The sequence below is a fragment of the Talpa occidentalis genome, unplaced genomic scaffold (assembly GCF_014898055.3).
Source record: "Talpa occidentalis isolate TD23 unplaced genomic scaffold, MPIMG_talOcc4v2.1 talOcc4.9, whole genome shotgun sequence".
In the NCBI taxonomy this organism is placed as follows: Eukaryota; Metazoa; Chordata; class Mammalia; order Eulipotyphla; family Talpidae; genus Talpa; species Talpa occidentalis.
In genome coordinates, this window is record NW_023605305.1 from 74850759 (window position 1) to 74922847 (window position 72089).

Here is a 72089-nt window from a genome sequence, read left to right on the forward strand (position 1 = left end):
AAACAAATGAGTTAACAGGGCCTAGGAGAACTTTGGGGAGCAAAGACTCCAGGGTTCTGGCTTCAGAAGTCTCCCTGGCCCACAGTCACCCCTTTCTGCCTGTCAGTCTTCCTCAACACTGGCCCTCGTCCTGCCCTTCTCAGGAATCAGCAGTTCAGCCTGTCTCGTAGACTCACTTCTCTTTCTGTCTCCCACCCAGGAGCTGGGTGGAGAAAAGTCAAACACTGGTTTAGGTCCTCTTAGGAAATAACGAAAACCTGTCTACTAAAATACAGAAAGTTCCAAAAGCTGCTTAAACTGTTATGGAAAACTATTTTGCCAGGCTAGAAAGGACCAAATGGCACTCTAAGGTCAAGTGGGTACAGGTTTTATTATCATCACACTAGTGGGCACCAGACAGGAGGGCGCTCTCCCTTGAAGGATCTGGGCCCTGAACATACACACGTTTCCTTTTACACTAGTTTAACATGGGTACATGGTGTAGAAGGGACACAGCAGGATCTCTATGATCCAAGCAGTCAGGTAAAGGAGAGTCCTGGAGCCCTTGGTGGCTTTTTCAGGCTTTTACTGAGCTTTTGCCAGGGGCACGGCAGGCAGGGGTGCCGGCAAAACTTCACTCTTTCTGGGCTCTCTGGCATTCTCTCATTCTGTTGCTTTTTCTCATTCACTGCTCTGCTCTCTCGTTCTGTTGCTCTTTCTTATTCTCTCTCTTGTTTCCTTTCCTTGGTTCCCCGTGATGCCGCCCTTACAAGCCCAGTCATGCCCACCTATGCATGCTCACACCCTGCTCCAGGTGCCCACATTCAGGCATGCATGTAGGATCACAGGGATCCATCATTAATATGTGAAGCCTGATTGTTTTTCACTTCCCCTACACATGTGTAGATTACAATTTGAAGGTCAGAAGGAAGATGATCAAAAAGGGACTTTCACTAAAGGGGAAGGGGAAAGGGCCAGCAGCAGAAGATAAGAGTCCTGCTCTGCTCTCCCTCTCCTCTTGGGATGCAGCCTTGTCAGCAAGAGCAGAACTTGCAAATGATAAGATAAACCTGCTAATTGCACCAAGTGGGAGTGTTTGTCTGGTGGGGCCTTTTTACTGCAAGGAGTTGTTGCATTGCTTTCCCCTTCACTATCAATTTCAACACAACTTTGGATATTTCCCACTTCAAAACCAGCCTATCCAATATGAACTATTTTGAGTTTGATGCGTAGGTAAAAGAAAGGCATTTCTGGTAAATGGACACAAGTGATCATTTTGATGACTTGATCATCCATTGAATTGGTTTTGGCTCACTGCCCACCTCTGCCCACGGTGCCTCTCACACAGGCTGGGCAGCTCAGCAGTTCCTCTCTGATGTGCATGCAGAGGCCTGGGATTCTATCTTTGTGACACCAACTTACAAAAGCTCATTAGCAGTAATGTAACAGGGACCTACTATGGGTACAAATGCCCAAGGAAGAACTAATTTATTCTGTGATTCCAGTAGTGTAGTAGGTGTGTATGCATGGCGATTTCAATGAAGCTGTGGCATTAATTTTTTTTTCAGATGAATTAAGCAATTTTACAGACGTAGCAATGTCACCTGGTAGAGTTTCCATTAAGATGTGTGCAGGGTAAGATAAAAAAGCATCAGGCTTTTCTGCCTTCCAGCCATTAGGATTGATGGAACTGTGTGGTCCTGAATGCATGCCTATTGGTGGGCACCTGGAGTAGGATGTGGGCATGCCTAAGTGGATACACCTGGGCCGAGAGACTGGGTTTATAAGGGCGGCGTCACAAGGACACCAGAGGAAGAGCAGAGCAGCAGAGGGAATGAGAGTGAAAGAGAAGCAGAGACCACCAGAGACCACCAGAGAATGCCGGAGAGCCCAGAAAGAGTGAAGACTTGCTGAGGGCTGGGAGGCCTGCCAGCCTCCTGGCTTCCCAGCACCCCTGCCTGCCGTGTACCTGGCAGATCCCAGTAAAAGACTGCAAAAGCCAGTGAGGGCTCCAGGACTCTCCTTACCCAATCTGCTCAGATCATAGAGATCCTGCTCCATGGCCTTCCTGCTGTTACAATGTGGTCGACTGTTTTGAACTAACAAAGCCTTGAATAGTGTCAATAAACATGTAAAGTAACACTGTATATTCAATTATAAAAATAAGTAAATACAGGGCCTCTCCTGGTGGCGCAGGCATTTGAGCACCTTGCTGTGAAGCTGTCGCAGCCTCTGCAGCACCGGTTTGATCCTGGCTGGCCAGCGAGGGTCCCACATGGCGCGGCAGACCTCTCCTGTCGCATCCACTACTCCCTTCAGCAGTGTATTTCATCAGTCTGCCTGTTCTCTTCCCTGCTGTCTCTGGTGAATCCTCTCACCCTCCCACACATCTGGCCTGTACCCCGGTTCTTGTATAAAAATAAATTAAAAAAAAAATACAACCTGATCTGAACATACATTTTTTCCCAATAATCCCAACATTATGATTTAGTGTCAGCAAAAGAAACACACCCATCAAGTTACATTGTTTGTAAGATTGAATATCAGTTTGAATAACCATTGCTTCTTTGTTTTACTATTATCTTTATATGTATTTATTTTTGGTTTACTTATAAAAGCCATATATAGGTTCATGTTCATACATAGTTTCATGTTCATATAACTTTAAGTAACATAATAAAAACACTGGTAAATGGGAATTCTTTTCTTTAAAAGGAAACTTTTAGTCTATCAAAAAATTCTTGAATTATTAGTGAGGATAAAAGGAATCTTTCATATGTACAACACAAATACCAAACTTTCAAAGAAAAACAAAAAATACAGGAGAATTGCATTTTTGACTAGCGATGCAATAATCCCAAATAAAAATATTTTCAAAGAGTAGCACATTAAAAGGATAATGCATTGACTGGGATTTATTCCAATAATGTAAGGATAACTCAGTTTCAAATGACTGTATTGTTAATAAATAAAAAAAGAGAAAACCTTGTGACATCACAGATGATAAAGGAGAAACAATAAAATTAACATTTCATTCTTGGATGAAGGGTTCCCCTGTCATACTCAGATGTTCAAGAAGCAGAGTATAGTGGCAGGATGGCCACATGGCAGGATCTCTATGACCCAAGCAGAAGGGTGAAGGAGCAGAGTCCTGGAGCCCTCAGTGGCTTTTTCAGGCTTTCATTGAGTTTACCAGGCACATGGCAGGCAGGGGTGCCTGCAGACTGAGAGGCTGGCTGCCCTCACAGCCCCTGGTGAGTCTTCACTCTTTCTGGGCTCTCCGGCACTGTAATGGCAGGAGGACAGGGAGCAGGATCTCTATGATCCTAGCAGACAGGTAAAGGAGAAGTCCTGGAGCCCTATATGGCTTTTTCAGGCTTTTTTTGGGATTCATCAGGTACACAGCAGGTAGAGGTGTTGGGAAGCCGGGAGGCTGGCAGGCCTCCCAGCCCCCAGCAAGTCTTTACTCTGTCTGGGCTCTCCGGATTTTCTTGTGGCCTCTGCTTCTCTCTTTTCTCTGTTCTTTCATTCTCTCTGGTTTCTGCTCTTCCTCTGGCATCCCTGTGATGCCACCCTTATAAGCCCAGTCTTAGCCCAGGTGAATCCCGTCTACATCTGCTCACACCCTACTCCAGGTGCCCGCCATCAGGCATGCATTCAGGACCACAGGGTTCCGTCATCTATCCTGATGGCGGGAGAGCAGAAAAGCCTGATACTTTTTCACTTACCCTACAGGCATTCTCTCGTGACCTCTGCTGCTCTGCTGGTCTTCTCTTTTGCTCTCGTGATGTTCTCATGATGCTGCCCTTATAAGCCCAGTCTTAGCCCAGGTGTATCCACCTATGTATGCCCACACCCTACTCCATCATCAGGCATGCATTTAGTCTAATGGCAGGAGGGTGGAAAAGCCTGATGCTTTTTATTTACCCTACACAGAGTCACTGCTCATAGCCTTTACAGTGGGAAAATGGTGGTGGGGGCCCAAGGGAACTGCTAGCTCAAAAGCATGAGTCAGAAAGACTTGGGGTCCAGCCCCTGTTGTATCTTAAGGAGAGTTCTCTGGGGACCTTGGGCTACAGAATGCTGTGGGACTTAATTTGCCAAGACCCTTCACTGACCCCCATATCTTCATGGTCTAGGGACTCCCCTGGGGTTCTGGGCTTGCCCGGATCTTCTCATAGACAGTGCAGACTGCTGTAGAATCTCTGGGGCTCCGTGCACGGCAGGTGTCCTTCTGTAGGTCTTTCTACAATTGAAGCAGAGTCAGGAGTGGGTTCACCAGCTCCTAAGCATTAGGTGCCTGCTCAGTCAAGCTACCCTTTTCCTGTGCTCCTCCTGCAGGCAGTCCTGGCCGCAACTCTGATAAGTACCCAGAATACAGCTTCAGTACAGGCCTCTGTCCTCTCCCCAAGCTGCTTCCCCCACCCTCCCCACGTCCACGGGGCTCAGTGCTTCTCCCCTTTTAGGCTCTTTCCTGGTGAGGCTCTCCCTGGCAGCCTCAGTGAGAATCACACATGAGCCCCCATTTGCTGTATTTTTTCCTGCACTTATCATCTAACATTCATTTTTTGTTTGTTTTGTTTTTCTTCCCTCCTCTAATCTAGAATGTATATTCTAAAAGGTCAAGGAGTTTGCTGTTTGTTGACTGCTGTAGCCAGATCAGAACAATCTGGAAACGCAGTAAACAGTAAATATTTTTTACAGAATTCTCTTGTGGAAGAAACTTGTAAACCATCTTGAATGTTCTCTTTACAAAGTGCTTTCAAAAACAGCAAAGCATCAGATAATTGCAAGACAGTTGGGCTGTAATCCTCACTTTATAAAGGAAGAAGGCGATGCTGGGGAGTAAAGTGATATTGTAAGTTGACAAGAAATCAGTGTCAGAGCTGGATTTCATGTCCAGTTCTCCCGACTCTGTCCTTCATGTCCCCCCTCTCTCCCTGAGTTGGTCTCCCCGTGTCCTGGGAGGGCACTCATTCTCCACACCAGGCTGGCCACTCCCCCAAGGCCAGGGACTGAGGTGTCAGGGGCTTCAGGACAGGCTCAGTGTCTGGGCCAGATGTCACCTGACTTTTTTCTCCATCCGAAAGCCACACATTGCTCCCCACTGGGGCTTCTCTGGTACAGGGTGTTGGGGTTTGGGTCCCAAGGAGGTATTTCCCAAGTCCCCTGAGGCCCAGGTCAGATGGAGCATAGCTCAGAGGGGCCAAGGGGAGAAGTCGCAGGATGGAGGTGCTCAGAAAACTGGGGACAGCGCACAGCAGGCTGGGCTGGGAGCAAGGTCACCCCCATTCTGTTGTGTGCTCGCCCCAGTTCTCTGCCAAGTCCGTCTTCCTCATGGATCCCAAATTCCCCCATTGTAAACTGCTGGGACCAGACCAGAAGGTTTCTCATGTCCCGCTGCTCTGTGGGGCCATGATCCAGAGTTGCCCCATCTTTAGAGAGGTCAGGGGAGATGGGACAGGAGGGTGTGGCATGACTGGGCTGCTCCCAGGAGTCCAGACCTGGGTTCTGCCTGCTCTCCTGCTCACTCCCTAGCCCAGGGGTCCTCAAAGTGGGGGGACCAGGAGCATCAGCATCACATGTTAGAAATACACTTTCTCAGGGCTGCCCTAACCATGGAGGCAGAAGCTCTGGGAGTGGCCCGTGCTGGGGCCACCTGTGCTTCACCAAGCCCCTCAGGTGTTTCTCATGTGAGCTCAGCTAAGGACCATTGCTTCTGGGGAGCCCCCAGTGTTCTCTCCTCCTCCAACTTGTCCTGCCTCCAGGTCTCCCCCTCCAAGATCTTGATGGATCTTGCCATCTGGGATCACAGTTTCAATTTCCAAATGAGGGTCAATGAGATGCGTGGGGGGAGGGGGGATTGTATCTTTCAGAGGAGCAACAAAGCCTTCACCCACAGGTGGCATAGATGGTGGGATCGCAGGCAGGTAGAGGAAGGTGACCTGCAGTGTGGGGGAGGATAGGGCTTGCCAGATGCTCCTAGTTCCGCCCATCTGCCCCACCTCCAGAGCCTGCCAGTGGCCCCTGCTTCTGCTTCCTTTAGGTCATTCAGAAAAGGCAGGGCTTCTGAGCTCACATCAGCTGTTGTGTTCTGACTTGACTCCCTTAGACCTACCTGGGGCTGTCTCAGGGGGCTGACCTTCGAATACTTGGCCTCTGCATTGCTGTAGACGTCGTACTCGGGCAGCTCAGCAGGTTCTCCTGGGGGAAGGGCCTGAGGAGCAGCTGCCCAGGATGCCCCTGCACACAGCAGACACTCCATGAGGGGTGCACAACTGGGGTGATCTCTGTCAACCCCAGGGCAAGGCAGCTACCTCTCCACAGGCTGCACATTCAGGCCCCAGCTCCTGCCATCCAGCCCCCCTCCATTCTGGGCGTGCACACAGCTCCCACAGAGCCCTGCTCTACCCTGCCTTCTGCAGGTGATGCACAGGGGAGCCCATGTCCCCTCCAGCCCTCCCCCCTCCATGTGCTCCCCTCCCCCAGGTTTCCCTACCCCAGGGTGTTCCTGAGGTCCCAGAACCTACTTTTCCCAGTCTTCCTCTTCATCCTCACCCAGACCCACACTCCAGCCCCCAGGATCAGCATCAACATCAGAACCATGGGAAGGATGCTGCTCCAGATCCATTTTCTCTGAACAGAGCCTGGGGATCAAGGGCTAGTGTCAGATCTGCCTCTCAGGCTGGGGGCCAGGCAGAGGGAGCAGAGGGGTTCTGCACCCCAAGTGTCCTGCTGAGGGTCGTCTCCTTCCCAGTCTCCCTTCCCACTGGCCATATCACATTAATGTTTCTTCTGTGTGACTCTGTCCCGATTCCCCACAGGAAGCTCGGAGGCCACCCACTAGCTGGATATGCCACTGCTCATCCCCTCAGCCTGCCTCTTAATTCTCCTCTCAGATTCCCTGAAGAGACATATATTCCTGGAAGGAGAAGAGATGGAAGAATCACGAAACCTCAGGGCTTGTTCTATTCTCAGTTTGGGATGCCTGTCTCACGCTGCCACAAGAAAACTCCTGTTCATCCTCAAGGCCCAACTCAGGTATCCCCTTCTCTGAGACCTTCCCCAACTCCTGCAGCAGCTACTCTGTTTCTTGTAGTCCTTTTTGTACTCGAACCATATACTTTGGTGGTTTTCCCCAAATTTTATTGTTTTTCCAATCATTTACATGAATATATAACTTGGGGTCTTCACCCCTTCATATGTGCATAGCTTCACTCACCCTCCAGCAAAGCTCCTATGCTGATGTCCTAGAATCTTCCCTCCCCTCCCGCTCCTGCTACCATCCCACCCCCTCTGGCAGCCACTGTATTTTCCAGGGTCTAAAGGTTAGTTTTGTTGTGCTTTGCCAGTATGCTTTCTTTCGAACCATATACTTTGTATTTGCTTCAGCCACAGCACTTAACCAATTACTTTATATCCAGAAATTACTCATCTTCTTTGACTATTTTCTAAAAATTATGGACACAATCTGTGACATACACTGGATTAACAATTTTATGTAGATTGCTTCTTTTAGTCCTCACCACAGTCCTAGGAAACAGATAAAATTCTTATCCATATCACTTGAAGGCTCCAAAAGTTAAGTGTCCAGGGCCCACAGCCAGGGTGTGGTGACACTACACACACACACACTCACACACACTACACCGTAAGTCCTTGAGGACAGGGATTGTCTGGTTTTTCACAGACCCCTTCCCCCCCACGCTGCACATAGTAGGTGCTCACTCCAAGTGTGAGGGTTGAATCCTGAGTGGCTGAGTGAGGAAATGACGCTGAAGAGACTATTCCGCCCATGTAAGCAGCCACGCTGGGGGCCGGGCAGTGGGAGGGGCAGCAGAACTGACCATCACCTTCCCTTCCGTCACTTGGCCCTGACCTGTCGTCCTAGGAAAGTAGGGGGTTTGGATCTGTATGAAACTAGGACCCAGGGCTCCCCCCTCCTGACTCTGTACAGCCTTTTATGTAGCAGAGGTGACAGCATAGGTGGCTGGGGGGGGGAGGGGCGGCGTGTGGCAATGACCATGGTAACCACAGGGGCTCTCGCTGCTCGGAGGAGAGCTGAGCTGGGTTGTGCTCTCAGCAGTGGTGAGCGTCCTCAGAATGACATGATTGGCCCGCAGCAGAGACGGGCATCCATCACTCTGAACACCCAACCCATGCAGGGAGGGACTCTGGGTCTGGCGGGCAAAGGCATTCCAGCGTGAAGGCTTAGTCCTTACTCCCCAAGCCTTTCTTCTCTCCTGATCATCTTCTGGTGAGTCATTCAGCCTCTCAGGCCCCTAGATGATGGGAAAGGGGTTACCGACATGCCAGCCCCACATTACTGTCCTGGTGATGCCACAATCTCCACATCTCCACATACTGGTCCAATTTCTGGCCTTGCTGGTGTGGAGACACTGAAGAGGCCTGGCTGCCCACTGGGTGGGGGCTTTTGGTTGTACCACAACAACAGCCTTAAAATGTTCCTCAGACCCACCATTTCCTCTGAGCCCTCCAGTTTGTCTCTCCCCCACTGTTACCCAAGAGCCCACTGTCATCACCCTTCCTGACAGCTCACTCACCCCCCGGTAGGCAGATGCTGTCCAGGTGCAAGGTCACATTCTTCCTGTCCACCGGGTTGCTGACCACACAGGTGAGGCTGGTGTTGGTCTGGTTCAGGAGCAGGGTCAGGCTTAGATTCCAGGGCTTGGGTGCCAGTCCCAGTGGCCCACTCTGCTCCAGCTCCCAGGGCAGGTCCTGGCTCTCCCAGGCCACTGTCAGGTGCTCTGTGACCCCAGGGACCCCACACTCCAGGCTGACCTTGCACCAGCCTGATGTGTGGGCTGATGAATGGATCAGAATCTGTGGGTGGGGGACAGGCTCTGGGATAAGGAGGGGCAAAAAGAGAAACTGAGCTTCAGAAGTGGATGCCCAGGCAAGTATCACCTGCTCTCTCTTATGTGACCCAGATGTGTGAGGTTTTCCGGAAGGAACCTACCCCCTCATCTGGGGTTCTGATTCCCAGCCCAGAGGCCCCTCTTGCTCACTAAGTCTAGATAATTAATAACTGATGTATATGATATACTTATACATGATAATCACATAAATTATTATTTGGTGCTAAAGTCAACATGGAAGGAACTTAAAATACAGTGGGAAGGGGCCTCACTGGTGGTGCAAGGGGTTAAGCACCGCACTGTGAAGCAATCCACAGCCTCTGCAGCATGAGTTCGATCCCCGGCTGGCCAGGGAGCAACCCACATGGCGCAGCAGACCTCTCCTGTCTCGCCCACTGCTCCTCTCAGCAGTGTATTTCAGTCAGTCTGCCTGTTCTGCTCCCCACTCTGTCTCTGTTGGATCCTCTCACCCCCTCCACACCTCTGGCCTGTACCCCAGCTCTTCTATGCATAAATAAATAAATCTTAAAAAAAGAAAGTGGCATTAATTAAACAGAAAGCAAAGAAAGATGACAAATAAAAAATATAAAGTAAGATGTCAGAAGCAGGTCCCTGCATATAAAAAAATTGAGTATTTTTAATGCATCATATCACTACATTTAATAAACAAGACACATTAAGTAAATCCAACTGTAAGCCATTTACATTAGCTAATGACACAGAAAGAATAAAAAGAAAGAGGTGGGAAATGATAGATAAGGAAAATGTTAATAAAATTATTGCAGGTAAGGGAATAGTCACTGAAGAACAAATAAAATAAATAAAATTTTAAACCAAAAAGATTAAGAAAGCCAAATAAAGACATTTTAGATGAATATCAGTTAACATGGTTGGGAAATATATAAATATGTAAATCAAATCAAAACCAAAACACTACTGAAAGTTGAAGAATAAACCATCAAGTCCACTATTACTATCCTGAATTATCTTACTCTGAAGGACACACCCACCTAGATTAGAGGGGAGGGCATAATTTAGGAGAAAACAGGTATTAGTAACAATGTGGCTAGTCTGACAGGAAGCTCGCTCCATACTCATTCCCAACCCCTCTAGGTCTTTGCCTTCCTCTGCTATAGCCTGGAGCTAAATTCTTATTTCCAGTCTTGCTAGCAGTTACATTGATTCTGAACAATGAAGTAGGAGGAAATCTGCCATGTGGGAGGAAAGGTCTTTACTGCTGAAAAGACAAATTCTCAAAACAAGAAATACTTTCCCCTTGTCCTTCCCCTTTGTCATCTCTATTGTGCAGTGATATTGGAGCAGCAGATACCTTGGCACTGAGGCAGCAGGCTGAGGACACAGCCTGTGTGCCAGGGATGGCAGAGCAGAAACACAGAGCAAGCCAAACCCCCCCAGGTACAGGGCTGAGGAGAGGGTGGATGTCAACAATGCTCTCTCTCCACTTCTTGTAGCCTGAGAAATAGAATTACCCACTCACTTAATACTTTAAAAATCAAGTTATATGCTAATTGTTCTGAAGCATATACCACATGTGCATAGATGATACTAAGATTTGTTCAGGAAAAATCAACAGGTGATTTTAAAAATCAAAGGAAAGTAGATTAATATCTGACTAAAAAATTAAAGCTCTAAGTACATGCCATTAGAAATGAAAATCAGAGCACAGGTAAGAAAAAGTATTTAAAATTATAAAGAAACTCTTTGTACAACTACATGTCAATAAATCAGTCACACAAATAACTCCCCAGTGCAAGGCAGACAGAAACAGGATCCCTAAAAGAATTAGGAAAAAGAATGTGCAACTTCAACATGGAAATACTCAGTTAATAGGAGTCAGAAAAGACCTTAGGACATGCAGTTGTGAAAGTCAAGAGGCAGGGGAGGGAGACTCCCAGGGGTGGTGGTGAGCAGGCAGTTCCTGAGACATCACTTCCCTCGGGGACAGTGGGGATGAGTGTACAGGGGAGCACGCACATCTGGAATGGAGACTGGGACTGGAGAACTGGTCTCTTAGCAAGGAGAGACAGAAGCCACCAGAAAAGGAAGGAAAGCTGAGAAACTGTAAGTGAGGAACAGTCACAGTTCCTTGAGAGGGACACCATCCCTCCCTCAACAGTCCCAGGCGCTCCCGTGGTGCTGCGTAGAGTGATAACTCAGTGTGAGAGCACAGCCTATTCCACAGCAGAACAAAGGACATCCAGGCAGCTGGTGACTGGGTTTGGCAGTGTGGAGAGAAACCTGGCCATCCCAGGGTGGTCTCTGGGCTCCCAGGACTGCCTGTGCCCATCCTTTGAGGGGGGGTGGGAAACATCTGCCCTTTCCTACTCCCCCCACACACAACGTCCCAATCTGTGCCTACAAAGAAACTACAAGAGGCTACAGTGAACTTGGCCAGGCCAGCAGCATTTTCAGGGTCACTTTGGAGAGGCAACCAAAGGGCTGGCCTGGAAATGGCACCACCCCTGGCATGTCTCTCTCCATACTGGGGAGAATGCAGCACCTCTGAGCATACTGCTCCAATAACCATTTTGGCAGAGTACTTCTACATGAGATGCTGCAGAAAGACTGAGTACCTGCCTTACCCACCCCTATGAGACCTGTGAGGCCGTGGCCACAGAGTCAGAAACTACAAGTAACCACAGGGACAGGTCTGCAAACAAGGGACTTCCTGGTTGCTGGTGACCAGGGTGGGGAATCAGTGCTCCTTTGGGCCCCCCCGATGCTTCTAATTTTCTACTGCTAGAAAATAAAGACCCTTAGGGGAGAAGATCTAATACAGCAAATGAACAGACAAAAAAGCAGAGGGCAACTTGAGACCTCAAGGGTGTACGTCACCACAGAAGGGAACAAGTCTCCAGAATCCAACCACAAAGATATGGAAGATTTTATCTTCTTATTGGGAGAAAGTCCAAAATTTCCATGGTAAAGAGAAAATGCAGAAAAAATGGAGAAAATGCAGAAAAAAAATGAATGACCTGAGAAATGCAATTAATGAACTCAAATTAGAAATTTAAGTTTTAAAAAAGAAAAGAAAGCATCAGTGGGTAGAGGAGTTATAGCGTTAAGATGAGATGGGTCTCTCACCATGAGAGGCTATCATGAGCAAAGTAAGTGTTGAAAGATTTAATTTGGGCACTGGTGGATTATCAGGGGATGGAAAGAAAGATGAAAGGAAAACAGCTGGAAACACTTCTTTTTTTTTCTGGTATCTCCTCTTCTCCAGCATTGAGTTTTTGATTATTGTGATTGTCAATCACAGCACCCTGACCCTGGTTTCAGGGGCGGGCACAAGTGGCTAATCAACCATCCTATTTCCCTGCCTGATCACCCACCTTAGGGTGGACTTATGACCCACGCCCAGTCACTAAGAGTCCTTCCCTGGAACTTTCCATGTGGAATGTTCCAGGAAAGACTCTTTGCTCTATGGTTGGCTTGGGCCCATAGCTGTCATAGTCCCCACTGTGTGGAGAAAGCCAAGAGAATAGAGGGGGAGAATGCGAGAGAAGCAGACATGAAAGGTATGACCCCTGACAGAGGACAGTGCCCATCAGCTTTCCAGCTTTCCAGTTCCCGTGACCACGAGGGCCTGAGGAGCCCCTTCATTGACCTTCCTCCTAGAGGTCTCTATATCTTTACAATAAACCCTCCTTCATTGATCTCATTTGAGCAGATTTCCATTTCTTGCTGTCAAAAGTAATAGGATGAGACTGTGTCCGCATGATATTACTCAGGAGGTATGCAAGTTTATCAGTCAAGGAGGAAAGGAGACCCTTCACCATAGGAAACCAGCTTGGACAGCAACCCAGTCAACCGTTCTCTTCTTAAAGCTTTCCCACCTACTGTGTGGGAGTTCTCACCCTCCCCCATATGCACTGGATGAGGATGTGCTGGTTGTGCAGGGCAGGAATGGTAGATGATGTCTCTGGAGAGCCATCAGTGTATGTCAAGGAGGAGAGAAGGGGTTAGAAAATTTTGAGCATGGCACCGGGTGGAAAATGCCTAGAATTGAGGCTGGACAGCCAAGAGGGCCTGGACTTCTTGTCCTGAGTGCCATCCATCCTGTAGAATAGGATGCGGAGCATTGTTTGCGTTTAAGCAGAAATATAACAGAAAGTGTTCTGCCTTTTAAAAAAGTCCAAATAGCAGTTGCATGGAGCGTGATTTGGAAGGAGAAAGAAATCAGAGTCAGTGAGGCCTCAGTGATAACCCAAGCAGAGGGGATGGAGGGAGGGCGGGTTGGAGGCAGAGAGTACCAAGGAGAAAAGAGAGTCATTTGGGGTTGGGAAGTAGGGTATGTCCTGATTTTAAGCTAACTTACTTAATGAGGTTGTGGAATGTCTGCTTGGGCCTGGCTCCCACCTTACCATATACACAGAGTCTGAAGGCTTTCTTCTGGGATGCTCCTGAGTGGAATTTGGTTTTCGCTGTATATATTCCACTCATTTCCGTTGTGAGATCTGTGATGGTCAAGAAGCCCATCTCTGTCAGGAAGAGCCTGCTCTTGTATTTTTCTTCAATTTTATACCATTCAGGAGCAGAGGTATTAGGCCTCCAGGACACCAGAAACTGTCCTTCTTTGTCCCCATGACCCCAGGTCCACTCAATCTCCCGAATGTCAGGGCATGAGGAGCAGTTCAGTGGCAGCTGGACAGACTCCCCAACAGCTTTTTCCAGTGTGGAGGGAAAGCTGGGGTCTTCGGCTGTCTGGGAACCTGGCAAAGAAATAGCTAAGAATGGAGGTGAAAGGAAAGATTATGTCATATCTGGTACATGTTTTCACATCACATTACTTTATATTTATAAAATGAAGCTGCAGAGGTGACTTGCTAAGGTGTTGGGCTGGCCTAGAACATGATAGTTTTGATTTAAGCTCATGTCTGCTGCCCTCCCAGACTCTTGTTCTTTCCTTTTCTTGCAGCTTGCACTGCACAGCTTGCAGCCCAATTTCCTGGAGCTGGTTTAATTCCGGGAAAAAGAAAGTGATCTTATTAAAGTTGATAAACAATAATTCAATTCCCCCATTTGTTTATCTACACCAGAAGAAAATCATTTCAGCTTTCTCTGTTGCCAGCATGTTTTCTTCAGTCTACTGCAGTGTTGCTTCTGGTCCCCCACTCCACTGAAAATACTCTTGATCGAATCACTAATAAGGCCTTAAAATGATGAAATCTAGTTGTCACTGGTCAGTCCTAGTTTTACAGTACCATCTTGTGGTATTTGACATGCAACTAGCTTCTATTCTTCATATTCCACTTTTTGGTACAAATTTGTGCTCCTTTGGGTCAGTCTGCCTTCATTCAACAAATGCTAATGAGCGGGACACTGTTGGGGTTACTCTAGACACAGGGGAGAACCAGCACCAGGGCCTGCTCTTGGAGCTTCCCTTCTAGTAAAGGGGTTGCTGAAAACTCAGGGGAAACGAAGGACTTCAGATCATTAAAAAACTATAAAGGAAAATAAAAAAGAGCAGATTTCTCATCTGCTGCCTCTAATCTGAACTTTCTTCTCTTATCTGTGCATTTTTCTGTTTATTGAGGCAGAGCCCACCTCCCACTATTGAATTGAAGATGCCAGACACTCATTCTTCAGCCTCCTTTGCTGCAGAGGTGGCACATGACCTGGACATGTCCAAAAATATGCCCCTTCCCTGGACATTCAAATACAGGCTCATGGCATGAAAAGAACTATGGCATCTGTGCTCTTTGCAACAGTAACTGCATCAGCCACACCCAGTTGCCTGAGGCAGTGGCAGCGTGTGGGACAGAGCTAGTGTCCAGAGTCAGTGGTGTTGGGGTGCAGCTGTGATGTCTGTGCCAGAAGTGACAGATCAGCTTTTACTGCACCAGCTCCAGTGCAGGATAGGGTGTGATTTCTGGACAAACAGTATCAACGCCTGATCACCTGGACTCCCCAAAGATGGGAGGGCCGCCTGGCATCCTCTTATATGTACATTCAGTTAGATGATTTCTGATGCTGTTAACCAAGAACACTGACTGACACTTAGGATAATGAGAATAGTGATTTGGTGGAGGTGGAGGGTGTGGGGAGTTAATCAAGGAGAGTCCTATGAAGGGTTAATAATTGAAGTGAACCCTGAGAGATGAGTGTTTCAGGCAAAGGAAGAGTTCCCAGTGCAAAGTTCCCAGTGCAGAAATGATCTTGGCTGGAAGCGGGCAGAGGGAGTAGATTGGAGCAGAATGAGTGAAGAGGAGCGCTGAGGACAGGGACCAGGAGGAAGGAAACCTCTGTAGGTGGGTAGGGAGTTTGGGTGAATCTAGTGCAAGAGGAAGACACTGAGTGATTTTTAGCAGAGTGATATCATGTGATTTACATTTTTAATGATCACTTTAGAATAGATACCATGTGGAGAATAGTTTATAGGGGGCAAGAGTAGAGGAAAGATTCTTGTTAGAAGGATCTTACAAAAGGTAAAGTGACAGAAGGCAGGTGCAGGACATGGGGAGAAGTGTAGCTATTCAGGAAAAAATTGGAGGCAGAATTAGCAGGGGCTGCTGATAGATTTGGATGCTGAAGTGAAGGAAAAGAAGAATGTCCAGGTTTCTGGCTTAAACAACTGAATAGACAGAGTGACATTAATGGAGATCAAATTAATATGAACCTAGGGAGGAGCAGGTTTGGGTGAGGAGAGACATAAAACAAAAACTCAGTTGTATTTATTAATACTTATTTTTAATTGAGGTAATGCTAGGATACCCCCACTATAGTGCACCCACCACCAAATCACCCACAGTCCACAGTGCTTCCTTCCTTCTCAGAAGCACTCAGTTTGGGACATGCTAACATCGGCTTCCAAGAGCAGATGTGGAGCAGGCAACAGCGTGTGGGTCTGAGTCTCAGGGAAAGGCCAGCATGGTCACTCTCCTTAAAGGCAGGATGTTAGCTACCTCAGTGGAGAGGAGTGCAGCCAGAGAGGAAAGGGAGCACCGCACTCACCACACTCACCACCAGAGGGTAGAAGGAGAAGGGAGGAGGGGAGCAGCTAGGGGGGATACCTTGGGAGCTTGAGTCACAAAGGCCCCAGGAGGAATGTGTTCAAGAAGGAAGGGGTGGGTGATGGTGGCAGCATGCTCAGTAGAAGTCAGCGAGCTTCTAGGCTTTTCTCTTCCTCCTTACTACTTTCAACATTACTCTGTGCTTCTCCATTCCTTTACTACCTACATTCCTAGTGCATGTTTCTCTGCTTTTATGTTAAAATATTCAATGTTACAACTCCTGCCCTCTCTTTCCCACTTCTTACCACCCCTCAAGAAGACAAAACACAAAACACTCATTAACCCACCTTCTCTGCTCTCCCCACCCCATGTAATGGTCTTACCCTCTCCAGGCAACATCCATCCAACTTAGAGATTTTCCCGAAATACTCAAGTGGTCTATTTCTAGACTATTTTTAGATTCTTTTTTCCTGAAAATATGACTCATTCACTTTAAGAATCTTTACATATCACTGAAGTAACAAATTTCCAGTCACACTACCATTATCCATTGTGGCTCTTTGCTTTCCATGATTTATTCTTTTTCTTTCCCTACTCTGATGATCTCTGTTGTGGTTAATTGTTGTTTCATTAAGAAGATTCTGAGGACATTATTCAAATGTGCTCTGTGGATAATATATTCCCTGAATCATTACTTAAGTGTCCAGAGTTTCTCATAACCTGACAGTAGGTGACACTGCGGCTGACTTGAAGGGTTTGTGGTTGCTATCACTTCTTTTTCGTGCACAGATGACTTTTCTCTGTCATCAAGCTTCTGGTTTGGAAGAAAAGTTTCCTGATTTTTTTCATTTCAAAGTATTTTACTTTAGGAAATTTCCTATGTTTTTGTTTCTTTTTGTCGTATTTCCAGAAATGTTCCAGCATGTGCTTAGCACGTCTCTTTGTCCTACTAAAGCAAAATTCTTATACATACAACAAACACTAAAAAGCATAACATTCAGTGGTATCTTGTGTCTTCACAGTGTTGTGTAACCATGCCCTCTCTCTAGTTTCAAAATAGGATCATCATCCCAGATTATACTCTGTCCATTAAGTAATCACTCCTTCCCCTCCCCAATCCTTTGGGAGGCACTAATCTGCTTTCTGTCTCTGCATTTCCCTGTCCTGGCAAACCAAATGAAGAGAATCACACAATGTGAAACTGCTTGTGTCTGGTTTCACTTAGCATAGTGTTTTTAAGTTCATCAAATTATAACTTGCATCAGTACATTTTCCCCTTTTATTGCTGGGTATTCTGTTGTATTTATAAACCACAATTTGTACATCTGATGTATTGATGTACATGTGAGTTGTTTATATATTTTAGCTATTATGAATAATGCCTTTATAAACATTTATGAAAAAGGCTCTATGTGGACATACGGTTTATTTTCCCTTGGATATATATCTAGGAGAGGACTTTCTGGGTCACATGGTAATACTAAGCTTGATTATTTTTTTTAAAGAATTGCCTAATAACACCCACTGTTTTCCACAGTAACGGCACCATTTCACATTCCTAACAGCAATGTACATGGCTTTATTTATCGACATCTTTGCCATTACCTGTCATTTTCCCTTTTTTTCCCATCTCAATGGCTGTGAAGTCCATCTTATTTGTGGTTCAATTAGCATTTCCTTAGTAACCAATAATGTTGAACATCATTTCATGCACTTGTTAGCTATTTGTGTATTTTCTTTGGAGGAAAATACACATCCTTTGCCCATTTGAAAAATAATTTTATTTTCCCTTTTTGCTGTTGAGTTGTGAGAGTTCTTTTTTTTTTTAAAGATTGATTTATTTATTTTATACCCGGGTACAGGCCAGATGCGTGGGAGGGTGAGAGGATTCACCAGAAACAGAGCGGGGAACAGAACAGGCAGACTGAGGAAGTAAACTGCTGAGGGGAGCAGTGGGCAAGGCAGGAGAGGTCTGCCGCCCAATGTGGGACACTTGCCAGCTGGCCCGGATCGAACCAGTGCTGCAGAGGCTGCGGACAACTTCACAGCTGGCGCTCAACCACCTGCACCACCACGGGAGGCCCGAGAGTTCTTAATATTTTCTGATTTTCTGGATACTGAAACCTATCCTGTTACTTGTCTTTTTATAGTCTTAATATCTTTTACTCCACCAAAGTTTTCATTTTAATAAAGTCAAATTTGTCTATTTTTTAATATTGTTGTTCATGCTTTTGATGTCAAGTCCAAAAATCCAAATCATAGGTCAAATTGGCAAATCTGAGATCATGAATAATTTATCTCTATTTTCTTCTAATAGTTTTATAGTTGCAGCTGTTATATTTAGGTTTTTGACTTTTCATTTGTTTGATTTCATTTTTGTATATGATATGAGGTAGGGATGGTATTTCATTATTTTGTATGTGACTACTCAGTACCATAGAATGATCTTGAAAATCAATTGGTTATAGATGTTTGAGTCTATTTCTGGGCTCTTAATTCTATTACCTTAGTCTATATATCCATTCCATGTCAATACCACACTGTTTTGATCACCATAGCTTCATAGCATGTTTTGAAATTGGAGATGTGAGTCCTCCATATGAATTTGAAGTTCATCTTTTCCATTTCTGAAAAAGAAATTTTGATAGGGACTGTATTAATTTAGGGGGAGTATTGCCACCTTAACAATATTGTCTTCCAACTCATGAACGTCTTTCATTCATTTAGTTTTTTTAATTTTTATCATCAATATTTTGTAGTTTTCAGTGTAAAAGTCTTTCATCCACTTGTTAAATTTACTCCTTCATTTTTTCCCCAAAGCTATCATAGTAAATTGTTTTTCAAATTTCCTTTTTCAGATTGGCTGTTGGTGGTATAGCAAAACAAAATAGAATTTTTGTCTGTTGGTTTTGTACCCTACAACTTTGTTAAATCTATTAACTCTGGTAATTGTGTGTTTATGTGGTTATATGGGATATTCAATAGATAGATTCATCTGAAAATAGAGACAGTTCTACTTCTTCCTTTCCAGTTTTTGTCTTTCTTTTTCTCACTTAATTACTTCATGGATGACATTGAGTAGTAGTTGTAAAACTGAGGATCCTTGTCTTGTTCATGACCTTCAAGGGAAAACATTATCTTTCATGATTGAGTTTGATATTTGTTGTGAGTTTTTCATAAATGTTCTTTATCATGGTAAAAAAGTTTCCCTAGGTTCCTAGTCTTCTGAGTATTAATCATGAAATGGTATTGAATTTTACCAAAAGCTTTTCTGAATCTATAAAAGTAATCATGTATTTTTTTCCTTTGTTCTATCAACATGATGTGTTATATTGACTGGGTTTCTTTTTTTTTGAATTACTGTTGCATTTTGGGAACTAATCCCACTTGGTAATAGTATATAATCCCTTTAATGGGCTGCTGGATTCAATTTTCTAACATTTTGTTGGAGGTTTTGTATCTATATTCATCGGGAATATCAGTCTATAGTTCATATCTTGACCATGGTATAAGAATAATGGCAACTTCACAGAATAAATTCCATCCTCTTCTATTTTGGGGGGAAAAAATGAGTAGGATTGGTGTGATTCTTTAAATATTGGATAAAATTCATCAATAATTCCATGTGCTCCTAAACTTTTCTTTGGGAGGAAGCTTTTCATTCTCATCTCTTCTGATTACTTATATCTCATTTCTTTGTTATGTGTGTTTATATTTTCTATGTATTTTTGAGCCAATTTGGGTTATTTTTGCATTTCCAGAAATTATTAATTTCCATATATCAATATGTTATTGAGTTTGTTAAATTTCCATTCTTCATGAAATTATCTTTTAATTCTTTTAATTTCTATAAGGTCAGTAACATCCCCACTTTAATATCTGACTTTAGTTAATTGCATCTACTACCTTTTTTTCTTAGATTAAGTACAAGTTTGTCAACTTTGTTGATCTTTTTTTAAAAAAACAAACTTGTGTTATAATTTAACCTGCTATTTTTCAAAGATTTATTTATGCATACAAGAACTGGGGTACAGGCCAGAGGTGCAGGGGATGAAAGGATTCACCTGAAACAGAGTGGGGAACAGAACAGGCAGATTGACTGAAATATACTGCTGAGGGGAACAACAGGCGAGACAGGAGAGGTCTGCTTCACCATGTGGGTCAGCATCCTGGCTGGGGATGGAACTCGTGCTGCAGTGACTATAGACAGCTTCTTAGAGCTGCAACTTAACCCCTTGTGCCACCAGGGAGCCCCTACTTTATTTTCTACTTTCTATCCCACTTATCGCTGCACTAATCTTTGTTATTTCCTTCCTTTTGTGAGTTTTGCATTTATTCTTTTTATGGTTCCTTAAAGTGTAAATTTAGATTGTTGATAAGAAATTTTTCTTATTTTTTAATGTGGATATTTATAGCCATAAAGTAATCTCTGAAAATTGCTTTCAATGCATCCCATAAGTTTTGGTATGTTTTGTTTCATTTTTATTCATCACAGGCTATTTTCTAATTTCTTTAGTGATTTTCTCTTTTGTTCATTAGCCGTGTAAGGGTGTATTGTTTCCATGTAATCAAAAATCTTCCCTTTTTCTTTTGGTTATTGACTTCTACCTTCATTCTGCCAACCACTCAGTCATCAACCAGGCAGGAAATAAAACACAACTCAGGTTTTAGGAGGATAACACTCTTGTTGCTTCTCTGGCACCAGCAATTTCCACCAGAAACATGGCTGCCATCTCTGTGGCTGCTTGCCATGGAGCTGCGGAGGACAGGATGGTAGCCAACTCAAAAACATCAAAATTTAACAACCTCTTTCTTCATCAAGCACTCCTTTAGATGCTTCAAGTGTCAGAGTATAGGCCAAGTTCTGAAATAGTTGTTTCTGATAGGTCTTCCTTGTTAAATAGTTGTTTTGTGAGGAGACTGTTTCCTGGAGTTACTTACTCTTCCATCTTTAGTGATGCCACTCACAGTGCATATTCTTAGCTAAAAAAATCCTATCTGGAACTCAATGGGTCCTTTTAGTCTTATCACTTATTTCTTTCTTCAGGTGAACACAATCTCTCTGCAACTTTTATAATATTTTTACTTCCCTCTGTTCCATGCTATCCTTCTGGAGTTTTCACCACTCACATATTAGAAAAATTCAATCCATCCTCTATATCTGTTATAAATTCTATAAATTTTTCCATCTTTTTTGTTGAGGGCATGTGTTTTGAGATGTTTTATTTTTCTGGGCTTCCATGTCACTGCTTTGATATTTAACAGAGGCCATTATTTCCTTTAATTTACCATATAAATTACCATATAACTTTTTACAATTTGGAAAATTGGTTTTATTTAGTTCCAGAAAGCCTTTTACCATTTTTTAAGTTAACACTGAGTATTTCTCAATGCTGTACACTAGGGAAACTTTTAAAAGGTACAGTGCCTACACCAGAAATTCCAACTTCATTATGTCTGTATTGGGTTTTAAAACATTCTTTAGATGCTTCTAAATTACAGCTAGTGTTGAGAATTATGCTGCAGCTGTATTTCACTAAGTCACTGCTATTCAAGGTGTGTCCCAAGCACCAGCAGCATCAGCATTATTTAGTAACTTGTTAGCAATAGACACTCTTAGGCATTACCTATTGCATCAGAATCTTCATTTTAACAAACTCCTAGATTATGCCTATGGACAGTAAGTCTGAGAAGCATTATTCTAGGGTTGGGTATTCTAGATGTTCTGCTGGGTGGCCTTCTCTTCCAGTTACTGATGCCCTTGATGTTTGTTTTGCTTGGATTTTCCTCATGATTCCTTTTGTTCTCAGTGATCAGGTCAACTTGTCAGGGTCCATAGGGCATCAGAAAGCTACATGTTAGAGGGAATATGGCAGTCTCTGCTCTGCAGCCTGCAGAGAACCAACTGCACTGGAACGACATATTCCCTTGTCTCCCCAATAATGAAACTCCCTCCTCCTAGATTGGACTTAGCCTGGCTCACTTGCATGGCTCACTTAGTCTGGCTCACAGTTCCCCTGAGCCATGACACCCATGGCTCTCCTCAAGCTCCCGGCCATGGCATCCCAGGTCCTCTGAAGGGCAGGTTCTCTTCATGGGAACACAGAGTCCTGTCCCTTAGCTCCCACCTAGCACAAACAACAGTCATTTGTCTGACAGAAATTCTAGAGGAGCTTGCATTGTATCTGCTGTTGTTTTGCTCTGGAGAAGTAGTTTACTGGAGACTTTTGATAAAGCTTTTAAAGGAGATTATAGGAACAAGGGGCAGTTTAATCTTTTTAAATTTTATTCAGTTTTTGAATAGCTGATACAGTCACAAGGCTCAAAACTCAAAAGGTATAGAGTGATAGATAGTGACAATATACTTTCCCTGTTTTCTTTTTCCCTATATGCTTTCAGAGATATTCTATCTTAGGCATAGAAAACATCTGCTTACTTCCCTTTTCCTTTTACACAAATGCTAACAAACTGCTGTGAATCAATTACATTTTTTTTTCAGTTTGATGTAGGTTAGCAGTTATTTCATTAAAATATTTAAAGAGGTGCCTTAGTCTTTTACATGGTGGCATAGAATTCACCTCAATTGCTGTTAATCCTCTTCCCCAACTAATGAATATTCAAATTCTCTCCTTTCTCTTTTTTCTTTTAATATATGAATTACATATATAATTTTTTTCTAAAGTTGTGACTTTTTTCCTGTGTATAGTCACCTTTGTCATGAAGAAATTTTTTATATATTGTTAAATCTGCTTTCAGAGGTTTTCTTTTTATTGTCTATGTATTTTTTTAAATCATATATAGGCCATTCCTACTCTTGATTATAGAAAAATTATCCCACAAGTTTATTTCACTTTTTACTTTAAAATCGTGTGTGTGTGTGTGTGTGTGTGTGTGTGTGTGTTCCATTGTTACTATTGTGGTAAAATGTACATCACATGAAATTTACCACTGTAGTCATTTTTAAGTGTACAGTTTAAGGACTTATGCATATTTATAATGTGCAACTATCATAATTATCCATTTCCAGATGCATTCAGATCTTTGGTCCTTGAGGAAGTTTTGTATGAAACATGTGGTATGAGTTCAACCTTTCGTTTTTTCCTGATGGCTAACCAACTGTATCAAAATCATTCCTCATGTCTTTTTCTTCTGGAATTTTCATGTCTGTTTGTGTGCTGATACTTTGCTCTTTTAGCAACTATATTTCCATGGTATGTTTTAATATCTGGTAGAGTTATTCTTTCTGGTTATGCTTATTTTTCAGAATGTTTTTGGATGCCTTGGCCTTATATTTTTCCATATAAATTATCTGCTTGTCAAGATTTTTTTAAAATCTTATTGGTATATTTTTTTAATCAAGACCACATTTTATTTGTAGATTAATTATAGGAAAACTGAATTTTTATAACTTAATTTTCCTATTAGAGAATATGCTATCCTTTTGTATTTGTTCAGAAATTATTCTGTGTTCTTCAGTACTATTTTATATTTTTTGTCACATATCTTTCACATAATTCCTGTTATAGTTTACACATAAGACATTTTATTTTTGGGATAGCAGAATGTCTTTTAAGTTGTATTATGTAACCTGTCCATTTATTTATATTAATTCTGCATCCAATTCCTTTCCCATAATAATCGTGTAAAAATAATAATTGGGGCCTCCCCTGGTGGCACAGGTGGTTGAGCGCAGTGCTGCCGGCAGCCTCTGCAGCGCCGGTTTGATACCGGCCGGCCAGCGAGGGTCCCATATGGCGCAGCAGACCTTTCCTGTCTTGGCTGCCTCTCCCCTCAGCAGTGTATTTCATCAGTCTGCCTGTTCTGCTCCCCACCCTGTCTCTGGTGAATCCTCTCACCCTCCCGCGCATCTGGCCTATACCCCGGTTCTTATATGCATGAATAAATAAATCTTTAAAAAAATAAAAATAATAATTATAATAATGTTTCTATATATTATTTCAGTCTTTTCAAATCAAAAATTAAGTTGTTTATAAGTAAGGTAACAGAACCCTCCCCTTTGAAATTTTTATGCCCCATTTTCCTTCTCTGGTCTGTTGAAATAAATTTCTAGACCTACGATGGATCCATTATTGTCCTGAGTACCACATCAACAAACCAAAATTTAAAAATTTTCTTGTCCCACTAAGTGGTCCACTTGATCAAAATGCAGTACACAGTCAGCTAATCCCAAACACCAATCAGCTCTAGACACGCTACTTAGTTGCTTGCTCCTTATTCATTTTCTATTTTTCTCTTCCATAGTCATTCTTTTCCCCTATTCCTTAAGAATGGAGAATGCCCACTTCACAAAGTATTAAATAAAGTTGGTTTGCATAGCCTAACTTGTGTACTTTAATCATTTCTAACTGTTTTTGGTGATAAAGATGGGAACCAAAGCTAACTGCTGAGGACTTGGGGGGCAAGGAGACAGACAGTTGAGGTGCCCTCTAAATCCTTTGAATTTACTCTTGATGGCAACGGGTAAATCACTCTCAGATCTGAGCTCTGCTCCCTTAGGTGCAGCTCTCACCCAAATGAGCTTTATATTTAAAAATAATATATATAATATATATGTGTGTGTATTATATATGTATATTTATACCTACACATACATATGTGTGTATATATGTGTGAGTGTGTGTGTGTGTGTGTGTGTATGTATATATTTGCCCTGAATACAAAGGGATACATGAAATCTCAAAGTAGGTTCATAGCATAAACCACTGGAGGATTTAGGGACCTGAGAAATAAATAAAGAGGAGAAGTGTCTTGTTTTGACCAATGTCACATCAAGAACTAGGCAAGTACAAGTCATTAGGGCATCTACCACTAAAGAAATCTTCTTAAGTGGATAACAGACCTATTGCTAATAGGACTCTGAAAAGTCAAAACTGCCAATCTGGCAGGCACAGGCTGAGCCTCTAAAGCTGCCTGGAACACTCGCCGCCTGACTCTAAGACTCCCCTGCAGGGAGAAATTGGCCACGGTATGGTCAGAGCAGCACTGGGCCACCCTTCAACTTCAAGAAAAATTCCATGCAAGGAGGTGCATTGTAAAAATCTACAAAGTCCCAAAACAGCAGCACATCCCTCTCAGGTATTATTTTGGCTCCAAGATACTAAGGTCCAAGCTAAAGAAATAGGATATTCAAATTTCAAAGGATTGAATGTGCCACCTTCTCACACAGCTGTTTGTTCTTATGTCTAGGAAATGCAATCACAGTATCTGTAGATAGCTACAAAATTGGGAAACTCTTACTAAAACAACCTAGAATTACAGTGGCCATTATGAAAAACATTCCAATTAGACAAAAACATTCAAGTATGCTTGAAAGAAGGGTTCCCAAATTTAAAAAATTGAATGGGAGACCTATTTTAATTGACATGCAGACACCTCCAAAAGGTTACAAGATTCCAACCTCATTGAAAAAGACATATGATGTGTAGGGAGGATTGATTTGGGGGACTGATCTGTGAACCTGTGGGATCTGATGCACACTCTGGGAAGACAGTATTAGACCTGAGGATACCTAGAAAGTGTCTAGAAGTAAAAAAAAAAAAAATGCTTGGTGTTGGGGAAAGAAGCCATATATCTAGTGTCAATAGAGGTGTAGCAGGAATAACGGAGAAACACAGGAGAGTGTTTTTCCACAGCAGCTAATTTATCTGTTCAGATTTTCTTTCTCTACTGTAGTCAGTATTGGTAAATTATATTTTCCTACAAAGTTATCTTTCACATCAGTTTTCAATACATGCATATAAAATTAAATAAAATAGTCTCTTAATAGTCTTTCCTTTGTACATGTGGTTCTCTCCTGCTTTTTAATTTCTTCTTTGGCGTATTTACATTTTCTTTTTTTTTTTTTTTTTTTTAAATATTAAATTTTATTTTTATATTCCCCCATACAATTGCAAACGCCCCATTCTGACCCCAATCCTTCCCCTCCCGCCCCCACCCCCAAAAAGTGTCTCTGGTTCATAGTTTTTTGTTGATTTTGATTTTCACTTTCTTATATTCATTTTCCTGGTCCCTTATTTAAGTTTTCTAGATTCCTGCTATGAGTGAGACCATCCGGTATTTTTCTTTTTCCGTATTTACATTTTCAAAGGAGAGTTTTTGAGACATTGGAGACACTAGACCGACAATGCTTGTGTGCTGGTGGAAACGATTCAAGGGGTTTTCCTTTGCAGACAAAACACTTTCGAGGAGACAATTTGTTTCCCCAAAGCAGTGTTTGGTCTTTTGAAAAGGGAACTAAACAATTAGAGAGAAGACAAGTGGCCAGGATCCAGGAAAAAGTAGGAATGAGGGAATTTCCACAGACCAACAATGGTATCAAAACTACTAGAACTTCACACAACGGGGAAGCTACATTTTTGTCTGTGATTTTGCAGCTGCATGCTGCCTCCTCTCCACCCTATCTTCTCTCTCTCCATGTTACATTTAAATATACGTATTAAGCATATATTTCTCACAGACTTCAGAAAAGATTCCTTACTATGAACAGGAAGATGGAGTCACGATTTATAAGAAAACACAGAAAAACATTGGAGAGAAGTCAGTGCCACAATTCTTACAAGATCCAGAGTCCTGGCTCCAGTTCCTACTGTGCTTCTGGAACCCATAACAGGATCAGAACTAAATCCAGTAAGGACTGCAGAAGAGCATGTGGCCACCACCGCTTCTTTATCTGTCCTCTAAACCAGCACATCTTGGCCCCAGCCTTGAGGCTGCATGCAAACACTGTCCATACATTTTTTTCCCTCGCAAACTTTTAAGGATCTAAAATTAAATACAAAGATATGATTTCATATCCTTTAAATGTTTTAAAAATAAAAAATGTTTTAATAAAAGAAGAAGAGCTCACTAGTCCAACTTCAAACCTTAATGAGTGTATCATGAACCTAGCGATGCTGCATCTGCATAAACCCAGGATGTGTTCAGAGGAAAGGTTTTTTTTTTAAGATTTATTTATTTTTATTATTTATACAATAGCTGGGGTACAGGCCAGAGGCACAGGAGGGTGAGAGGAGTCACCAGAGACAGGTGGGGAGCAGAACAGGTAGACAGACAGAAAGTACTGCTGAGGGGAGCAGCAGGCGCGACCGGAGATGTCTGCCGCACGGTGGGAATCTCCCTGGCCGGCCGGGAATCAAACCCGCACTGCAGAGACTGTGAACAGCTTCACAGAGCTGTGCTCAACTGCCTGCACCACCAGGGAGGCCCAAAGGGGGCTTTGTTTGTCAGCGCTTAAAGGATGGAAAGAACAGTGTAGCTCCAGCCACTGGGAGCCAGTCACCTCCCTGCCTGCCCCCCCCCATCCTGTGGGACTTTTACAGCCTGGGCATGGCTGCCCTAAACTGCTATGAATTGGGGTGAAATTAATACCCACTGAGGTAGGAACAGCTGCAGCTCTCTCTGTAGGGTTTCCGGCCTCGGTGGTTGTTGGGCAACCAACAGCACAGACACAGAGGCTGCTGGGCCAGAGGTGGCTTCCTGCGTGCCCCTCAACCTGCCAGCTGCCCTCTGGGTAGATGACAAATGCTGTAATGACAGAGAAGGGAGAGTGCTATGGCACAGAGGATCAGCCTGGATGTAACCACATCTCAAGGAAAATGCAGCAGGTCTCCCTGAACTGCTCAGGGAGCCCAGTCTCCATGACCCTAACCGGGAAATGGCAGCATCTGCTGAGGAGGAAATGACAGAGAAGAGAAGCAGGCAAAGGCACCAAGGGAAACAGCTGTGTCCACATTGAGGGGCTGCAGGAGGAAGGGAGGGGCTGAGCTGTGAAGGAAGAGTGATTCCTTTTACATAGAAATGGCTCCTGGCCCTCATTCACAGGTCAGGGGTCAGTGTCTGTAGAGGGGGAGGGGGCAGAGGGAGGGAGGACAGGCTAGGAGGGCCTTGCAGCTGAGTCTCAGTTCTCTGTGCTCAGGCAGAACAGGGCGATGCTGCCAAAATCCTGGTTGAGACTCAGCAACACTGGGACCTCAGGCCGTTCATAGGCCCCACAGTGCCTTGGTTCCTTCAATGCAACGTGAGGACAGTGTCATCTACTGCCTTGGGGAAAGCCAGATCCTCCAACACTTGCCACAGTGCCTGGTGCTGGCAGGGCTGTTCCCTAGTTTTGACCCTTCCCCCTCACTTCCTCCCCAGCCCATATGTTGGGTGTGGGGCTGAACAGGATGCTTGCTTGACCCTTTAGCAATCGTGGGCTGGTGGCTGCACAGCACAGGCTTCGTGCTACTCTCCTCCTTGCCAGGCCCTCCCACCTCCTCAGTCACCAGCCAACTCTGCTACCTGTGGAGGTGTGGAGTCAGCCCCCCCAAAAGGGTCACATAGATATTCCCAGTAGGCTCAGAGTAGGCCTCTTGTCGCCTCGGGATGGGAACTATAGTTCAATCACGGCCTGTGAGCCTCAGGAGGTTTACTGCCATTCTTTAAAGAAGGCAGGTGCTTCTTCAGGGAAGCAGTGAAGGCCCAGAAGCCTAGGAGAAGCTTCTGTTCTTGCTCAAGTTCACTGTCCCTCTCTAATGAAGAGGAGATCAGCATGTCTTAAGCTTCTGCCCTTTTCCTAGTGAAAGAAGCAATCACTCCCTCCCTTTCATGATCTAGAAAAAGTTTATGGGGCTCATTCCGTTCCAGGTTTATCAGCAACCCTGTCCTCTAAGAATCTCATCCTTTCTCAAAATACGCATGAGGTCACCCCTTCTTGTCAGTCATGTGAAGGCTCCCCTTCTCTGTCCATAATGCCCCAGAACCTAAAATGCAGGATAAACTTTCCTGTCTTCTCAGTTATTCTTTAGGGTTTACGACCTCGTGCATTTTCAATATATATGCCATGAAATTGATTGTTTTCTCTTTGCTGATCCACCCGATGCTGTTTTGACTGCCCCTCCAGCCTGAGAAGGGTTCAGGGCAGTAGGGGTGATTTCTCTTGCACTCCCACAGCAGTCATTGTCGTCATGTTACTTTCACTTATGCTCGTTTTGGATTCCAATTTTTTCGTGATTAAACCAAACAAATGTATGTCTTTGTGCATCAGCTTCTCCTGTGTGGTAGGTTCTTTGCCATAAATCCCAGAAGTGGAATTACCAAGGAAAAGGAGAAGTGTTTAAAGTTCCTGACACATTAAATGAACTACCAAAAAGCTTTTCATTCATTAAAAATATCTGCCTATAATATAGAGTGGGGACACCCTGTCCCACTTCCCTGCCATGTGTAGAAACACCTGTCCTCACCTGCAGGATGTCAGTCTTATTTGCATTAATTTACCTGTGAAAATAACTATTTTCCATGCCAAATTATCTTATTTGCTTTTTTCTTTATGCTTCATCAGTTCATATCCTTTGCTCATATAACAACCTGATGGAATATTACACATTGATTTGCAAGGGGGAGCTACCAGTGCAACACAGACTACTGTGTGGGAGGTGGAGTGTGGGGGCAGAGGGAAGTCTGTTGCAATCACCTCAGTCCCAAAGGAAAGTCTTTTTAGTTTTTAAATTATTGGGCCATGATACAGCTCAATTATGAAACAAAAAAAGAACAGTATATTTTGTTATTTGTCATATCTATTTACAAATGTTTCATGAAGATATAAAATTATAAATCCACGCACACAGCTAGTCCATTTTCCTATGTCAGAATTCCACATCTCCATAGAATGTGCATGACTTCATTTAATCTCCCAAATAATATCTCAAGTTAGGTATTATTCTGCCATTTCACAGGTGAGAAAACTAAAACTCAGAAAGATAAAATCACGTGTCCCAGGGTGCACATGATTTGTCTAAGATTTTACCGCCAACACAAGACTGAGCCAGAATTTGTGCCCCGGTGGGTCTGATTGCAGAGCTCATCCCTCTTCCTTCTATAGCAGGTTTTCAGGGCAAGGCAGGGGGCCTGGGTCACAGGGTGCAGTATCTACAGCACACAACCACCACTACAGCTTGGAAACAGTTGGTAACCGCACCTAAAGGTCACCAGCAGATGACAGGGGGGTCATACTTCCCTTGCCTCCCCCGCCTCACCTCTGCAGATGAGGCCATAATTCAGGGGGCTCAGATAATTTGGCAATGGGGGAAGGGGAGTTTTGTGGTCCCACACTCTCCTCCACATGCCCTCCCTGACCTGGGAGGAGTAGAAGGAAGTAGAGTTTGGGGGTAGGGAAGGGATGGAGAGAAGAGTGGCAGGCTGTGGAGTATGTTCCTCAAAAACAAACCAAAAGAAAAAAAAAAAAAAACCAGGAACCTGGAAAATGCTGTTATCACAGAGCAGGCAAATGACTGCTTTTTGAAGCAGAGGCTGGCTGTTGATTTTCCTGTTCTGAGAAACTTGCAGGCATCCCAAAAAGGCCCTCAGCCACTGTCCCTGGCCCATGGCCCTCACACACCACATGTCAGTACCAACCAAGCCCTGGCCGCCCACCTGTGGCCCTGGCACCTCAGCCTCCCCGAGTCCCACCCTGAGCAGCCCAGCTGTGCGCTACTCACAGAGAAGGAGCACCAGGGTCTGGGTGGGGAACCAGCTGCTGCTGCGTGAGGAGTCCATGACAGCGGCAGGAGCTAGTTTTGATGGTGGCTCCTCCTCTGCCCCGCCCCTCCATCCTGCTGCAAGCTCTGCTCTCCAGCCTCTGTGCACCCTGGAGTCTCTTGCCAGATGAAACTGAGGGTTTGTTTTTTTTTTTTTTTTTTTTTTAAATCAGGATTAGTTTCTTTCTTCTGAAAAGAACAATCCATGTTGATTATATAAGAGTTGGAAAACACAAAAAATTGTATAGGAGAACAAATATCATTTATTATTACACCTCACCAAGCTAACCACCATAAATATTTTTTTCTTTTCAACCAGCTTTATCCAGATATTATTGACATAAACCATGTAAATCTACGGTGTATGATTAATGATTCAACACACACATATTTGCAAAATGATCATCCAGTGAGGATAGCTGCCACCTCCATCCCCTCACAATCACCTTTTATTTCATGTGTTAGGGTAATATTTAAGATCTACTGTCTTATTTAAGATCTGTTCTGTTAGCAATTTTCGAATGTTTAACACATTACTGTCAACAAGTCCCCATGCTGTGCACTAGATGCCCAGCCCTTATCATCTCATAAGCTTGACCTCACTGACTAACACCCACATTCTCCCACCCAGGCCCGGTCAAGCACCATTCTACTCTCCATGTCTGAGCTCAGTTTTTTTAGAGTCAACGTGTAAGACTATTTTTCTGTCATTTTTGTTTTTTTCTGACTTATTTCATCTAGTCATCAGGTTCCTCCATCTTATCAAAAAGGCAAAATTTCCTTCTTTATGGCTAAATAAAATCGAATTCTAATGGATACAATTAAGTATATATCTCTATAAATATATAGAGACGTATATACTAAATAATTACTCATATATGGGCAACTTACAGTCTGCCCTCCATATTCACGGGTTCAGCATTTGTGGACTAAACCACCTTACATCTGTGGCTGCTGAATATATGGCAGGTAGGAAAAATATCAGCATAAAAGTGGACCCACAAAGTTCAAACTTGGGTTGTTCAATAGTCAATTGTATAACTTATATATACATATATATGTATATATACACATATATAATCTATAAATATGTATATATACACATATATAATCTATAAATGATATATAAATGTACAATATATATGAAAATTTCTTTATCTCCTCATCTGGTGATGAATGTGGGGGTACAGGTATCTACTCATGGTTATGATTTCATTTCCCATGGATGTATCTCCCGGAGTAGAATTGCTGATTTTATTTTTCATTTTTTGAGAACCTCGCTTATGCTTCCATAGTGTCTGCCCCATTTACATGCACACACTTACATGTGCACAAAAGCTCTCTCCAGAGCCTCTGGGACACATGTTGGCGCCTGTCATTTTGATAAGAGCCATTCTCACAGATGTGAGGGCATCTCATTGTGGTTTTGCTTTGCATCCTCTGAGGACTAGTGATGCTGAGTGCCTTTTCATGTACCTTTGACCATCTGTACGTCTTCTTTTAAAAATGTCTATTCAATTCCTTTGCCCATTTAATCAGTCATATGTAGAGTTGCTCTGGGTATGTTCTATGCATTTTCAAATGAAATAAAAAATGCATTTCATTTTTAAATGAAATGTTCTATGCATTTTTAAATGAAATAAAAAGATCACTGGTTAGGTAAAACAGTGATCTCCACAATGTGTTGTGTGGGATGATCCTTTGTGGTATAAGAAAATAGAAGAATGTCTACATTTCTGTTTATGATAAAAAGAAAATCCACTACTAGTATGTACGAGAAGTCCCCCAGCCCTTGGCTTGATCTGCTTTTTGGTCTGTTTCTCAGACAGTCATGTATGAGACAACCACCCAGGAGAATGTGTGAGGCCCAAGACCTGGGTCAGAACGTGTTCTCACTCACTTTGTCAGCTACAGATGCCTGTGGTCTTGGTGGGAGGGCAGGGTAGTGACAGTCAAGAAATTTCCCATATTGCCCAGGTTATCAGGCATAGGTCACCTTGTACACAAGCTTCTTAACCATAAATAAAATTGATATTTGACAAAGTTTCATATTTCCCATAGTTTCTTTGAAACACTACTCTTGCTGCTGCTTTTTCTTGTTACAGGAAATAAATGTCCTTTGTTCACTGCACCATGGCAATATCAGTGATTCAGCCCAAACACCCACCTAGAGGACAAACCCATGGAGCTCAGTATACACAGGGCAGGATATCACTGTGCTGACCAGAACAGTGGTATAAATAGATACCCTGACCTTTGTAGAGAAGACAACACCAATAAAACAGAGAAGAAGACAGCAGAGCTGATACTTCTCCCTCCTAGTGTGAACCTTCATAACACATTATGAGGCCAAACAGATGACCCAGTTAAGCTGCACAGAAATTCACCAAAAATTCAAAGTTGTACAGGTCACCGTGAAACGCTCTCTCCTGGCAGTGACTGAGTGTATCTCTAAGAGACACGGACATAGCTGTTAGCATTGCTGTGATACAGAGGAATAATGTGAACAGTCTAAATGTTCTTAGTTTCTAGGTGTCTGTAGCTGGAAATTTTGGATTCAAAAACTCAAACTTGTCAAAAAAGCTCAAGAACCATCTGAAATATGGGCTTTTCTCCACTGTTACTAATAACTCTTACTCTTCATGCATATTGAGCCTTCAGGTATTAGTTAATGTTGTGTGAAGCCATTATAAATTGTAAGATACTAAAATGTTGCTTATTTCATGGATATGGACACTTCACAGTTTTGGTTTGTTTTAAGTATTTATTTATTTATATAAGCGCTGGGTACATTCAGAAGCGCAGGAGGGTGAGAGAATTCACCAGAGCCAGAGCGGGGAACAGAACAGGCAGACTGACGAAGTACACTGCTGAGGGGAGCAGCGGGCACCGCAGGAAAGGTCTGCATGCCATGTGGGACCCTCGCCCAGTGGTGGGAGATCGAACCGGTGCCGCAGAAGCTGCGGGCAGCTTCGCAGCCCAGCGCTCAACCGCTGTGCCACCGGGGAGGCCCAACACTTCACAGTTTTATAGATTTTATTTTTGCATATGCTTTAAAAAGTACAATTCCTAAATTAATAAATATTTATGTGGTGGGAGTGCCTGCTTAAAATCTTTTCATTTGTTTTTCATATAATTTTTATAAACAACTGACATTTGCTATTTGCTTGCATTCTGTTTCTTCTAATGATTTTAAAAGTAAACATGCTATATTCAATTTTACTAGTTGTTTCCTGTAAAATTTAAAATACAGTTTGGACCTATTTTCAACTCTAATTATCAGTATTATGAATGGAAAGATATGTGTATATTTACTTTCCCATCAATGACAACTAAGCATGTTTTTCTCTCTACTACTTCTTAATTTTTGTTGATATAATTTAGGGTTTTATATCGTTTATCATTTTTAAATCGTGTTTACTTCATGTCTTCTTTTCCAGAAGTCTAAAAATATTTGCACTACAAGTTTGGTTCTCCAGCCGCTTGAGAGGAATGTGCTGAACTGGGTAAAGCTCAAGTCTCTGTGAGAATAAACCATTCAATGTCAGTATTTTCCTATACTGAAACTGGAATTGGACCTGGAAAGCATCAGGTAAACAAAGGACGTTGCATTAGTCCTTTGTTTTAGAGCAGTGTTAAAACCAACATCTGTTTCTGTTAGAGATACACTTGGTTGCTAGGAAGAGAGCTCTAACTGGTGACTGTTTTGCCCCTGTGGCCACAAAAAAATCTGTAGGGCAGCAGTGCAAAGCAGAAATAGTAACTCCATGATGCACCATCATCCTCAGCTCCTTGTATTTTTCTGTTCCTTAGTGTGTGTGTTTGTAAGCATGTAACTAAGGGGCACCCAGGGACCCCAAACTGTTAGGGGTGCACTTTCTAAGGGGGCAGTCACCCACATGAACCAAGGGAAAGAAAGCATACTCTTAGTGTGAAATATCTTTTATTGGTATAGAATTGGAGGAAAGACAGAGAGAGAATTTCAAATAACAGATTCGTAATAAAACTCCAAATATCACCTCTCCCCTTTCGTAGGCAAATGCCCAGCCAGACAGGCTCAGCCTGCAGTGAAAGACTGCGGCCCAAAACTTACCACAGGTCTAAGTTACTTTCTGGCAGGGAACCACAAGAAAGAGCCAGGCAGTTCCCTGAAAGCTAGGACAAACGGAAAAGAGGGAAAGTTAAAAATTTCTGCTAATATGTCAATTTTTAGTAAATCACACCACTACCACCAAATACATGTTTTGTGTTGGTCAATAGAAATTCTTGAGGGCAATTAGGGGCCCAAGTGAGTTTCCCACAGACATTTCCCCTTTTCCAGTCAATATTATGATTGGATCTACTCTTACAGGACTTATTACGATTGTGGATGATATTTAGCAATAACAATTATAAAACATTGAAAAATAGAGGTTTATTACTTAGAAGACCTGAAAATTAGGCAGCTCTTGGGCCACAGTGAGGTCCCTGGAAGGTGAGAGGGGATTGGGGGGCGGCTCTCGGGAGAAAGGCCCTGGCCTTGGGTCTTGCTTTTATAAAGGCTTAGGGTGGAAGAGAATTTAGGGTTTCTTGGACTTATTATTTATTGGTAAATTTAAATTATAAGAGCAGGGAGAGAAACAAAAATCAACCAGAATCTGTAAAGCAAAAGGTGGCCCAGTGTTGGGCAGCAGCCTGGCTCTTATCTGTCCTCTGGCAATTTGACTTATTCTTTGAAGTAGATGTCCCTTTCATATGGATGCCTATGCCAGCAAAGCCCAAGTTGGGTATTTGCATTACAAAAAGAAAAGTCAACTCTGGGAGCTAACAATACAATGTACTTGGGAACGGAGAGAGAAAGTAAGTAAGCAGCCGGCACTTTCACCATAACAACCTTGAACAAATTTCTTCGAGTATTGATAGATAGATAGATAGATAGATAGATAGATAGATAGATAGATAGATAGATAGATACATAGATACATAGATACATAGATAGATAGATATATTTCTGTTTAACTTATATTCCTAGAATTTCAAAATCAAGCACATTGTGCATTTATAATATTAAATTCTCTCAAATTGTTCCCCAGGAAAGCTGTGCATATGTACATGTTTATATTCCCACTGACATATTTACATTCCCACTGTATGAGAGTTCCTGTTTTTCCACAGCCTTACCAGTACTGGTCATTATTATCCTGATTGTCAACTAGAAATATGAAAAATAGCATCACTTCCATTTTTTATTTTCTTGGAATTTGAATGTCATTTTTTACAAGTTAGCTCATTGGTTTCAACTAATAATGAATTGTTCAAAGGAAAAGACTTCTCCCTTCTCTGCAATTGATGGCTTTCCTCACCCTGCTCTCAATTCCCAACATAGGGAGTGTTCAGATCCGTAGACTTATAAAATGTCGATTGAGCCAATACAGACAGGATATGTGTCATAGCATCTGAGGGGGAAATTGAGTAAAATTCAAATGAGGAAGAATATATTGCTAATCAGAGTCATGAGGGCTGGGTGAGAGAGAGACAGAGAAATGATTGTGTAGGATGTTCTGGAAAGTTGTTGATTCAAGTCCCATACAAGGCTTATAATGAGGGGCTCTGTGTGGGGTTGCTCCATGGGGGGAGGGGTGGCTATGCTTGAGAAGAGAAAGAATGTCAGCAAGACTTGGTTGATTCATGGTGTTATAGACTTATCTAGTCTGAACAGGGAGCCAACATCTGAACTTTAAATGAAGAGTATTTGTGGACACTGTTACTGATGGAAGTTTAGAGAAAAAAATTTTAGGATGGATGTTTTCACAAGGTCAAAATTCTGAGGCGAGGATAGGGATGATTAACAAGTCTTTACATGGCTATGCAAGTTTCCAGAGTTTTCAGAGGTGGGGACAGAGAGGATTATTATTTACTCAAAACCAACCAACCTTACCCCAAGGCATAAATTTCACAGAAATTTCATCAAAGAACACTATAGAAGGCTGTATCTTGCTCTGACAAAATACAGAGCTTGTTCTAGGACTGCTTGCCTGTGTCTTTGCAGAGTCTCTTTCTTTTCTCTTTTCTCTTTTCTCTTTTCTCTTGATAAACTTGCCATCAGCTGCTGAATGGGAAAGTCTGCTGAATTCATTCTCCAAGGAACCCAAGAACCTCACTCACGGAACCCCAACATCATGACAATGCTTCTTACAGATTTGCTCTGAGGCCTCTTTTGTTGCTGGTGGTGGGAGCTCATCATCCCTACACAGGTCACTAAAAGAATTTTACCTTAGTGGCTCTACATACCTGCACTACCTGCAGATCCCTAACTCTAAAACAGTGTCTCTCCACACCCAGTCATTTGGTATATTTGACAGTTATTTCTGCTATAATTTCTTCCCCCTCAAATAGCTTCACCAAGAGCAATAATTTGGAGGCCTCTTAGTAAAGTCTCAGGCTCTTCCATAAGAAGATTCTCCTGCAATGCCATGGTCTAGAAAGCATTGTCACCTCTGGTGTCTTACTTAGTAGATCTCTTTAATCTCAGCATGAGGGTGGTTGGTGTGTGTTCAGAAGCCTAACCTGTAAATCTCTCTGATTTTCAGTGTTTCAAATGGATAATAAAGTAGGGTCTTACATAATTATTAAGGGTCAATTCACCAAGAGATAGTAATTCTAGATATGTATGTTCTTAGTAACCAGCTCCAAAATACATGAAGCCAAAGCTGACAGAACTGAAGGGGAAAATAGACAAATCCACTGTTATAGTCAGTCCCTATTACACTCCTTTCCCAGCAGTAAAACTAGTTAATAGAAATGACAAGAATAGAGAAGAAATGACATGACAATGAACAACTTGATGACCTAGTTGATATTTTCACTGGACAAGGCAGGGGACCCAGCCCTTAGGGAGGCCCCCTCAGGTCCACCAGTTTCTCCCTCTGATAATGTAGACAGGTGACCCAGGAAGAAATGGCATTGCAGTTGCATAACCAGAATGGTTCTTGCCTACTCCTTGCCCACTAGCAAGGTTGAATTTCTAGAACCCTGTGAGGAATAAGTTTCCCTGGTTCCTTCTGATCGCTGGGAATCTAACTGCTCCAGGTGGGGCTTGCAGGATAAACTGGGAGGTTTGAAAGGAAAAACATATGAAATGCAGTTTTGTCTTGTTTGAATTAACTTGGGCAAATAGCAAGATGCTTTGTTTATATGATGTTAATGATGAAATAGAACAAGGAAGGAAAGACAATATATCATATAAGAAGAAATAAACTAACAATATTTTTTTATGCCCAGGTGAGCAAGGTGAAACTACAACAACCTTTCCCATGAACAGCACACTGGGAATAGTCACTTCTGCTTTCATTTCCTGACATGAAGAAACCACTCTCTTTCTTACCAAGTGCATATAATACAAAAAGGGAACCTGACATGATAACAGGGCTGTAGAGGACAGAAAAGGAGTGTCCACTGCTCTGGGGCTGAGGGGGGTGAGATGGGGTGACCTGTGCCAGCCCATTCACAATATGGGAGAAAGGTAAAGGTGCTACTAAAAAGTATGATAATAAAGGAATGCTTCTGCAATTTCCTTGCCAATAAGTGCTAGAAAGCTAAGGTTTCACTACTTCTTCCCTCATAATATATGAAAGTAAAATTGATACAGGGAAGCAAGGGGCACTAAAACTGCCCAAGGACAATGCCCAAATAGTTTACCAGTCACTGTCTGAGATCTTCACCTGCACACAATTGCAAGACTACTCAGGTTCAGGGAACAACAACAATGAGATTTATTTAACAAACCAGGGAAAAACACGGAGTTGCTAGGGCCAAAAATGGCAGTTTACCCCACCCGAAGCAGCATTCAGTGTTTTAAACTCCTAAACAAAAGCAGCTAAGATGGTGTCTTCCCAGCATTGAGGACACGGAGCTCCTCTCCGGAACAATAGGCCACGTATCCAAGATGGCATCTTCCTGCCTCTGCTTACCAGGAGCATGCAGCAGGCAAACTCTAAGCCAGGTTCCAACTCACAAAGACAACAGAACACACAACAGGAGATGCTCCCAGAACTGCTGGGATGTCCCAGCACAGCACCAGACAAGTGACACTCAAGACAGCAGTTGCAATGGCTGAACAAACCAACAAATGGTCACACTCACATAGCTCAGTGAGGCACAAAGCTCAGTGAGATGCCTAGCTTCAGGTTTTAGTCTTCTCTGCTAGGCTGTAACAACAACAAAACTGGGAACAGTTTTACTTGCTTGGCTCCTTGCAAAGCCCCCAAACTTTTCCTCTCTGAGGCTGGCTGCTGGAGGCCTCTCCACGTTCAGAGGCCCATAACAGCCTTCTGGAAGATTGGTGTGATAGAAGCCAGAATCTGCTGACCCCAAATGCTAAAGATCCAAAAACTGCTGAATTCCCAAGACTGAATGACTCACTCCCCCTTCTGCAGTCACTTATATTTCTTATCAGTTGCCCCATCCCAAAAATGCGATACATTTTAGCATTTTCCCTGGGACTATCTATCCTCACCAGCAACCCCCGCCCAGAGGGGGAACCACCTCTATCAATCTATGGGTTAAGCCACTAGTTACAAAATCATTGCACGTGAGATTTTAAGCATCAGACCTGACATAGTGTAGGGTAAGTGAATTGATCAGGCTTTTACACCGCTGGCCTCTAGCTAACCTGTGGCCTAGAATGCAGAGAGTGCTTGGAAACAGGGTGTGGGGAATGCATGCTTAACTATGAACTCCTGGAGTATGGTGTGGGCATGTGTAAGGTGCACACCTGTGCTAGAGGCTGAGGATATAAGGGACATGTCACTCAAACAGAGGACAGTTACAGCAGAGGGGCTGCAAGAGGACAAGTGATGGCTGCAAGAGGCAGGTTCATGAGATGCCAGCAGGGAGATAACAAAGAGAAAGAGTAGATTTACCCAGGGCTGCGAGGCTTACCAGCCTCTTGGCTCCCTGACCTCCCTTCCTTGCCAGTCTGTGGGTTTGCCGCACAACAATTGACATAGAAAGAAAATTAAATCCTGGAATAACCACTGAGGGCACTGGACTATCGTTTGTCTGTCTGCCCAAATCAATAGAGAACCTGCCTGTGCTTGCTGGCACAACACATAGTGTTGGCGCTTGGTCAACCCTTAGAGGTAGAGGGGGTCAGTCAGGAGAGTGGAAGGAGTCAAGGAAACACCCCAGGTTTCTGGAGTGAGCCACGGACTGAGAGTGGGAACCAGAAATAGGCTGGAAGTGGAAGACGGTGAGCTAAGCGTTGGGTGTGGTGTGTGGCCCCGTGGAGATGAGAGCACGGTGTGGGACGCAGGGTCTGACTCACTTACAGCAGAGCATGTGGGGCAGGGATACAGGCCTGGGCACTAACAGCATGAACGGTCACTGGAGCCCCCAGAGCAGATTTTCAAGTGAGAGAATAAAAATGAGATGAAAAGGGAGTTATGACAAAACCCTTGTGTAGTGGCAGGAGGCACAGTACAGGTTCTCTATGATCGGGCAGATGGATGAAGGAGGTGTCCCGGAGCCCTTGGTGTCTTTTGCAGGCTTTTATTGGGATTAATGTGGTACACGGCAGGTAGGGGTGCCAGGGGGCCGGGAGGCTGGGAGGCCTCCCAGCCCCCAGTGAATCTTCACTCTTTACTGGGCTCTCTCACGTGTTCTCTCGTGGCCTCTGTGTAAGGGCAGGACAGGACCCAGTGCAGGTTCTCTGATCCCATGCAGACCGGGTAAAGGAGGAGTCAGAGTCCTCAGTGGTTTTGCAGGTTTTTATTGGGGTTCAGCGGGTACGTGGCAGGCAGGGAGGCTGGCAGTCCTCCCAGCCCCCAGCAAATCTTCACTCTATCTCTGGGCTCCCTGGCGTTCTCTGCTTCTGCTTTGCTTCTCTCTCGGCTTCTCTTTCGACTTCTGCTGCTGCTGCTTTCTCAGCTTCTGGCATCCCTGTGACACCGCCCCTAAAAGCACAGCCTTAGCGCAGGTGTACCCACTTCAGGTGCCCGCCATCAGGCATGCATTCAGGATCACAGGGTTCCCTCATCTATCCTGATGGCGGGAGGGCAGAAAAGCCTGATACCTTTTACCTTAGCCTACACTCTGCTTCTCTGCTGGTTCCATTCTCTTGCTTGTTCTCCTTCTGGTTATTGTGTTCTCTGGTGTCCCTGTGACGCTGCTTTTATGAGCTCAGTCTCAGCCCAGGTGAATCTCACCTACGTATACCCACACCCTACTCCAGATACCCGCCATCGGGCATGCATTCAGGACCGCAGGGATCCATCATCTATCCTAATGGTGGGAGGGCAGAAAAGCCAATCCACCCGCTCAGGGTTTTCTGCCATATAGTCTATAACAGAATACACCTGCATACAAAATATAACAAAATACAACTAAACCCAGGCAGGGCACCAACCTACGGGCAAAAGGCAAGATGTAGGGTAAGGAAAAATGTCAGGCTTTTCTGCCCTCCCGCCATCAAGATAGATGAGGGAACCCTGTGATCCAGAATGCATGCCTGATGGTGGGCACCTGAAGTGGGTACACCTGCGCTAAGACTGTGCTTATAAGGGCGACGCCATGGGGACGCCAGCAGAAGCCAAGAAGCCAAGAATGAACAGAAGCCGGGAGAAAAGCAGGGAAGGCCGGAGAGCCCACATAGAGTGAAGACTTGCTGAGGGCTGGGAGACCTGCCAGCCTCCTGGCCCCCCAGCACCCCTGCCTGCTATGTACCGGGTAAATCCCAATAAAAGCCTGTAAAAACCACTGAGGACTCTGACTCCTCCTTTACCTGGTCTGCATGGGATCAGAAAACCTGCACTGTGTCCAGTCCTGTCCTCTATACAAGATTATTGACACCAGCAGATGATCCACCATGTCTTCTGCAGAAGACATTGCTTATGTGAGGGAGGGGAACCACTCAGGCATCTGCTGTCACACACCAGGAGCCGTCAGGCTTCCTGGCCTTCTCTGGGTGTAGTCTCGGCCACAAGCCACACACCACATCCACCCCCAGGATGCACTCTCTCTGGGATTGGCAATTCTGTCCTTTGGGGGTAACTGCCAACCCTCAGCGTTTCTGTCTACGGTTGCTCCAACACTCGGCTTTCATAGCCACCAATGTGACACACAGAGCCCTACACGCAGGCCAATCCACTGCACAAGCACATGGGACAGGGATCCGTGGATACGAGCTCCACATGTGGCCTCTCTTGGGTCCCCTCTTCGGCTGTGACTTCACCACAAGCCATGTTCCCCACCTGCCCCTCAAGGATGGGTTCCTCAGCTCCTCACCCTCTCACCCTCACTCAACAATGAACAGGGCATCACCCACAGGTGATTTTAAGAGACTCACTGGCCTTCTTTAGCATATTTAAGCTGCTTAACAGCTGCTCAGGGCTTCACAATCTCAACACCAGCTTTTACCACTCTTTACTCTCCTGTGTTCTCTTGTGGCCTCTGCTTCTCTGCTGGTTCCGTTCTCTTGCTTGTTCTTCTCGTTGTTCTGTTTTCTTCCTGCTACTCTTCTCTCCTGTTCTCTCCTTATGAGCCCAGTCTCTCAGCCCAGGTGTACCCACCTACATATGCCTACACCCTACTCCAGGTGCCCACTATCAGGCATGTATTCAGGACCACAGGGATCCATCATCAATCCTAATGGTGGGAGGGCAGAAAAGCCTGACAATCATTTACCCTACAGCTTGAAAGCACCCACATCTGAGAGAAGGGAAGGGACAGAAGAGGAGGAGCAGCAAAGGATCTTGAAGAGGATGGCAGGGGGAATGATGCATGAGGGTGTGCAACCAGGGAAACAGAGGAAAGAGATGCTTCCAGAGGGGGAGTGGTCAGCACGGTACACTGCTGGTGACCTGATGATTCCTCAGGATGCTGGAGCAGGAGGCCCAGGGGCGAGTGTCCTGGGGTCAGGTAGAGTGTACCTGTGACATGAAAAGGGGAGACACGGGACCACAGCTGGAGGACTGAGTCTAGGGAGGTGTCAGGGAGAGCACTGAGAACATTTAAGGGCGCAGGAAAGGAGTGAGGATCAGGGGCACATATCAGAGAAAAAAGTTAGACAGCAAGATTTCAGTGTGTGAAAGTAACTTCAGAGACTAGGAACCCAGTGTCATTTGTGGGAGCAGAAGAAGTTAGGACAGATGTAAGGGGGTTTGTTAAAAGTTAAGTGATAGAAACTTGAAACCTTTACTTTATGACTGTAATAGCAGGAAGGGCACAGTGCTGGTTTTCTATGATTCCAGCAGACCGGGTAAAGGAGGAGTGAGTCCTGGAACCCTCAATGGCTTTTTCAGGCTTTTATTGGGATTTACCAGGTACATGGCAGGCAGAGGCACCCGGGGCGGGGGGGGGGGCAGGAGGCTGGCAGGCCTTCTAGCCCCCAGCAAGTCTTCACTTTGGGCTCTCCGGCGTTCTCTCGTGGCTTTAGTTCTCTGCTCCTCTCGTGGTTCTCTTCTGCTCTCTGCTCTTCCTGGCATCCCCATGATGCTGCCCTTATAGGCCCAGTCTTAGCCCAGGTGAATCCCATCTACATATGCCCACACCCTACTCCAGGTGCCCGCCATCAGGCATACATTCAGGACCACAGATCCATCATCAATCCTAATGGCAGGAGGGCAGAAAAGCTTGATATCATTTACTTACCCTATAATGACTTCATTTTTTTTCCTAAGAAATTGGAATTTTCCAATATGAGAAGTTAGGACGGAGGTCTGAGAGGATGTGAGTAAAAACAGCACAGTGGTGAAAGGTGGGATCAGGAGTCCAATCTCCTGTATTGAGTCTTGGTTCTGACACTTTCCAGATGTGGAGACTTGGTCAAGTCACTAGTGTTTCTATGTCTCCTCTTATTATAATTTATCTCACAGAGTACAGATGAGGATTAAGGGTAGAATGGTAAGAACAGGGCACTGTACAGAGCAAGCACGCCACAAGTGTCAGCTGTTATTAATTTATAATAACTTTAAATTGCTATCAAGCACATAGCTGATTGCTGAGTCTTAGACAGGTGAATGTGTAATGACTGCCTGGGGTCTGGTGACTCTGCCAGGCAGTTAGGTGTTCTGTGGGGAGGAGACGGCATAATCTCGGGTAACCACATAGGTCAGTGTAGGGTAGATGGTTTTTCAGGCTTTTCTGTCCTCCCACCATTAGGATTGCCCTGCCTGACTGGGTACCTGCAGTTGTTACATTGTTGTAAACTGTCTTTACTTCTGTGGGCCATGGGAGGAGTATTGAGATAGTAGCCAAGAGAAGCAGGAGAGAGAAGGGGAGGAAAGAAGGCCAGAGAAGCCAGGAGTGAAGACTTGCCTGGGGCCTGGAGGCTGGGGCCTAGAGGCCTCCTGACCCCGCGGGCACCCCTGCATGCTGTGTACCTGGTTGCTGCAATGCATGTAAAGCGCAATAAACGCCTGAGAAAGCCACTGAAGGCTCCAGGACTTTCTCCTTCACCCGTCTACTCTAGTCATAGAGATCCTGCCCTGTGGCCATCCTGACACTACATTTGGTGTAAGTCAGCAAGATAATCTTAAACAGATGGGTATGGAGCCCTCTGAAGACCACCTCTGGAGGGACTGAGGAGTAGCAGACCAAGAACCTGTGACAGCGCTGAGCCGTCATGGCAGCACAGGAGGTGGACAAGGTCTGGGAGCTACAGGACGAGGCCTCGCCTGGAGGAGGAGACGGCCCAAGAGGACCAGCCCACAACCACTGAGGCAGCAGAATCGTCGGGCAAGGACAAACCACGATTTGGAGCTCACCAGTGCTGACAAAGGGAAAAGGGATTTGGACTGATGGACTTAGACTGACAATCCTGCCAGAAGGCAGAGGAAATTTGGCAGGTTGATATGTGTAAAGGGCAAGAAGACCACAGTGCAGGTTTTCTAATATCCAGCACACCAGGTAAAGGAGGAGTCAGAGACCTCATTGGTTTTTTGCAGGTCTTTTATTGGGGTTCACCAGGCATATGGCAGGCAGGGGTGCTGGGGGGCCGGGAGGCTGGCAGGCCTCCCAGCCCCCAGCAAATACTCTCTATCTGGGCTCTCCAGTGATCTTTTCTTCTCTCTTTGCTTCTCTCTCAGCTTCTCTCTCGGCTTCTGCAGGCATCTCCGTGATGCCGCCCTTAAAAGCCCAGTCTCAGCCCAGGTGAATCCCATCTACCTAGGCCCACACCCTATTCCAGGTGCCCGCCATCAGGCATGCATTCAGGACCGCAAGGATCCATCATCTATCCTGATGGCGGGAGGGCAGAAAAGCCTGACATTTTTCCTTACCCTACAATATATATTTGGGACCCTGGGGGTGGATGGTATCATTTGTAAACCCCAGGAGATGAAAATTAAGGCATGGCTGGTGGGTCTTGGTAGAAGAGCCCAAAATTGGCTGATGAAGGAAGCCGTCACCAAGTTCTCTGCAGCAGGCAGAGAAAAAGCCAACTTAGAAAGGCAGAAGCTGGTGCTGAGATTGGGAAGCCCTGAGAGGCTGTTTAACAGCTTAAATATGTTGAAGAAGGCCAATAAGTCTCTTAAAATCACCTGTGGGTGATGCCCTGCTCGTTGTCCAGTAAGGGTGAGAATCTGAGGAACCTGTCCTTGGGGGATGGGTGGGGAATGTGGCTTGTGATGGAGCCCAAGCCTAAGAGGGGACCCAAGAGAGGCCACATGTGGACCTTATACCCCCGGATCCCCGGCCCATGTGCTTGTGCAGTGGGTTGGCCTGTGTATAGAGCTCTGTGTGTCGCATTGGTGGCTATGAAAGCCGAGTGTTGGAGCGACCGCAGACAGAAACCCTGAGGGTTGGCGATTACCAAAGGACAGAATCGCCAATCCCAGAGTGAGTGCATCCTGGGGGTGGATGTGGTGTGTGGCTTGTGGCCTAGACTACACCCAGAGAAGGCCAGGGAGCCTGATGGCTCCTGGTGTGTGATGGCAGATGCCATGAGTTGTTCTCCCCCCTTGTATGAGCAGTGCCTTCCACAGCAGAAGTGGCGGATCATGTGCTGGTGCCAATAATCTTTCGCCATTAGGCTGGTGCCCTGCTTGGAATTATTTATGTCCTGTTGTATTGTTTCATTATTCAGTTGTATTTTCTTTTTTGGGCCATGGTTGCATTGTTTATGTTTGCTAAGGGAAAATTGTATATATATAGATATAAGTATACTGTATGGCAGAAAATCCTGAGGGGGTGGATTGTAGGGTAAATGGTTTTTCAGGCTTTTCTGCCCTCCCACCATTAGGATTGCCCTGCGTGATGGGGCACCTGCAGTTGTTACATTGTTTCAGACTGTCTTATTTACTTCTGTGGGCCATGGGAGGAGTGTTGAGATAGTCACCCAGAGAGACAGGTGAGAGGGGAGAAAAGAAGGCCAGAGAAGCCCAGAGTGAAGACTTACCTGGGGCCTGAAGGCCTATGGGCCTTCTGGCCCCCCGGGCACCCCTGTGTGCTATGTACCTGGTTGCTGCAATGCATGTAAAGCTCAATAAAAGCCTGAGAAAGCCATTGAGGCTCCACGACTCCTTTACCCTGTCTGCACAGATCATAGAAACCAAACCTGCTCAGTGCCCATCCTGGCGCTACAGTGAGATTGGGTGAGTGGACATTAGCTGATGGCTAGATACATCCAATATTTTCTCGGGGCAGTCACTTCCCATCAACACTGCATCCTGAGGAGGTCTTACTCAAATAACCAATGTATCTGTTCATCATTATCAGTATTGTAATCTTACCAACAGTGCCAAGAGTTAAGGAGTAAACTTGGTTCCTGAATTCTTATGTTGAAGCCTCCCAGTGGAGACAGAACTTTAAGGAGGCGATTCAGGTAAATGAGGACCCGTGTCCTAATAGGGAAAAGCAGAGCCTCGGTGAGGTGTGCAGCACACATGGCAGCGCAGAGAAGGACAGAAAACTAGGTGGCCTTTGAAAACTGGGGACGAGCCCTCAAGACAAACCAAAGCTGCAACACTTTGATCTGGGACTTTCAGCCTCTGATACTGTGAGAAACTCAGTTGCATTGTTTCAGCAACTGGTTCTGTGGTGTCTTGTCATGTAGCAGATAATCCACCAGCATCCATCTACACAGTATCTCAGTAGAGTAGTAGGTACAACCTGAAAAAGAAAGGCCTATTTCCTGGGGACTCTCCCCCTTGCTTGCAGATAGAAGAGTGCTTGCTGGCATTTTGTGCCTCAGAGGACACAGGAATAAGTGGAGACCCAACTCATATCTGCTTTGCTGCAGCATTCCTGGGTCCACTCCCCTCCTCAACATAGGTGGCCACTCTGCTCAGTGCACCAAGGTATCTGCCTGTTGGTTCCAATCACCTTATAATCCTGGGAGGAGATCTTCTGATGTGCATCAGAATATTCCTGCTTAATATGCCCTTTGTTTCCTGTAGGGTAAGGTAAAAAAGTATCAGGCTGTTCTGCCCTCCAGCCATTAGGGTTGATGATGGATCCCTGTGGTCCTGAATATGTGCCTGATGGTGGGCACCTGGAGTAGGATGTGGGCATATGTAGGTGGGTACACCTGGGCTGAGAGACTGGACTTATAAGGGCGGCGTCACGAGGACACCAGCAGAGCATAACAGAACAGCCAAAAGAAACAAGTGAGAGAGCAGCACCAGCAGAGAAGCAAGGACCACGAGAGAGTGCTGGATAGCCCAGAAGGGGTGAAGATATGCCCCCCACACCCCTGCCTGTCATGAACCTGGTAAATCCCAATAAAAGCCTAAAACAGCCACCGAGGGCTCTAGGATTCCTCCTTTACCCCATCTGCTCGGATCATAGAGATCCTACTCCTGCTGCTACAGTCCCCATAGTTATTTTTGTGGGACCACATTCCATATAGACATCCCAGTAAGACAGTTTCCATCACATTTACCTTGTGGCAAGGCAAGGGCCACGTCCATGAGTCAACAAATTCAAACATGGGACAAACATGCAATTAATGCCACATGAACAATTTTACTTTTATTTCTGTCAATAAAACTGTTGCCCTCCAAGCAAAGTCACCTATTTGCATGACACTGCGTCCATAAAGCAAGCAGCTCTCCGATGGTCAGTAGAGATGTTCACAGGGCACCAAAGGGCCCAAGTGGCCATAGGACTTAGCAACCCCTCAGGTGCCTCTAAAGTGGGTGTGTGAGCAGGTGGGGGAGGAGCCCACCTACTCACAAGTGCTCCTTGCACTCTCCAGGTAGCAGGTTCCCATATAAAGTGTTGTCATTTTATGATGGAGTCTCCTGGGCACTGTCCTCCCAGTGACCTGACATCACTCAAGACATTTTTGGTATTTCAGGATTATTTACATCCTTTGGTCACAAGAGCAGTCTCAATTAGCAAACTATCTCTCAGATAGTTTCCACTGGAACTGCTGACCCCAGGTCCCAGCAGCCACTGCTGGGGAGTGCCCGCTGGCTTCTGCCATAGCCCCAACCTCTCCTCCACACAGGCCATCACGCAGACACGGCGCCAGCCTGTCAGCTGGAGACTAGCAGGACATTAATTAAAGTGCTTATCTCATTCTGTGCCCAGAGAGTCTGCACTGCTTCAAATTGATGGTGTGGTGGACCCGGGCAGTCTCCTTGCTTCTCCTTGAGCATGTTCTCTCAGTGCGGACTAGGGGTCACGCACATGGCCTCTGTTTTACACCAGGAGACTTCCCAGGTCAGACATGATATCCACCACCTCCATAAATATTCAGGTAGAGATACAACTACTTCACAGAAAATCTGTTCCACCATTCCAATGTTCACCCCAACTTACACCTTAATGTCATCCCCGTTCCATTCCTGCATCCCCCAATCTAACTGGAACCACTGTCAGGACTTCATCAAAGATTTTGGAATCACAATTCCTGAGAATCCCAGTCAAAGTCCCAGAAACATCTCCTCCTCTGCAGGACATTTCTTCTGCAGCTGAACAGGAGGGCAGGCAGCCTGCATTGGGGCCCACCCAAGTAAGGGACCCCTGACTCTGCTGGGCCTCCTGGTCCCAGGGTTCACCTGCCTCCCCCTCAGTGAGTGGCCTGAGGTCCTGGGAGGGAGGGTGGTTGTGTGGAGCTAGGGTGGGGGCAGCCAGCTGCTGGGAGGGCTATTTGGGTTTTCAGGTTTGCTGAACAAAGGGAAAAGGAGACCTTGTCTCCCTCCCCCGCTGGGGGACTTCCACAGCTCTCAGGTTCACGTCTGTTTACAGAAAGCATAAGCTCTTTTCTTGCTCATCTTCAGCCGGCCGTAACCCTCTTTTATGAGGGGTAACACAAACATTGTTTTGCCCAAAATGAACTGTGAAAATCCCTGAGGAAGCTGCCTCATCAGAGACTGAAATTCTGTCCTCAGGGAGAGGTGGATGCATCCCCTTGTTGAAGGATTGTTTCCTGGAACCCGGAACAAACAGAGTACTTACAGCTAGTGTCCATTTTGGGGCTGAGAATGGTTTATGGTAGCATCAAACTAATGTATTTTAACTTTAGATTATTCTTATTTGCTTATAATCCTTTTACTGTTATTCGATTTGGTTTGCTAGTATTTTGCTGATGATTTTGTGTCTGACTCACAGGATATGTAGTCTAATTTTCTTGTGTTTTCTCTAGTTCTGGCATTAGGGTAATATTAGCCTAATAAAATGAATTAGGAAGTATTTTCTTTTGCACTTTGACTATTTACTAGACTTCATCAGTGAAGCCATCTGGTCTGGTACTTCTCCCTGAGAGTACTGATTCAACCTCTTTTCTCTAGGTTTGTTGAGACTTTCTATTTCTTGTTGTATCGGTCTTGGTAATTTGTGTTTCTAGGAATTTATCCATTTCAGCTAGGTTATCTATTTATTGGCACATGATTTTTTATGATATTCTCTTATAATTTGTCATTTCTGTGAGGACAGTACTAATGTCCCCAATCTCATCTCTATAACCAGTTATCTGTGTCTTCTATTTTATTTTTCATTGCCAGTCTAGCCAATGGTTTGTCAATTTTGTTGAATATTTTAAAACCCTACTTTTGTTTTTGTTGATTCCCTCCATTATTTTTCTATTCTTTGTTTCTATAAGAGGAGAGGATTTTGAGAGTGGGCCCATCAGACATATCTTCTATCCTGACTATGAAAGGTATATTTAGGGGGGACAATGTCCTTGCAGACGTCTGTGATCACTCTTCTCTGTTGACCAGAACTTACAATGGAACTACCGCCACTGATTTGGGAAACATATACACAGTGGTACTCATTAAATCTCAGAGTGGTAGGGCCCAGGATGCTGCATTCAACTGCAGAATACAAGATGTCCTGGTCACCACATGGACAGCAGAGTCAAACTGGCAATCAGAAGAGCCCAACATGTGAAGACCATGGTCTTGGCTAGTTGATCATGGTGTTCATAGAAAATAAAGCAATAGGAAAGCTGCTGAATTCTTACCTGGTGAGTGTAAGCAGAAAAGTTCTAGAGCATGTGGACAAAAGCCAACCTTGAATCATACAGAGAGTGAAGCCCTCTAGTAAATTCCCAGACTCAAACCAGTTTACAGACCCAGAACCTCATGAATGAGGGGGAGACTGGGTCCACTGCAGAATAATCCTACATTGCCAAAAAATATAGACTGTTAAATTTTTCTCTCAGTCTTCCCTAAAGAGACCCACAACTTTTACCAAGGTAAATGGTGCATTAGGAAAAAGGAAATAATCCAAATTGGGGAGCGGGGGCTACTGGACACTGACTCTGAACTGGCACTAATTCAAGGAGACCCCAAACATCATAGTAGTCCTCCAGTAAGGGGTTTAGGAAGGCCAGTGTATCAATGGAGTTTTTAGCTCAGATCCATCTTGCAATGGGTCCAGGGTGTTCCAGAACCAATCTTATGGTTATTTCCCCAGTTCCAGAGTGAAAAATTGCAATAGATGTGTCTAATAGCAACTAATAGAATTGGCACATTGGTTTTCTCATCTATGGAGTTAGGGTTATTTTGGAAGGAAAAGCCAAGTGAAATCCACTAGAACTGCCTCTCCTTAGAAAAATAGTAAGCCATAAACAATGCTGCATTTATAGGGTGCTAATTAGATTAGTGCCACCTTCAGGGGCTTGAAAGATACAGGGGTGATGATTCCCACCACATTCCCATTGCAGTCCTCTGTTTGTGTGGAAGATTGCTGAATCTTGGAGCATGGCAGTGGATCCTGAGAGTGAAGCCTACTTACAGTTATGACAGATAAGTGGGGACTTCATTGCAGCTGCTGACCTAGGATTTCTTTGCTTGAATAGATTAACTCTGGGTCTATAAACTGAATCAAATCTGGGAATTTACATGGGGGCTTGGATCTCTCTATGATTCAAGTTAGACTTTTGTCCACATGATCTAGAACTTCTCTGCTTATCCAAGTCAGGTAAGCTGTTATATAGCTGTTGATCTGAGAAAATCTTTATCCAACCCTGTTAAAAAGACCATCAGAAGCATTTTGTTTTTATATGACAAGGTTAGTGATAAACCTCCACTGTCCTATTTCAGGGGTCAATCAACTCTCTATCCCAATGACATAACTTAGTTTGCAAAGATCTTAATAGCTGTTCCTTTCCACAAGCTATTATACTGGTCCATTACATTGATGACAGTGCACTGAGTAGACCTGGTGAGAAAGTAGTAGTGACTCCTTCCTGATTTACATGTTAGAGAGTGGGGAATAAATCCAACCAAAAACCACTTCTACCTAAGTGAAATTTCTAGGGGCCCAGTGGGTCATTTGAGATGTCACTTCTAAGGTGCTAAGCTATTGTATCTGGTCCCGTAATACAATCAAAACAATTTTAAAAAGCATAATGCCCAGAGGGTTTCTTTGAATTTTGGAAACAATATATTCCTCAGTTGGGTGTGCTAACCCATTTACTGGATGCCCAAAAAGCTGTGAACTTTGAGTAGGGCTCAGAATAAGAGGAGCTTCTGCTATAGGACTAGGCTATGTGCAAGCTGCTTTGCTACTTGAGTCATGCGACCAAATCCAATGGTGCTTGAAGTGTCAGTGGCAAACTGATTGGAGGCTTTCCAGGCCCTAGGCTTGTACAGCAAAATAATCGTGGATGATTAATCTCCTTTTGAGAAAGAGCTTTTGGCCTGATATTGAGTCTTAATAGAGACTGAATGCTTAACCATGGCCCCTCAATTACCATCATCCATGAACTGGGTTATTTGACCCATCACACCATAAAGTGTGTCATGCACAGCAGCTCTACAGGAAGTAGAGTGGTCTATACAGGATTGGGGCCATGCAGGCCCTGGAGGCACAAACAAGTTTTAGAAAAACTGACTCATGGTCCCCACTCCTGCCACCCTGCCTTCTCCCAGCTTGAACTTGTAGCCCCCTGGGGAGTTGCCTATGATATGTTGACAGCAGAAGAAGGGACGGGCCTAGATTGAAAATAAGTCTGCATGTTATACAGACACCACCCAAAGGGACCATGCATCAATAGTCCCCCTGGACATCCAGAGGACAGTAGTGAAGGGAAATCCTCCCACAGGCAGAACTTCAAGTCGTGCCCCTGACTGTTCATTTTTCTTGGAAGGAGAAAAGGCCAGACAGGTGTTTATATACCAATTCATGGACTGTGGTTTAGGTGGATGATCAGGGACTTAGAGGAAATATGATTCGAAAATTGGTGACAAGAAAATATGGGGAAGATGGGGCCTCCCCAGTGGCGCAGCGGTGGAACACTGGGTTGTGAAGCTGCCCGCAGCCTCTGTAGTGCTGATTTGATCCCCAGCTGCTCCCTGGCCACGGGAGGAGGGTCCCACATGGCGCACAGATCACTCCTGCCGCCCGCTGCTCCCCTCAGCAGTGTACTTCATCAATCTGCCTGTTCTGCTCCCCGCTCTGGCTCTGGTAAATTCTCTCACTCTCCCGCACTTCTGACTGTACCCAGTGCTTGTATAAATAAATAAATAAATCTTTAAAAAATGTTTAAAAAAAAAGAAAATATGAGGAAGAAGCATATAGGTGGACATCTCTGAGTGGAAAAAAAAAATGAAGAGATTTATGCCCCTTGTGAATTTTCACCTCATGGAAGATTTCAATAATCCAGTGGCAAAGATGGCCTATTCTGTGGGTACCACTCATTCTCTTTTCCCAGTGTTCCCTGTCAGTGCCCAAAATGCTCATGAACAAGTAGCCGTGGGGGCAGGGATGGAGTTCATGTGTGGGTTCAATATCATGGACTTTCACTCACCAAGGCTGAACTGATGCAGCCATCAGAGACCAAACCTGAGGATTCAGTTTGGCCCCGTCTCCTGGTGGCAAGTCGACTACATTGGACCACTTCCATCATGGAGGGGCAAAGATCTTCTTTTCAGGAACACACTCTCTGTCTATGGATTTAACTTCCTTGAACACAGTGCTTCTGCCAACACTGCCATCTGGGAGCTTGCAGATACCTTATACACTACCCTGTATTCCACACAGCAATTCTGATCATGAAGCTCACTTCATAGCAAGTGAAGAGGAGCACTGGGTCCATGCCCCTGGTGTTCACTGGCCTTATCAAGTTCTTCACCATACAGAAGCTTGATATAATGATGGGGCAGCCTCTTGAACACTCAGTTGCAGAGCCAACTATGTGGTAGCACCTTGCAGAGCTGGGACAAGAATCTCCAGAAGACCATGGATGCTCTGAATCCCACATCTAGGATTCATAGTTCCAGAAATCCAGGGGTAAGTATAGTAATGGGACTACTCACTACTACCCCAGTGACCCACTAACAAAAACATTGCTTCTGGCCACTTACCTTATATTGTGCTGGCCTAGAGCTCTTGGTTAGAAAAGAAAGATAGCTTCCGCCAGGAAATACACAATGATTTTTATTAAACTTAGCCACTTTGGTATCTTCATTCCTAAACACACACACACACACACACACACACACACAGAATGAACTTAGTGAGCTGGCTACATTCATTGATCCTGATAAATATGACATATTGAACTGTCTGCTCAATGGTGGCAGTAAAGGCCAGTATGTCTGCAACTTAGGGTGCTTTTAATTTTACCAAGTCCTGTGATTAAAGTCATTGAAAAATTACTAAAATCCAGTCCAGGCAGGAATAATAATGGTCCAAACACTTCAGGAATGAAGATATAAATCACCCACCAAATAAAGAACCACAACTAGCTAAAGTGCTTACTAAGGATTTTTTTTTTTTATTTTGTTATATATCACACACACATACCAGTGTGTGTGATATACTGTATATGTGTACAGCATGTGTGATATATGTACATATAGTACATATATGTGATATATGTATGTATATATTATGTATATACTATGTATGTACGTATAGTATATACAATATAACTCTTATCTACTTACTAGATAAGATATTTTGACTTTGTAACATCAAACTAAAAAGCTTCCACACAGCAAAAGAAACAATTGATGAAATTAATAGGTAATCTACCCAAATGAGAAGATATCTGCAAAGCATTATTAGATAAGGAATTAATATTTAAAAATACAAGGAATTCATACAACTTAATAGAAGGAAAAAAATAAACCACCACAAATAATCCATTTAAAAAGTAGACAAAGGGCCTTTGTAGACCTTTTCCCAAAGAAGATATTCAAATGGCCAACAGGTACATGAAAAGGTACTCACCATCACTAATGCAAATTAGTGAGCTATCACTTCACACCTGTCGGAAAGTTTATTCTCAGAAAGGCGAGAGACAGCAAGTGCTGACCAGGATGTGGACAAATGTGAGCCCTGTGCACATCTGGTGGCAGTGGTGCAGCCACTATGGGAAACATCACGGGGTTCCTCAGAACTGCTTTAGGATCCAACACTTCTGGATGTCTATCCAAAGGGAGGGAAATCACCGCCTTAAGATATCTGCACTCCCATGTTCATTGCAATATAATTTTACAGAAAATAAGACATAGAAATACCCTAATTGTCCACCACTGAATGAATAAAGAAAGAACTGTGATACAAACACAATGCAGCCTGTGGGTCTGCTAGACTTAAACAGCCTACTCAGCCGCCATTTTGGTTATGTGCTGTTCTGCCCTCCAGTTCAAGGTCAGAACAGCCTGGTCAATCAGTTCTATGACCTAAAAGAATGTAGCATACCAGACCCTACACGGGTCCTTTCAAGATAAACAAGAGCAGGACACTTAATCACCCTACGACAGTGGGTATACAACACATGATGGGGAAGGCACTGGAGAGCCATTGACTGATGTGTGACTTTGTATCCCAGAGACTGATCATCAGGATGCCTTGCTGGTAAGATTGGAATGATGGCTGGGGGTTGGGGTGTGGTTTCCAATATAATACTGGGTTATCAATACATAGTTAGCAGACTCACCATTCCCTAAAGTCCTAGGTGAGAGAAGCACATTTTCAGTTTTCGCCCACCCTTTCTTTGGTCTCCTATACTGCATAATTGATGCTGTATGATTAGTCTATCAATAAAAATCCAGAATCTTGTTCTTTCTGAAGTGTCCTGCATTATACAGCTCACTCCACAATTCCTGTTTGTCAGTGTGGTATTGTCAATGTAACAGCAGCCATTATGAAAAAGGGGAAAATCCTGTCACTTGCAACAACATGGGTAGAACTCGAAGACATTACGCTGAATAAGGCAGGCAGAGAAATGCAAACACTATGGAATCACCTCTAGGTAGACACTAAAATACCAAACTCAGAAACAGTGAACAGATTTATGGTTGCCAAAGGCAGAGGAAACGAGTCAAAACAGTTATGTTCACCCATCACTAGTCTTATAAAGGTGAGATTTTCCTACAATTTCTGTGGAGTCTGAGGAGCTTACAATTTCCCATCGCCTCTCAATGTCTTGTTCTTTATGGACTCTCCATGTCACTCAGCTCTACTTTTCTAGTCTCTCTATCCCTCTCCCCCCACCATCTTTATCTTTTATTTGCATGCACACACATACACATACACACAGCTGCTGAAGATTAAGTCTGCTTTCCTGTAATTCTCTGAAATGTTACAGGCACCAGGCTGTTATAAGCAGTAAACTCTCACCAGAGCTCTCCTGTGGGTGGTAAGTGCAGCCTTGTTTCTCTGTTATGTCATGAAACAGGATGGATGGAACTCTAAATTAGACTGTTTTAGATTTCCGGCTTTTCACAGCATGGACTGTATATTGGCTGACTCCTTCCCAGGCCCTTGGCCTCCAGCCACATTACTGATTCCTCATAGCTGGGTTTCTCCTGCCCACCCTCCTCACAAATCATTTTCATAATAAAACAATTCCAAACAAGGAATTCTTTCAGGAGTGATGGAGACATTAGAGGAGTGTGGTTGCACAAGAGAACAGTTCCCCATTGCCCCGCAGAAGCCCAGGGAATTAATTGCTTAGATTTAACTCCATACAAGAAGTTTCCAACCACAGAAAACTCCTTCGCAAGATAGTTCCCAATTACTAGGTGGGGGAGGGGAGATCAAGCCAGTATTGACTATTCTCTTGTCTAGAAGACCACAGAGCAGTTCTGGGGAGGGTGACTGTTCTCAGGTTACTTGTCTGAGGTCACAGGGTGGGCTGGGAGAGGGGCTGTGATGTGGGAGATGAGTTCTTAACTTGCTGTCAAGACTCCACTTCCTGCCCCTTGATTAGCTGTGTGACCTTTAATAGGTCAAAATAACCTCACTAGGACGTGTGTTTCACATCTATAAAGTGGGTTTATATGCAGTGACATGACTTCCTTGAGTGTGCAGGAGTGGAGAGGACCTGCAGATAGTTGAATGTTGAATACTGGTTCCCAGGACCAGGTAAATACCAATAGTTGCACAGAAGTTTTGGGGAGTAAACACTTCCCACAAAGAGCTTTGTTCTTTGCCCACAGCTTCTTAGTTGGGGAACTGACAGTTAAAGTTGGCAGAAAATAAGGGAAGAAATTTGACTTGTTGAATAGGGTAGGGACAGAGGACAGTCACCAAGTCCAGGAGGGCCTATCTAGACTTTTTGAAGTAGTGTGGCTTCTGAGCTTGACCACAGGCTGGCTTTGGTGAGCAAGGCTTCCTGGGAAGAGCTGTGGGCCCAGGGGAGCAGGCAAGGTCAGGACAAGAGGTATTTGAAAAAACCAAGCAAGCTTCTACCCACAGAGTGGGTTCAATATGGTGCCAGAAATTTCCTAATGAAGTGCAGTTGGCTCATTCATCCATAATTATTTCTTTAGTGCCTGATGTGGTTCTGGGATTGAGTGTTTATGAAGCTTCAGCAAACAAGATCCTGGGAATTACAGAGAAGATAAAACTTCAATTCAACCCTCAAGGGGCTTCCAGTCTTCAGGGAGACACTCAAAATACCACCATTGATAACAGACATTACTATGCTGACGTTATATGCCAAATGCAGAAGAAGGAGTCCTCTATGGGGTCCAACACTCAGAGAAACTCCTGTGAGGACAGGACCTCCCTGGTGGTGCAAGCGGTTGAGTGCTGCACCGTGAAGCTGTCTGCAGCCTCTGCAGTGCGGGTTTGATCCCCGGCTGGCTGGGAAGAAACCCACATGGTGTGGCAGACCATTCCTGTCTTGCCCGCTGCTCCCCTCAGCAGTATATTTCATCAGTCTGCCTGTTCTGTTCCCCACTCTGTCTTTGGCGAATCCCTTCACCCTCCCTCACATCTGGCCTGTACCCCTGTTCTTGTATAAGTAAATAAATCTTTAAATTAATAAATAAATACATAAGAATGTAAGGACAGTTGACCAATAACCAGAGGTTATTCAGACCATTTTGAGGAATGCATTTCTGGTGGTTAAATAGCACACAGAGACACTGGTGGAAGGAGCTTGGATGCTCAATATGGCAGAGGAGATTCTCTGCTGCCAGAAGTGACAAAGTTCTCCAACTGTGCTTTGGGGAATTTTGTTTTCACTTCAGCCTGACACCCCAGTTCTTTGCTGGGGCTGTTTCCCCAGAACTAACCTGCTGGCCATTGGTCAGCAGATGTGGTCAAAGCTACTTCATCTCCAGGCCTGGCCAGACAGCACTGGCCTCTTCTCTGCATCATGTTCAGCTGAGTGGACAATCTGACATGGGACCCTGCTCAGCAGTCTGGGCCTCTGCTAGGCTGTTGAAGACCAGCTTTCAGCAAAATGTTGGGTCAGGTGTCCCTGAAAGGATGAGATGGCCTAGGCCAAACCTTAGGACTGAGGGGAAGGGGAGTGAGGCAGACACAGATACTCTTACATTGGTGAAAGCATCTCCTGCTGAGGGTCTCAGCAGGTCTTTATTTATACATTAAGGAAAGCGATGGGATTACACCATTGTATGCACAGAAGCAAAACAAAAACAAACAGTGCATTTCTTTCCCATAGACATTTTGGCACCTACGTGTTTTTGAGAAAAGAAATGACCTTAAAAGTTAATAGATAATTAAAATTTAGACTCATTATTTCAGCCTAAACAACTACCTAGGTCAGCTAACAGTCCTTTCTACTGCCATTTTACCAAGGCTACAATATCAGGAGACTCCTCTATCTATATGGCCTGCAGCTAGAGATCAGTTGCTTCCCAGTAATCAGTTATTAGAACTTTTTTCTACCCAGAGACTCCTAGCGTAATCAACTTTATGATTCATTACAAGGCTTCTCTATGGAACTTCCATATGAGGAATATTATTATGACCAGCTCTGGGTTGCTTATCAGACATGCCCTTGCTTATTAGACATGCCCTTGTACAATAATTATTTCCCACTATCAAGTGGGCCAAATTATTCAGTGTTTAATTTTTAAGCAAGTAATTCTCCATGCCATGTACTTACAATACTCTTATACGTATAATTTATTGCCCAATGTATTCACTGAGAAGTTCTTACTTATTATGACCAAGAACATAAAACAAAGGGATGTTCAGTCTTCAGCCCCAAGGTGTGAGGCCCTTTTCTTAGCTGCTTGCCAGTGTCTTATCTGGCTGGGGCAGCAAGGCCCCTGCAGCATTTCCCCCACCCCCCCTTTTTTTTTTTTTTTTTTTTGGTTTTTGGCCATCATTTGCATTATTCTTAATTCATTTTGTAGTTGTTTAATAGCATGGAAAGGTAATTTGATAAACAATGGGAAGAGAAGTAGCATAAGCATGGTGACAAGCAATATGATACTAATAGTAATAAATGACGGGAACCAGGCGGCCTTAGTGGTGTAGTGCTGCAAAGAAGCCAGGAAGGAATCAGCAACTTCGGCAGGAGTGGAGGAGGAGACATGAGCTAAACTAATTGCCTTGATATCATCCTGCAGAGCAGTAAGGCCCAGGAAAACATTTGTGTTATCCCAAACACCCAGCAAATGATTTTTGACATTATTCTAAGAAACAGAAGATGAGTTGTAAACATGTGCAGTAACACAAATTCATTTATAATCAGAGTGACATTTAGTGGTCAAGTGAGTTTTGATATGCTGAATTTGATTACCAATATTCAAAAGTGATCCCTCAAGAACATTTAAATGAGCCTCAAATTTTTTTTTGTCTAAGAGCATAAATACCAAAATCATCATACCAATGTTCTTCTAGATCTACAGGCAGTATAACATAAGGAGGTTGATAACCAATTACAAAGACATTTGGTCCAATGGTTGGATCAATACAATTAGTTAATAAACATTCTGAACATGAGATGATTGCCAGCACAGTCATAAACTTGTTTTCAGGGGTCACCACAACACCTTGACCCTCCACGATTCGCTGTGTTTGATTGGAGAGTTGTTTTAATTGCCCCAAGTTGGCAGGTTTCTGCGCAGCGTGGCAGTGGTTGAAGATGCAGCAGGACTGGTTGGTGACTCCTCAAACTGCAGTCGGTGAAAAGGAGTAACCAAGGTGTCAGGGGTTTTTGGAGAATGGGTGGGACTAGGCTCAAGAGGAATAGTTAGAGGAGGTAAAGGCCTACATGATCCCGGGAGAGGCAGGAGCCTGTGAGACATGGTGTCGAATTCAGCGTCCTATGGAAACACACAAGCATAGCCTCTCCCACAAGTTAAATGAATTAAAAAAAATTTTTTTGAAGGTAGAGGAGGTTTAAGCACGTGCATTATCTATCTTAATAGACTTGGCTTTTCTGCATAAGCAAAACAAAACTTTAAATGTTGAGACACATTTTTAAAGGCTTCTCCCATTCTTGCTGTAGCCATAATCAAATGGGAGATGGTGTCTACAGAGACATGCACATAACTTAATTTTTTAAATCTGGGAACATAAAGCTTTAGGAGGAGCTGCAGCGTTAGGAGAATTAGTTTCTCTTGAAGCAATCCCTGATTTCTGAGGGCAATTTTTACTGAAATGTCCTGTGTGGCCGCATGAAAGCAGGCTTCAGTATTAATTAGTCTTTTTTCCATCATATGAACAAATTGATCAAATAATGCACTACAGTCAAATTTCCAACACATATCATTGTTTCTCTTCAAACCCATTATTTGCAGGCAAGTAAAATAAAATTACAAGGCAAATAAAATTTACTTTCCCTCAAACTTCTACAACTTACTACATACCCTCAATTTTAGCTTTTTTTTTTTCCTATTTTTCCACATTCTGGCACAACCAACGTTTTAATTTTTAGATAAAACTACTTTCCTTTTCCTTCTTTTTTTAATCACTATCAGTCATCAATTGCTCTCCCTCTTTTCTTCAGACACCACCAAAACTTTCAACAAATCATGATGGTGATTTCCTTTCAGTAGTCCAGAACACAAGGAGGCGCTTTGTGTGTTTGCCACCCCAAAATGCTACTTTAAACATTGCAATTTTTAAAATTTTGGCTTAAAAACTGTATGGCTTGGTTTCACTTGGTAAAGTTAATATGACTAAAAAAAAAGTTTACATATATAAGTATATATATATATATTTTATATATACACACACACACACACATTTTTAATCAAGGAAGAAAAATACTTTAAAGACATGCCAATTTGAAAAGGCATTAAAGTAAAAAAATAAATGGTCATTAAATTTTGAATTAATTTTTATTTACCACAATTATAGATCATGATCTCAAAATTTAGGATTTTTTTATATGCACCATTTATAATTTATTCTTATCAGACATGCCCTCGCACAATAATTATTTCCCATTGTCAAGTGGGCCAAATTATTCAATGTTTAATTTTTAAGCAAGTAATTTTCCGTGCCATGTACTTACGATATTCTTATACGTATAATTTATTGCCCAATGTATTTACTGAGAAGTTCTTTCTTATTGTGACCAAGAACAAAAAACAAAGGGATGTTCCATCTTCAGCCTCACAGTGTGAGGCACAAGGAATCTTCAGCCCCATGGTGTGAGGCTCTTTTTCTTCAGCCCCACGGTGTGAGGCCCTTTTCTTAGCTGCTTGCAAGTGTCTTATCTGGCTGGGGCAGCAAGGCCCCCACAACACTAGGCCTCTCCCAGCTTGATTGCATTTGCCTCCTACAGAATCTGTGGTTTTGGATCCTTGGGAAGGACAGAAACCAGGTGAAGGTAGGATACAGGGTCCTGACCTCCCAGAGGGCTGTTTAAACCATGAGGGCTTGGATGGCTGAGTCACAGGGGGCAGGTGAGATGGTGGAATCCACTCTGAGGACCCCTCACTATTTTACTTATTAGTGTTTCAGCTCACCCTAATTTCTACTCAGTCTTGCAAAAGACACTCGCAGAAGCTCCCTTCTCAAGGAAACCAGGAGATAACTCAAAACCAAAAGCCTCACTATATCTCCTCCTGCTCTGCTCCAGGGTCCATGATCACATGAAACAAGACAGCACCTCCTCAAGTCCCCTTCAGAGAAATATGGGCTCTAGAATCTTCCACTCCAGAACCATGTGCTCCAGAACACTTCAACCCAAGTCCTGCAGAAGCCTAGGGCATTAGAACCGTAAGTGTTTTATAATCAAGAACTAAACAGACAGTTTTCCCTTTTAAACTGAGTCTATCCTGTCTGTCTGGGAGACTAACATGATTCTAGGAAACCAGCCTCAGAAGCCAAACATGTTTCCATGAAAGAAAGAAAGATTCACCTTCTGGTCTGCTTCCCTCCTGCTTTATTCAGTTAAACTCCTTCCTTGCTCCCCTGGGAGCAGAGAAAAGTTCATACTGTGGCTTCCAGGGCAGCCTTTGCCACTGTCGGTACCAAGTGTCTGAGCATACATGTGCCTGGGGCGTGAGGTGGGTGCTGGGCCAAGCAGACAGGAAGGCTGTGCTACATGTTCTTGCCCTTTTTCAGGAGGAAAACCCAGTGATATATTTCTACAAGACAAACTTCAGTACAAATATAAATTTAAAGTTATGGCTTCCTGGATTTCCAACTCTACTCTGTAGATAGGACTGTAGATAGGATCCATCTTCCTCCTTATGTTACACAACACAGTTGCTTTAAGAAGGGAGATTTAGGGCCTCCCTGGTGGTGCAAGGGGTTAAGCACAGCACTGTGAAGTTATCTGCAGCCTCTGCAGCACGAGTTCGATCCCTGGCGGGCCAGGGAGGTGACCCACATGGCACAGCAGACCTCTCCCATCTTGCCCGCTGCTCCCCTCAGCAGTGTATTTCAGGCTGCCTGTTCTGTTCCCCACTCTGTCTCTGGTGAATCCTCTTACCACCACACTTCTGGCCTACACCTCAGCTCTTATATGCATAAATAAATAAATCTTTAAAAAGAAAAAGAAGGGAGATTTATGGGAGGGCCCAATATAGTCACAAGAGCTTTTAAAAAACAGTTTTCTCTGTGCGGTAAAAGGTGGGAAACGTGAGTAGTTCTCTGTCGCTGAGATGGACAGGCCCTGGGTGAGGCCATGAGAGTGGTCTCTAGTTGTTGAAAGCTGTGCCTGGCTGACAAGTAGCAGGAAAACACTGCACAAGCCCTAGGAATACAGGTGCCCAAGTTCTCCCAGCAGCAGGAGTGAGGAGGGGAGGGGAGCGGGGAGACCCTAGCATCTGAGGAGAGTGCTGGTGGCTAATGCCTGGAGTGCAGCTTCCTGAGGGCCCAGCTGTCCTGGGCCAGAGAGCGGGCCTGCAGAGGTGTGACATAGTGAGTGGTTTTTAAGCCATCATATTTATGATAAATTGCTATGAACCCATTATAGGCATAGATGAATAACATTTTTAATGAAAAATCACTATATTTTCTAAAACAAAATAAATAAACCTACTGAAATAAACCTACTTTATCAGACACATGACTTACAAGTATTTCTCCCAGCCTGTGGTACCTGAAGCAAACTTCTGTTCTTGTATAGAAGCTCATTTCTCCCTTAATTCCTAGATCCCCACAGGTCTAGGAACTCCCTCCTCCCCCATAACTACTCTGGCAGCTTTATCAGAAAAGCAAAGAAAATAGAGTGATTCAACACTTTTTGAGTCACTTTTTGTGACTCCCTGTTTTCCACTATAGACTAACACTGGCAAACATTTTTAAAAGAAAGGGAAAAGGTAATAAAATCACCCATTAATATTGTCAAAGATTAATAATAACAGAAGTAAAACCAATTCATCGTGGAAGTAGTAATCAGTAAAAGTTTATTGTGCCACATCAAAAAGATAGTATGCAAACTGGCAGCATGGGAGAAGCTCACAGGTGTATTGTTATAAAGCTCTTCATACAGTGACAGGAGGCAACGGCTTACTCTTCACAGTGACTGGTTATAACACTAGAATTTTCCTAAATGATACGAAATTGGTCAGTGGTTACCTCATGTCAACCTTGGGTAATGGTTAAAGGTTTATTTTTTCCAGAGGCTCAGTGAAGGCATGACTCAGGACAAGTTGATCTTGCAGAATTAACTAATTTAAGCTCTGCCTGGATGATTTATCTGGCTTTGTCTGCCCAGGGAGTTTTCAGGGGGACTTTCCGTGTGTTTTTCTGTTTTAACAGCATTGTCCAACACAGAGTTTTAATAACTTTATAAGTAAATAGCCACTGCTTCATTGCCCTCTCAACATCACTGAATATGGTTGATGTCTACAGGACCCACCCCCCACCCCCCCACCATACTCCTGTAGCTCAGGATCTCCCGCATGGGGGAGAGGATACAGAAACCAAGTGATAAGAGAACAATAGCCTGATCCATTCATTTTCCTTTAAACCCACAAGCAAACTGCATTAGCTAAAAAATAAGCCCTGCAATACACCCCAAATAATATCCCCTTCTTTGGGATGGGAGGAGGATAGGGATGGAGCACAGAGCAGCTAAGCTGCTGCTGTATGTGGTGAATATCTACACATCGTTTTCCTTTTAACTTTGCTACAGCATTCTTTGACAGCATGGAAATAGAAGTTTTCTGTGCTCATATCTATTGAATACATTTATGACTATTGATTTTGAGACATGCTTTAAAATATTGTTTCCCATCCTGCAATTATAAAAATATTAACCTATTTTCTTCTACCATGTTTCCTATTTTACTTTTTCCATATGATTATCCTAATTATTCTTAAGCAGATTTTGACTAAAAACACTCATTCAAGTTTCATTCCAAGAAATTGTTAAGTAAATTGAGATAGAGCCTGAGCAGGCATTTTGGGAAACCATTCTGTAAGGGATTCAGATGCAAACCATAGAAAGAGCTTTATCCATCTGGAATATATGTTGGCATAAGGTCCAACTTACATGAGCTTAATTTTTTTCCCAAAAAATACTTAGTTCTTTAACCCAACACCATTTGTAGATAACTTCTAATTTGTATCACCTACTCAGGTTTCTTTTGAGTTCTAGGTCTGAAAAACTGTCAGCTCTAAATTTTTAAGCCCAACGGGTGACTTGACAGTTCACTCTGCATGTCGCATATGTGTCTACACCCAATATATTCAGGATGCAGCATGTAAGCCTACTTTTCCTTAAGTGTTCCCACCCCAGTGAATGATATCTCCATTCATATTGACATTTTGTCTCCCTCAACACCATAGCCAACATATCAGAAAGTGATATCAATTTTATTTTTAAAATCTCTCCTAAATTACCCACTTTCCTCCTTCTCTTCCAGCAGTACCCTGTTCAGTCTCCTCATTGTCTCTCAGCTTTCTCATTAGTAGCAAGAGCCAACTTTTTTGAGTTTCCCATAAGCTCTTGCTCCTCCCATGTATCTTCTATACTGAAACCGAGTGATCATTTTTAAATGCACATATTGTGTTATCACTTCTTGCTGATTTTGTGTACATCCTTAACAGGCACTGCAGCGCCGCCTGGTCTGCTGCCCTCCACCCACTCTCATCCCTTTCTCTGTGCTGTCTTGTTCCCTGACTGCAATCACAATGGCTGCTTCTCCCCTTCTCAACTTACCATGCTTCTTTCCACCACATGTTCAGGATCTTGGCAGCATTCCTATCCAGGGACAGCTCCTCCTGATCCCATTACCCAATCAATTTTACTCACACTTTTAAATATCAGCCGAAGCATCTATGTCACAAAGTAATCTTCATCCTTATTTTCATCTCACCCTTATTCTTCATAATAATTCCTAATCCTCATCTTTAAGTAAGAGTCCCTGTCAGAAAGTCTCAAAGAGCTTCTAGCTGCTCTACTCCTTCAGAACACTTATCTCTTTATAATTATATATATACATTGGAGTCAATTTAAATAAAATGAAACTCACAAGCTCTTTGTTTATATAAGAAACTCCATGGAATTATAATTTCTTTTTTTTAAGATTTTATTTATTTACCTTTTCATAGAACTGGGGTTCAGTCCAGAGGTGCGTGGGGTGAGAGGATTCATCACAGACAGAGTGGGAAGCAGAACAGGTGGATTTACTGAAATACACTGCTAAGAACAGTGGGTGAGACAGGAGATGTCTGTTGTGCCATATGTGGGTGAGCTCCCCAGCCTGCTTAGAACTCAGGCCATTGCTGTGATAGCACTTAGACTTAACTCCCAGGCCACCAGGGAGGCCCTATGAGTTTCTTTTTCATCATGCACATGAGGGTAGAAAGAGAAGTAATAATGATCATCTTTTAGTTTAACAAAATTCACATGTACCTATTTCTTTCAGAAAAAGAAAAAAGTCAACTTAATGACTATTATTGATTAAAAATTTGTAAGTAAGAAAACTAACCCGTTTATTTGGTAGAGATAAAATCTTTTCTTCACAGGGCAGAGCAACAAACACTGAAACCCAGATTTATAAAGTCATTGTCTGGAATCCCTAATTTTTTCTGGATCCTTGATCCATTAATCTATTTGATTAAAAATTATAAACATTGCTTGTTTTGGTCTTCTAGTATTGTCTTTTGGAATTTTATGTCTATGTTCATAAGTAAGATTGAGCTAAAAATTTCTCTTTCTTACACTTTCCTTTATTACTGGATTTTTTCCCCATCAACTTTATTATTTATTTATTTTTATTTATTTTTTAAATCATTGTTCATTTTTTTAAAGACTTATTTATTTATTTATACAAGCACTGGGTACAGTCAGAAGCGCGGGAGGGTGAGAGAACTCACCAGAGTCAGAGCCAAGAGCAGAACAGGCAGACTGACAAAATACACTGCTGAGGGGAGCAGCGGGCGGCAGGAGAGGTCTGCGCGCCATGTGGGACCCTCCTCTGGTGGCCGGGGAGCAGACGGGGGATCGAACCAGTGCTGCAGAGGCTGCGGGCAGCTTCGCAACCCAGCACTAAACCACTACGCCACTGGGAGGCCCTCATTGTTCATTTTAAACAATGTTTGCTTCCCACCTCCCTCAGGTGTAGTCCCATAGAATTTTCTTCACCAATACATCCATACATCATCACCATAGTCCCCTGTGCTCCTCCCTCCCCCACTCTGATCCCTCTCCTTCCTCCTTCCCTGCAGGATATCTCTGATTTATAATTTTCTGGTTTGGTTTTGTTGTGTTTTGTATTGTCATTATTTTTTACACTGATGTCTTATGAATATAGGCTCCCCTATATTCCTCCCATAATAAGTGAAACTATGCAGTATTTTTCTTTTTTCCTGAGCACAATCCCTTCTAGCTCCATCCACGTTGCTGCGAATGGCATGAGTTTATCTTTTTTGATTGCTGAATAATATTCCATTATGTATATAGATACACATCTTCTTGATCCAGTCATCTATTTTTGGGCATTTGGGTTGTTTCCAGGTTTTACCTATTGTAAATAGTGCTGCAATAAACATAGGGGTACAGGTGTTCTTTTGAATCAATGTTTCTGTGTCCTTTGGATAGATCCCTAGGGGTAGAATTGCTGGGTCATATGGTAGCTCCATTTTTAGTAGACTGAGGAACCTCCAGACAGCTTTCCATAGTGGTTGGACCAGTTTGCACTCCCACCAGCAATGTGGGAGAGTTCCTTTTTCACCACATCCTCGCCAACATTTGTTGTTGCTAGTTCTTTTGATATGTGCCATTCTTACTGGTGGAAGGTGGTATCTCAGTGTGGTTTTGATTTGCATTTCCCTGATTATAAGGGACGTTGAACATTTTTTCATATGCCTGTTAGCCATTTGCATTTCTTCTTTGGAGAAATGTGTTTTGAGTTCCATCAACTTTAAATGACATTCATAAAATGAGTTTCAGAGTGTGCTATGATAGTTTAACCAATGCCTGGACTTTGGGTCAATATGAGAAAGACTGACTTTCTCACTTCCTTAATTCTTTGTGATAATCTCACCTTCTCCAGGAAGCTTACCCTGCCTACTCTATTTGAATAACATCATGCGAATCTCTACCCCAACCCTAGATTTCCTGATCCTTTTTGCCTTTCTTTACTGAAAATAAAAGCTTGAACCTTTAACACACTGGTTTATTTGGATATAACAAGTCCTCTAGAGGTGTTACAAGGTCCTTCCAGCATCTCTCCATGTTGGGGAGATTCAGAAGTTCTCACAGACCCCTGTAGGGGAATAAATAGCTATGGGGCCACAAAACAGAGGTGACTGAGGTGGAGATAAGGGAAGTTAGACAGCAGGACCTCCTTATGGTGGATTGGCAGGGACCGTGGATACCAGCAGCTTCACCACACTGACCCAAAGCAAGCAGCAATAGCAATAGCAGCAGAAGATGCAGAGAGTGAGATCCTAAGGACAAAGTCCTCTGCAGAGGTCCAAGGATTACAGAGGACAGCAAACAGACCTCCCTCCACAAGCACAGGGAAGGAGAGAGGAGCAGTGAAGAGCATGGAGGTTGGAGGCAACAGGAAATGCCTTCCTTGACTCGTCCTGTTCTCTGTGTGATAATGTCTGGGCTGATTCCTTCTCTCCCAGGACATTCTTACAGGCCCTTGGCTCCCTTTCTTCTTCTGTGCTTAGGACGCCTCCCCTACTTTGTCATTGCAATGATCTCTCAGGACAGTCACCTATGTATGGCTTCTCTTTAGTCCTGGTCTCAGCTGGTCCATTTTCACACACTCTCTGTCACTTGGCATTCTTTGCAGATTCTGCCCTTGACAGTGTTCCTTTAAGGTCCTACCTCTGGTTCAAGGATATTATGCTCATTTCACCAATAATGGGGATGTGATTCCCAAATATCAGCCTCTGCTCTGCTACTACAGGCTGTTTCAGCAGCATCTCCTCTTCAGGCACCTGTCCAGTGCATCCCTAAGCTGCAGGGAGCACTCACCTGGATCTCTGAAAGGTCTCACTGAAGCCCCTCTCACCATGTTTGAGGTAGGGGTGGGCACTTATCAGGCCAGGGGATGCCACTATCCAAAGAAAGTCTCTTCCTTTTTATCTTCAACTCCTAAACTTAGCATACCTTCAATTTGAATGAAAGAATATTAAGAGTGTCAAGCCAGTTTTCAGAAACTTCCATGGAAGCTATTTGCTCAGGAAGTTTAATTGCTCCCTTCAAGTGCAATGGGGATTGTGGAGAAGCTGATAATGTGTGTGGAGCCAGCTGATGTGACTTTTGGCATGTGTGCTCAGGGTGAGGGCCTGGGTGGTGGAGGGAGTTGAAAGATTGGCTGCCTTCTCTAAAGCTGAATTCAGTATCACTTTCTCATTACATGGGTTAGGATGGACTTACCCCTCTCCATGCTTCAGATTCTTTAGCTATGAAATATCCTGCTTTCCCAGCAGAGCATTGAGAAGTGAAATGACCTAATGAATGAATAATGTGCTTTATAAATACAATGTAATTATCTTGTCTAATCCTACCCCAGAGCCAGTGTCCCTTCCCCAGATCCTGACTGAGTCACTGTCCAGCACACACTAAAGGCAATGTCACCCTTCAGTACAGAGCCATGGGGGCCACAGAGGACCTGGAGATGACCTGGGGGAGCGAGGACCTCCCCAGGGAGTTGGAGCAGAGAGACACCAGGCCCAGCCTGCTGTAAGTTTGCCCCTGAGTCAGTCCAATTCCAGCCTCACCTTTGTGGTCAGTGAGTAGGAGGACCATAGAACTGCCACCAAAGCCCTGGGGAAAATCAAGAAAGACTCCAGCAAGGTGTGAGAGCCCACTTCCAAGGACATTCCTTTCCAGCATATTGGGATGGTATAGTTTGGTGCTTGTCATCCCCAGGAAATGTGATATCTGATACCCCCAGTCCTTGAGACAAAGGCAGGGGAGATGAATTAGAAACAGTAAAGGTTGGCAAGTGTCCCAGAAAACTAGGGGAGAGGGTTCATGTTATCAGGAGCAAGCTTTCAGCAGTCAGTCATCCGAACCTGGCACAGGTGCTACGAGACAGTGAGGCCCCTGTCATCGGTGGTGTCAGACCACAGGCAGTCACATGGGGGGTTGTTATAAAGTTCAGGATGGTGTGGACTCCAGGGTAAGTTTACTTCCAATGTGGCATTCTAATATTCCAGGAAGCTCTCTATGGTGAAATAACAAAAGGTTATTCTGAAACCCAAAGTTTCAGTTTCCTCAGAACCATCAGGAGTAGAGCCTTCTGCCAAGCTTTAAAATGTACTTATAAGCCCCCCCAAATAGTTATTTTTTAATATTTGAAGAAATCTATCTGTCATAGGATGTGGCTCTTACGCCTTTCAAGAGAAGATACTTACCTAACTCTACATATTTTCTCTGTTGGTCTCTTGGTTTATACACACATGTAAATCAGTTCCAGCAATTCACATTTTTTTCTAGAAATTTTCCTTCCATGAAGACTTCTAAATTGAATATACATTAATTATGTAATACATTCTATTAGAATTTTTTCTAGTTGTTATTAACGTTTTGCTGTTATAAATTTGACAAGTTCCTGCTGAAAGGTAAGTGATAAATTAAGTGAAGGTCCAGTTCTGAAAGCCATGATTATTCAGTTCACAGCTTTTTTCTTTGTATCTGTTTGCAAATACAGTTAATGGTTAAGCTGGTGCTCTGTGGCGCATGAGGTGGTGTCCTCCTCCATGCTCTCTACTACAACTCTGGAAATCAGAGAAATAACTGGGGGGGTGGGAAAATGCTGTTTGTTTTGGGGTTTGGAGATTAAAAACAACAACATCAACACATCCCTGAATCACATGAGAGAGACAGAGATTCCAATTTCAACCAGAACAAAACTTAGACTCACACATAAACATGAGCAAAGAAAAGTATGTCATTCAGAAAGAGGGTTAATAAGAATTGGATGGTATGAGTTTATCTTTTTTGATTGCTGAATAATATTCCATTGTGTATATATACACATCTTCTTGATCCAGTCATCTATTTTGGGGCATTTGGGTTGTTTCCAGGTTTTACCTATTTTTATAGTGCTGCAATAAACAAAGGGTACAGGTGCTCTTTTGAATCAATGTTTTTGTGTTCTTTGGGTAGACCCCTAGTAGTGGAATTGCTAGATCGTATGATAGCTCCATTTTTAGCAGACTGAGGAAACTCCAGACAGCTTTCCATAGTGGTTGGACCAGTTTGCACTCCCACCAGCAATGTGGGAGAGTTCCTTTTTCACCACATCCTCGCCAACATTTGTTGTTGCTTGTTTTGTTGATATGTGCCATTCTTACTGGTGGAAGGTGGTATCTCAGTGTGGTTTTGATTTGCATTTCCCTGATTATAAGGGATGTTGAACATTTTTTCATATGCCTGTTGTCCATTTGCATTTCCTCTTTAGAGAAATGTCTTTTGAGTTCTTCTGCCCATTTCTTAACTGGATTATTTATTTTGTTTTTGTTGAGCCAAAAGTGTTCTTTGTATATCTTTGTGATCAGTCCCTTATCAGTTGACTGGAGTGCAAAGATTTTTCCCAATCAGTGGGGTGTCTCTCTGTTTCGGTTAAGGCCTCTTGGGCTGTACAGAAGCTTTTCAGTTTGATGTAATCCCAGGTGTTTATCTTTGCCTTCACTATCACTGCTTTGGGTGATGAGACTTTAAAGATATTTTTGAGATGTATGTCTTATAGTGTTTTACCTACATTTTCTTCTATATATTTTATGATTTCAGGTCTTATGTCCAGTTCTTTTATCCATTTTGAGTTGATTTTTGTGCACGGTGAGAAGTAGTGGTCTAGTTTCATTTTCTTGCATGTGGAGGTCCAGTTTTCCCAGCACCATTTATTGAACAAACAGTCTGTGTCCCATTGCATATTCTTTGCTCCTTTGTCAAAGATTAGTTGTTCATATAAGTGTGGCTTTATTTCTGGGCTCTCTATTTGGTTTTATTGGTCTGTGTGTCTCTTTGTTTCCAATACCAAACTGTTTTAATTATTATGGCTTTGTAGTGTAGCTTGAAGTTTGGAAGTGTGATACCTCCTTTTTCCTTTGTTTTCATTAGTAGGGCTTTGGCTATTTGTGGGTTTTTTGTGGTTCCATATGAATTTCATCAGTATTTGTTCTATGTCTTTGAAGAATGTCATTGGGATTTTTATTGGAACAGCATTGAATCTGTATATTGCTTTTGGGTTGATGGCCATTTTAATAATGTTGATTCTTCCAATCCATGAGTAGGGGATGTCTTTCCATTTCCTTGTGTCTTCAATTTCTTTTAACAGTGTTTTATAATTTCCTTTGTATAGGTCTTTCACCTCTTTTGTGAAAGAGGTTTTATTATTATTATTATTGTATTATTATTATTATATTATTCCCAAATATTTGATTTTTTTGGTTTCAATTATAAAAGGGATGGTTTTCTTGATCTTCTTCTTCCAATTTATTGTTTGTGTATAGGAAGGCTACTGATTTTTCTGTGTTGATTTTGTATCCTGCTACTTTACTGAACTGGATGATTATTTTGAGTATTTTTTGTGGAGTTTTTAGGGTTCTCTATGTATATTATCATATCATCTGCAAATAGTGATGGTTTTACTTCTTCTGTCCCTGTCTGGATTCCTTGTATGTCTTTCTCTTGTGTTATTGCCCTGGCTAGGACCTCCAGTAATATATTAAGAGCAGTGGTGAGAGAGGACATCCTTGTCTTGTTCCTGATCTTAAAGGAAAGGCCTCCAGCTTTTCGCCATTGAGAATAATATTGGCAGTAGGTTTGTCATATTTGGCTTTTATCATGTTACGTGATGTTCCTTCTATCCCGAGAAATTTCAAGGGCCTTCATCATAAATGGATGTTGGACTTTGTTGAATGCTTTCTCAGCATCTATTGATATGATCATATGGTTTTTATTTTTCTTTTGGTTGATGTGTTGGATTACACTTATCGATTTTCATATGTTGAACCATCCTTGTGCTCCTGGGATGAATCCCACTTAATCAGGGTGTACTATCCCTTTGATGCATTGTTGCATTCTGTTGGCAAGGATTTTGTTGAGGATTTTTGCATCAGTGTTCATTAGCGAGATTGGCCTATAATTTTCTTTTTTTGTGCTGTCTTTGTTTGGTTTTAGTATTAGAGTAATGGCTTCGTAGAACGTTTGGTAGTATTCCTTCTTTTTCTTTTTTTTTTTTTTTTTTTTTTTT

At 43.6% G+C, this 72089-nt stretch overlaps 1 protein-coding gene and 1 long non-coding RNA gene across 5 annotated transcripts; one reads left to right on the plus strand and one right to left on the minus strand.

Annotated features, from left to right (window-relative positions):
- Positions 1–1904: 1904 nt before the first annotated feature.
- Positions 1905–30435, minus strand: LOC119235766 (CD48 antigen-like). Of its 4 annotated transcripts, none has more exons than XM_037499320.2 (6): positions 30328–30435; positions 13244–13606; positions 8544–8843; positions 6510–6626; positions 6122–6222; positions 1905–4225 (listed from the first exon to the last, which is right to left on the minus strand). In XM_037499320.2, the coding sequence occupies exons 1-6, from the start codon at positions 30383–30385 to the stop codon at positions 4115–4117; spliced, it is 1050 nt and encodes a 349-aa protein (XP_037355217.1). In that variant the 5' UTR covers positions 30386–30435; the 3' UTR covers positions 1905–4114. The 4 variants fall into 4 exon arrangements, with proteins under 4 accessions (XP_037355217.1, XP_037355218.1, XP_037355216.1 ...); XM_037499319.2 differs by having other exon boundaries at positions 1906–4225; positions 6098–6222; positions 13244–13591; positions 30328–30434; XM_037499318.2 differs by having other exon boundaries at positions 1906–4225; positions 6098–6222; positions 30328–30434.
- LOC119235767 (uncharacterized) lies at positions 7993–37654 on the plus strand. Its single transcript, XR_005122911.2, has 3 exons — positions 7993–8236; positions 33807–33958; positions 37627–37654. It is a non-coding gene; the product is annotated as an uncharacterized LOC119235767 (long non-coding RNA).
- The last annotated feature ends 34435 nt before the right edge of the window (positions 37655–72089 follow it).

Coding starts and splice junctions, on each gene's coding strand:
- LOC119235766 (XM_037499318.2), bottom strand. CDS start 30,385: ATGGACTCCTCACGCAGCAGCAGCTGGTTCCCCACCCAGACCCTGGTG. Junction 6,223..6,509: donor GAAGAGGAAGACTGGGAAAA/GTAGGTTCTGGG, acceptor TGCTGTGTGCAG/GGGCATCCTGGGCAGCTGCT. Junction 4,226..6,097: donor GCCCCCTGAGACAGCCCCAG/GTAGGTCTAAGG, acceptor CTTCAATTGTAG/AAAGACCTACAGAAGGACAC.